Source organism: Medicago truncatula, chromosome 2 (genome assembly GCF_003473485.1).
Source record: "Medicago truncatula cultivar Jemalong A17 chromosome 2, MtrunA17r5.0-ANR, whole genome shotgun sequence".
Lineage (NCBI taxonomy): Eukaryota > Viridiplantae > Streptophyta > Magnoliopsida > Fabales > Fabaceae > Medicago > Medicago truncatula.
Window position 1 is genome coordinate 5,713,734 of NC_053043.1, and position 72,089 is coordinate 5,785,822.

At 31.7% G+C, this 72,089-nt stretch overlaps 5 protein-coding genes across 6 annotated transcripts in view; 4 read left to right on the top strand and 1 right to left on the bottom strand.

The window, feature by feature from the left end:
- Window positions 1-2,413: 2,413 nt before the first annotated feature.
- Window positions 2,414-5,111, bottom strand: LOC25486036 (uncharacterized). The gene is made up of 2 exons (XM_013607188.3): window positions 4,558-5,111; window positions 2,414-2,864 (listed from the first exon to the last, which is right to left on the bottom strand). The coding sequence occupies exons 1-2, from the start codon at window positions 5,023-5,025 to the stop codon at window positions 2,694-2,696; spliced, it is 639 nt and encodes a 212-aa protein (XP_013462642.1). The 5' UTR covers window positions 5,026-5,111; the 3' UTR covers window positions 2,414-2,693.
- A 4,991-nt stretch (window positions 5,112-10,102) lies between these two features.
- LOC25486037 (subtilisin-like protease SBT5.6) lies at window positions 10,103-17,284 on the top strand. Of its 2 annotated transcripts, XM_013607189.3 has the most exons (9): window positions 10,103-10,257; window positions 10,384-10,582; window positions 10,810-11,001; window positions 11,515-11,626; window positions 13,678-14,239; window positions 14,578-14,675; window positions 14,751-15,108; window positions 15,624-15,840; window positions 16,492-17,284. In XM_013607189.3, exons 1-9 carry the CDS (start codon window positions 10,171-10,173, stop codon window positions 17,031-17,033), a joined length of 2,367 nt encoding a protein of 788 aa, XP_013462643.2. In that variant the 5' UTR covers window positions 10,103-10,170; the 3' UTR covers window positions 17,034-17,284. The 2 variants fall into 2 exon arrangements, with proteins under 2 accessions (XP_013462643.2, XP_039686226.1); XM_039830292.1 differs by lacking the exon at window positions 10,103-10,257 and having other exon boundaries at window positions 10,441-10,582; window positions 10,760-11,001.
- Window positions 17,285-19,415: 2,131 nt separating this feature from the next.
- Window positions 19,416-29,459, top strand: LOC25486038 (subtilisin-like protease SBT5.6). Its single transcript, XM_013607190.3, has 9 exons — window positions 19,416-19,607; window positions 19,697-19,892; window positions 20,048-20,239; window positions 21,099-21,210; window positions 23,554-24,115; window positions 26,695-26,795; window positions 26,921-27,278; window positions 27,863-28,079; window positions 28,697-29,459. Exons 1-9 carry the CDS (start codon window positions 19,530-19,532, stop codon window positions 29,236-29,238), a joined length of 2,358 nt encoding a protein of 785 aa, XP_013462644.1. The 5' UTR covers window positions 19,416-19,529; the 3' UTR covers window positions 29,239-29,459.
- A 19,619-nt stretch (window positions 29,460-49,078) lies between these two features.
- LOC25486039 (uncharacterized) lies at window positions 49,079-49,778 on the top strand. The gene has a single exon (XM_013607191.3). The coding sequence runs from the start codon at window positions 49,181-49,183 to the stop codon at window positions 49,562-49,564; it is 384 nt and encodes a 127-aa protein (XP_013462645.1). The 5' UTR covers window positions 49,079-49,180; the 3' UTR covers window positions 49,565-49,778.
- Window positions 49,779-67,803: 18,025 nt separating this feature from the next.
- LOC11445859 (transcription factor GTE12) overlaps window positions 67,804-72,089 on the top strand; it is a 4,852-nt gene continuing 566 nt past the window's right edge. The window contains exons 1-9 of the mRNA XM_003593786.4: window positions 67,804-67,962; window positions 69,181-70,029; window positions 70,224-70,284; window positions 70,582-70,631; window positions 70,724-70,781; window positions 70,871-70,954; window positions 71,072-71,193; window positions 71,276-71,342; window positions 71,914-72,035. Coding sequence (XP_003593834.1) covers window positions 69,307-70,029; window positions 70,224-70,284; window positions 70,582-70,631; window positions 70,724-70,781; window positions 70,871-70,954; window positions 71,072-71,193; window positions 71,276-71,342; window positions 71,914-72,035 — 1,287 coding nt within the window. The 5' untranslated portion in view covers window positions 67,804-67,962; window positions 69,181-69,306. The remainder of the gene's footprint in view (window positions 67,963-69,180; window positions 70,030-70,223; window positions 70,285-70,581; window positions 70,632-70,723; window positions 70,782-70,870; window positions 70,955-71,071; window positions 71,194-71,275; window positions 71,343-71,913; window positions 72,036-72,089) is intronic.

Consider the following 72,089-nt stretch of genomic DNA (forward strand, 5'->3'; position numbering starts at 1 on the left):
ACTATTACAATTTATATTTATTCATTATATCTTTGGAGATGCTTTTGAGTACATACATAAATAGCCAAATAAATAAATAAAGTGGTTTGAAAATTTTAAATTGCAGTTTGAACTATTATTAATATTAATAATCAAACATAAGTTGTGTTCAACTCATTCTAAGTTGCTGAACATTATCCCCTCAATAAAAGTTGTTGAACATTATGTGCATTTGTTCTTCGGAGTATGAACAGCAACAGGGAGCAGCAATTTATTAAAATGTGGACACACATGATTATATATTGTAGGAAGAGTGTATGTGTTTAACTCCATTGAACAACAACGACATCACACCAACCTCAGATCACTGAAACTTGCTTTCAAGATCGTTTCAGGGATTCCTAGCATGCCTGCTTGCTATGCCTTTTTTTCCCTTCTGGGAGTGGGAAGATTGAGAACTTTGTTCAGGGTAGACGGACGGGTCTACCAGCTACAATCAAGAAGCTGAAGTCGTCGTATTGCAAGTTGAAGAATGATTTAGCGCATCTAAAATATATATTTCCCATGATTTGATTAAGAATGGCAGGGAAGAAGGTTTTCTTGTATATGAAAGTTGGTGAGTATACTTTTCTTCTTCTCAGTCATATTCAATCAAACTCATAGCTTTGCAAGCATCTTTGCAGTTTAAGTGGACTATTTGAAGAAGATATGTGCCTCATTTTGCTTAATTACTTTTTGAATGAAAGCAAATTCATTCATATTGTCTTGTTGTTGTAGTAATGCTTACATGCCCATTAAGACATATTGATTGGAACTTTCATTGACTGAAGTGTTAGAGAACATGTATGCATATTCTATTAAAATGACTTGTTCCAAGTCTACCTCAATTCTCATAGAATCTATAAGATTGGTATGGTGCCTGGAATCAAGCTCTTCTGTAGCTGTTGCACTAGGTAATTGAATTGCTCATATGTATGTGTCAAATAGTTTTCTCCATAAATTTGAAGCTTTGTCTGATGTGAACAAGTAAATCGTCTTGTAGGTGCTCTATAAGATCAATATGTCACATCATATCTCATTTGATTCAATGGTGGGACTTATTTAAAGTTGACAGATAGCAACCCTTTTGAACATGCTATATTGCCATAATCTGAAAATTATTATTGTTAAAGTTGGAAAATAGATTATGCCCTCAAAATCACATTATTAAGTGTACTTTGCTTTGATAAAAAGTAATCATATAGACATATAGCAATGTGTGATACAAGTTTAAACATGTTTATGTATAGACCGGTTGATTTTACTGATTTTATCACTACTTAATCAAAAAATGAAAATGTTTCTCATCGTCAGATGTTAGAAAATGGAAAAGAGAGCATAGAAGGACAGATATGCAAAAACTTTGGGTGCAAAAGATTTCAATTGACTTTAGCATCTAACATTAATTAGTTTGTTATTATAAAAAGGTTATGCTAACCAATGCCCTAATGGCACTAGTTAAGGAAATAAAAAATGGTAAGTTTGCATTCAATTCAAGAATTTTTTAACTTTTTAAAAGTCAAATCTATCACTTTTCACCATTTCTCAATAAAACATTTCTAATTTTATCTTCTTAATCAATGCCCTAAGAACACTCTTTAATATTTCCCTTATAAAAATTATACTTGATTTGTAGTCCTTTTCTCCCAAGAGATTAGTTAATTGTTTTAATCTCAGCATACATTTTAAGAAGTACTTATCTCACGCTGGAAAAAAAAAACGAATAACATAGGACTTTGTAAACAGTCATTTATTATTATTATTATTATTATTATTTTGTCTAGCTAAACTAAATTCACGATGATGTCATTTATTCTTATTCTAATTGAGAAAAGCAAGAAGAGTTCTAATTTTATAAGACAACATCATATATTCACTTCCACAGTAGCCAATGTGGGACTTGCTCACATAACATAAATATCCACACGCTTAATATCTTTGGAGATGCCTTTGACTACATACATAAATAGCCAAATAAAGAGTGGTTTGAAAATTTTAAATTGCAGTTTGAACTATTATTAACCTTAATTAATAATCAGACATCAGTTGAGTTAAATTCTTTCTAAGTTGCTGAACATTATGTTCATCTGTTCTTTGGAGTAAGAACAACAATAGGAACAATAACGTGAGTACTAAGTACGGTACTAAAGAGCAACTATTTGGTGGTAAGAGTATATGTAAGGATCATGGGCTTCGGGTAAGGAACATATAGCATTTCTCCATAAACTTGATTCCTATAATATAATCTTTGCATTTCTTCCTAACCTTACAGTTGTCAGATAGCAACCATTTTGAACATGCTATATTCGCATAATCGATAATTGTTAATGTTGAAAGTAGTGTAACAAAAGTTGGAAAAAAGATTATGCCCATCACATTATAAAATGTTCTATACTTTGATATCAATTAATCATATGGGCATATAGCAATGTGTGATAAAAAGGTTAACCATGTCCGTGTATAGATTATGCTCTCAAACAAACTTTATAACCAACCTTAACATATACAATTTTTTTCATACAGTTGATTCAGGCAGAATCATGGGTAGTGTACTCTACGAAACTGAAGCAAACAAAAAGAACTAAAAATGGTAACTTAGTAAGTAAGTGGTTAGGACAGGAATGATAGCACCGTTGTATCATAGCTCATAACCTACCAAAAAGCAACTATCCAAGTTATAGCTCAGGGTTTTTATCAGTAGCAGCAGGAAAGAATTGTAATAGCAAATCCTTGGCAACTTTAATCAAATCCTTCAAATCATTGCCACCAAGTAAAAGGCAATCTCTGATTAACCCACCTTCCACCACCTCTATTCGCAACGTCTCCACTACTTTCCTCACACCTTCCTGTCAAACCATATTCCAAAATTAGTACATGCGTAGCATTGGTATATATGTTTGTTTCTGTAATTGTACAAATTGATTATAAACTAGAGTTTAATGCAAACGCACAAGAACTGTAAATCAATTCTATAGAGTTCATTATTTTGCACAGCATTGTACATTTATAATTGTATATTTGTATTTTAAATTTGATGGTATGAAATGAAAAATAATGAGTTCTTTCTGGTTTTTCATGTAAAATAGATTTACACAGATAATACCCTCTTTTAACTCTAGACTAAAATTTTAATTTGTATATATATATATTATTAGTGTAAAACAATTTTACACAAAGTCTATTCAAATTTCATTATATAAATATGTAATAATGCTATTTCTTGAAATACATACATAAATATCTAAACCATGGGAAAGTTGATATTAAAGTTTTATTCGAAGAAAAAATATCAAAATTGAAACTTCTAATTAAAATCAATTTTACACAATACAAAAATATGAAATCCGTCAAACTAGTTCCTAAAGTATATAAAAATCTGTCAATTCAGTCCTTAACGTCCGCCAATTCTACTGTCCATTGGGAATATCTATGTGTCTACCACGCCACTTGGAAAGATGTTAGACTAATTTTTTAGAGTCCCGCCAATTCTATAGTCCTTATCGTTCTTAACACTGTTAGTATCACCTAGGGTGGGAATAGGCCAGGCCGCCCACTAAGGGACTATGGCTCAACCTATTTAAGCGCATGCTTTTTAAAAAACTTGTTAGTTTAAATAGGTCAGGATAATGCTTATAGAAAGGCCTACTAGGACTACCAGGACAGTCCGTATATGCGTAATTACATATGCTCAAAGAGAAGGTAATGTTTGAAAGTGGAGTCTAACACACTCTCAATGTTCTCTCTAATTCTTCTTTCTGCATTGCACTCATTCGAGCTTACAGACTAGTTATGACACTAATCTTACTTCCGTAATTAGATAAAACACGAATACACTATATCCAGATTCCAGACAATTACACCATTGATTCTACAAAGTTACTTACTACCTTATTATTATATTTATGGTTTACATAATAAATTGAGAAGAAAATTATAGTTTTTAGGTTTAAATGTGTCATTGGTCCCTGCACTTTTATCAGATTTTGACATTGGTCCCTACACTATTTTTTATTTAGCATTGGTCCTTGCACTTTGTAAAAATATTGGCAGTCCCTCTGTTAACTTTCTGTTAAAAAAAAAAAAAAACACAAAACCAACGGAGTGCCACGTGGTCCTATCATTTCACGTCACGTGGCACCAATATCTGTTTACAAAGTGCAGGGACCAATACCAATATTTTTACAAAGTGCAGGGACCAATACCAATAGTTTTGTGTTTTTTTTTAACAGAAAGTTAACGGAGGGACCGATGCCAATATTTTTACAAAGTGCAGGGGCCAATTCCAAACAAAAAAAAGTGTAGGGACCAATGCTAAAATCTGATAAAAGTGCAAGAACTAAAGACATATTTAAACTTAATTTTTAAAGTTAAAATTGATGGTTTAGTCCAATTTTGGGACTCAGATAATTCTACTTAAAAGACATGCAAGCAAATATATCAAAATCAATTTTACGTTTGTAGAATTATTCTTACTACGCAAAACAAAAATTCACAAAATGCAATTACGAATAGATAAATGAAACGAGTCGTGATACGTACCGATTGACCAAACGCTTTCAGGAGTTTACTAAAAAGCGACTTAGTAACAGTAAGGAGATTCTGGTAATTTCTCGAGAGCCAAACCGCTCTCTCACCAGCCGATTCCAAACGAGTCAACTCATTCAAACTTCTCAAAAACTCGTTAACATCCGAAACAGCGCCATACATCTCTGTCAATGGAAGTTCCTTCAACATCCATTTCCAAGACCAAGCAGACCACACAAGCTTCACAAATCCAAATCCGTTAACCTTCTCCAAACTGTTTGCGATAGTCTTTGCTCTCTCGGCGCCGGCGATGTCGCCGCGCTTTGTGCGGAGGTTGGCGACGCCGGTGAAAATGGAGTGGGAAAGGGAGAGAAAGTTTCGGAAACGGTAATAGGAGGAGAATGAGAGTGATTGGGAGGGTGTGATGAAGAGAATTAAGAAAAAGAAGATGATGAGGGTTGGATTTGATCGTACGGTTGTCATTTGATCTGGAGATTCAACGCTAGGAGATTGCGAAATTCCACTGTTGTCGAGTGTAAGGAAATGTTCAAGGTTGTTTGGATTTTGCGTATTTCGGTTGGGTTCGGGTTATTATGGCCCAGAATACATTCGGTTTCCTTTTTTTGGATCGGGTTCCTATTGCAAGGTCAAATCCGACAAAATTCTCCTAGCTTTAGTACTTTGATAAAAAATAAAAAAAAATCTTTGAAATGTTTATATAAGTTGTTTTATTTAAAAAATCAAAATAAATATGAGTGAGGGAAATTATGGTTAATTGAGTTTAATCTCACGGGTATGTTATATACACATACTTTAACATTGGTATAAAATGTTAGGAAATCCTTATAAAAAAAAAAAATTAGAAATAATGTGTAAGAGTAATGCTAAGGACAGACGCTTGCACAAACGCTTTCTATCACACGCTTTGCTAGTGGGCCACGTTGCATAATTCTTTTAATCACTCACTTGTTAACCGGTTATATGTGTAAATACATTTTTAATTTTTTTTCTGCTTTCGTCTTCATCCTTTGAATATTCAGTCCACTGTTCAAGAAATAAAAGAGAATAACGACACCCCCATCCAACCTACCTTGATGGCAGCCAACCTTCTACATCAATTTGTTTCATCATTCATTTTTTTTTTCCTCAAACACCATCCTTCTTCAAACAATTACTAATTTCCTTTCCTCTTTCTATACAAATGAAAATAATATCTTCCACTCTCAATTCACATTTGTGTTTTTGTGCTTACATCAACCATGGTTACTAAGGTATAAGGATCCTTTTCCTCTCTAAAATTGTCACCTCTCTCTCTCTAACTTTTTGACCGCCACAAACACCGGTTACACAGTCAAATACCAGATCTGACTTCTGAGCCTTCCAGTGCAAACTTTTCCATTTCCATTCTTCTGTTTCGTGTTACATTCCTCCAATGACATACCTCGTCACCATAGTCGTTGCTTGCAAGCCTTTTTCAACAATCATTCTCACCATGGAGACCCATGATTTCCTCCCTTTTCATCGGAACCTGATTCTAAAATTAAGTCATTGAGAAACAATATTTTTACAGGTGATAGTTCAGCGGTGTGGTGTTTTATGACGGCGTTGGACTACCAATGACTTCTGATGCTTGGTGGGATGGTGGTGACCAGTGGTTTGAGAGAGAAAAAAAGATGCAATATTGAAACTGGCTGTACCGGTTGCCTATAACACTATTTAGTGAAAATAATGACTTGGTCCAATAACAGAGCGTGTGATAGAAAGCGTTTGTGCAAGCGTTTGCCCGTAGCATTACTCTAATGTGTAAAATACGTTTTTGGGAATAAAAATTACAACTTTTCCATTATGGTTAACTTAGGGGCAATATTCTTCTGAGGTTTGCGGCTACCAAGTTAACCATGCAACATTGTTAAAGTCGAATCTCAAGTCTTTTTCTTCTTAGAAAAGTTGAGTCTTTTTCCTATGACAAGAAATCTAAATAGACGGCTTCATGGTCTTTATCTTTTCTACACATAAAAACGTAACTCATATTAAACAAACAATTTTATTTTTCATCCTCTTTTGAGCTCAAGGAATTTGACAATAAAGACAAATGTGATCAAGTTTTGCTTTAAATATTAGAGTTGTTACGATTTGTTTAAATTAAACTTGAATATGTCCTCGTGAGCTTAACTCAGTTGGTAATGACAATGCATAATATATGCAAGGGTGGGGGTTCAAACCCCGCCACCACCAAAAAAAAAAGAACTTGAGTATTGAACAATCTAAACTTATGCAAACATAATCATAACATCATCATGTCTTAACCAAAAAGGGGTTTAGCTCATGATGAGCTTAAACACAAAAATAGAAATAAGAGAAGAAATGAATGAAAGCATAGTTGCAATAATCAATAGAAGAATTTTGAGTTTGCAAAGGAAGATTACGATCCATGAAGGAAAAGAGTGAGATGCTCAAAATATTCCTAAAACTATAAGAAATGGCTCTCATGCTCATCAACAGATGGGAGATTGTGAGATGTCTAGTGGATGTTAACCCTAGCTGGAAACGACTGATCAATTTGGATGACAAACTTCGGACCTTTGAAATAACATTGCATTGTCCTTTTATAGTACATGTATTTCCTTTATCCAGGTTATGCTTTTTGGTAATTTCCCATCCACCAATAAGGATTATTACTATAAATCTGATTGTAATCATCTTTGTAACAACCTTCGGGTCACACTTCATAAGAATCTTACGAAACCCACATTCCAAGCCAACTCCAATTTAGTAAGATGTCCCCAAAGATCTCACATAAGGACATTTGAGGTATCCAAATCACGAACAAAGTCAGTACACCATTGCATGTTGCTTTTTGGTTATTCAAGACAATCTCATCTATATTGTACTTGTATCCATCCGACGGAGGATGGCAAACACACCTAGATTTGGAACCATGACTTAGCTCAATAAATTTGTCTGAATACAAGTCTTAGCCTCAATCGTCTTCCCACGAGCCATAAGAATAACCTTACGTGGGTCAAACATATCATTCTGGAAAACCACTTGAGTTCTTGGAAACCATACAAAGGCAAATAATACATAGCCGCCAACATAACAATATCGCTACTTAAATTTGAATATTTCAGGTCTTAATAGAACAAGTAAAGAAATTCTCAGAAAGATAATTGAAAAAAATTAAGCCAAACTTCTTTAGTCTTAAAATTAATTTATTAGTTATATTTAAGACTGATGTACTCAAAAATATATATATAATTTTGAAATAACAATTAATAAGATGATCATATTTAGCTATACATATTTCAACAATTTCGTTTTAAAACTTTACATAGAAGAATCAATAATTTTATCTACTATGATACTTATATTCTAAGAAAATCAAATAATAATGATGATAATAGTAATAATAAAGAAAATGTTGACTATTGTTAGGGTAAAATGTAATAAATAATTTAGGGTTGGATATGTTTTGTTCCATGTAAAATGTTGGTTTTTTGCTGGTAGTCCTTACAAAAAAGGATTGCATATTTGCCTCTTCCTAAATTTCAAAGTTTGTACTTTTGGTCTACGATGTTAAGTCAATCATCATTTTGACTAATGTAAGTCTACTTAACAAGGTGGATAAAGGGTTGGGAAGAGTGAGAGGGAGGGAGAGGGATATAGAGAGGGGAAGAAAGAAGGAGAAGGAAAAAGAGAGTCCATATGGAGAACAAACAAGTAAGGGAGAGAGATGGAGAGAGAGAAAGGGTGGTTGGGTGGACATAGAGATAGGGGGATGGATATTAAATGAAGAAAAAATATGTTTCTCTTTAGGCCTCCTAATATCTCTAAAGCCCCATAAATACATATTCGGTAGTTATTTATTGGAAATGTACATCTAATAGATAACTATTATTTAAGACCATAGAGAGATTGGGGGTCTAAAGAGAAACGCTCAAGCTAAAATAGCTTTTCTAAAATTGGGCTTGCAATGGACAATGCTGATTAGAAAGCCCTTTAACTAAATGAAAATTGCTCTTAAATCTGCTAAAATTGCTCTCCCACACCCCAAAATGACCATAATACTCCTAACGATAATTAACTGGAACGACAATTAACTACTGTTTCAACTGTTTGATATCATTCTTTTAATATTTTCAACTTTTAAAGTGGATACACTCACTTCAGTGTAGATTAAGGAGAAAAAAAAAAGCCCATAATCTTGTCGAGAGTACTACTGTCTACTACTAGCTGTCTAGCTCCTTGTGTATACTACTTTAGTACTTTGTATCATTCCAGTGAAAGTGTTTACTTTCTCGTGCATGTTATTTTAGAATTATTTCAATGTATTACCTTTTTCAAATGAAGCTTGGTCCACATAACTACTAATACTAGTAGTAGTACATAGTACTCTTATCATATGACTTTTTTCGATAAGGAAAATAAAACAAATACCTAGAGTCATTTTGGGAAACCACCAACTATATGCATTACTTGTTGTCAAAATAAGAACTATATGCATTACATTAAATTTGATTTTATATATATTTTTTTTATACACCAATTATAATGTATACATAACATGATTAATTATGATGTAAGGCAAACATACGATAAATTGTGCTGCTAATCCTTTTTGAATGGCAAAACTAATCTCTTGAATACAACTTCCATAGACCTAGGTGATACTACATTGTTATGCATATTCGTTTGAACTCTTTGTAAAAGGTCAAGAATCTTCGGTGCTAAAAAAATCAAAAGTGTCAAACATAAATGGTATGAAAGGATGTTGATTATCTTAACATGTTTTCTCATGTTTGGCCACTTTGCTTGAAACAGCTTTGAGGGCCGCTTGTCTCACAACAAAAACTTCAATCCCCAATCCAACAAGCGCGTAACCTCAATCAAGTCTGCACAAGCATGTTTCCCTCCTATCCACTCGCACACCAGAACATCTAATGGCCTAGGTGTTGGTCTTCCTTCTCGTGGGTCAATCAAGAAGTTCACATGCGATTCCTTCTTCACTGATATTCACTTATGCCTAAATATATCAAAAAGAACATCCCTAACAAAGTCATGCATGCCTATATTTGAAGTTGAAATCTCCTTACAATGAATTGTGTGCTCCCTAAAGGTATACAGGCATGCATTACGGAAAATAGGTTTAAAATTAGATTTAAAAGTGAATTAGTTAAAATTAAAATCAAACATTTTTAATGGGTTTACGATTGATTGAAAGTGTAAAAAAAATTACATTATCATTTTGTATATTTTTTTAAAGGAGTTTATATGAATGAAATTCTACATATGGTAAATATTTTTTCTTACTAAATAGTAAATATTCTTATAAATTAATATTTAATTAGCATATAAAAATATTCAATGCACCAAATAAAACGCATATAGAACGTATTCATCAAAAGATATACATAAAAAAATGGTCCAAAAAATATGATATACTTCCAAAAAAATGTCCAATATACAGAAAGACATGTCCAATAGCATGCCTATAAAATTTTGTCGTTTAATCAGATAAGAGACATATTCTTGAGATGAGGGTAAACATTGGTTAGAGATTCGTGTAATTAACCTTTAACCCTTTATAAATATCATCACATTACATCAAATTGCGTTTTGTCTACACCTATGGCAATGAACATCATCATTTCCACAACATGTCTCTTCCTCCTCCTGCTCCTTCTTCCATTGGTGTCATGCACCAATAATAATCAGGTCTTTCATTTTTCTACTACTATACTACTACTTCACATAATCATTTTTTCACTCTCTCTTTTTCTATGCTCTTATTTGTAACTCTTAGTCTCAAGTGAAACATCTTTTGATGAAATTTTCTCACAGGTTTATCTAGTTGAACTTGGAGAGAACAATATTAAAGGAGATAAAACACTGCATGAAATAGAGAATACACATCACTCTTATTTGCTTTTGGTGAAAGAAACTGAGGATGAAGCTCGAGCTTCCCATCTTTACAGTTACAAACACACTTTCAATGGCTTTGCAGCATTACTTACACCTAATGAAGCCAATAATCTTTCAGGTAACGTAAAATTAGATAATTTTATTTCTCCAACGGGTTTCAAACTTCGCAATTTCGTGTTACAATGCACTACTTGAATTTTTTTATTTAGTGGCATATGAACGTTAGAGGCGGGCTAATTTCATTTTTTGTACGTCTCTAATTTCCGTCGTTAATTCAACTTTTTTTTTTTAATAGTGATTGGCTCGTACACTGATACAGCAAAGAAAATTATTAACATGAAACAGGAATGGAAGGAGTGGTCTCTGTGCATAAGAGCCAGACAAGGATCTACTCATTGCATACCACTAGGTCATGGAAGTTTGTGGGGTTAGATGGGCCATTTGATCCTTTGGAACAAAAATCCAATGAGACAAATAGAGACTTGTTAACCAAAGCAAAATATGGTCAAGATATTATAGTAGGAATGGTTGATAGTGGTAAGTTTATGTCAACAAATTATTAAAATATGGCCATTTTATATATTCATTTTTAGAGTTCTTTTATTAAAATTTTTTTTTGTTATTTTGTGTTTGTTTTTTTATCATATAGAAAATCCTGTTTTTTAGTAAAACATATATCGAAAATGATTTTCATTAAAATTTACTCTAAATAGTTTTTCATTTCAAGCATATTTTTACTTTTTTTCCTTCAAATTCTAAATATTTTAATCCATAACAAATAGATTAAAATTCCTAATATTCTAAATATCTTGCTTTTCATCTTGTCTATATTTTTACCCTGATTATAATTAAATATATGATTGGCTTCTCATTTTTTTTAATGACAAAGTAATATATTTAAATATTATTTGACTCTATTTCCTAATGTTATGTAACTATTACCAGTTAGCAGTATGTTTATCCTTCAAAAAATTTAAAATAAGCAGCGTGTTTATGTGAATTTGCATGAAGACAATCCATGAGTGTGTTTATTTTTCCATTTGTATATAGGTGTGTGGCCAGATTCAAAGAGCTTCAGTGATGAAGGGATGGGTCCTGTGCCACAGAAATGGAAAGGAGTGTGCCAAAATGGAACTGATTTTGGTTCATCTAACTGCAATAGGTAACATTTATTTATTTTTTTAATTAGTAACATTTGAACTTCTAATGCATTTTTCGCTATCAAATTACATTTACATCTGAATAATTGAGCTGTTTTACTTCAACTGCTTATAAGGAATTTGCTTTATGGTTCTACATAATTATGGTCAGTTTCTTTACACATAAAAAAATTTAAAGTTTGTTCCATTTTATTTCTTAATCAAGCTTCAATTTTGGTTTTTCTTTTATTCTTTTTTACTTGTTAGAAACTGTGTCTAAAATGAAGACAAGATAACTGTCTCTAGGGAATATGAAAATTCTTTCAATGAACTTTGGAACCTTTGAATAGGTTCTTTTCTTAGTTAACCATTATTCATAGTATATATTTAGTAGTTTCTTTTTCTAATTAATATAATATTATAAGGAACATCATTGGCTTGAACACTACGAAAGCAAAAGTTCCTTTCACTATATGTTACATAAATTATGAGCATGTCATATTCATGGCATATAAATATTCATATACTTAGGAAAATGTGTGTGACATTGTAACTATGTTTTTATCTCTATATATCATTTCTCTTACTTTTTGTGTTTTCTGCAAATTTACACATTTCAAAAACACAAACACTAAAAGAAACCGTACTCTATATGAAAAATTTTATGTCAAAAAATCATTTTTCTATTAAAAAATAATAAAACCATATATTATGTATTTCATTAATTTCTCTGAGGATGATTTAGACACAATGATAAGGCCAAAGAAGGCATTTTCTGAACTAGCTTTCATAGTATGTGGAGTTATATTCTGAATAAGATATATATAAAGCTAAATTTGCATGATTTCAATAGCTATATTGTCCTTTAAACTTGATTGGTTTTTGGCTTCTTTTGTTGCAACATCTCGTGAGCCCCTACCCTCTATTCCACACCAGTGTTTTTATCTCCTTTTGCTATTCAAAACACAAGACTATGTCTATTCCCTTTTTTCAATTTCTTTCTTTTTAGTTCTGTCACTGCCTTTTCTCTCAGCTTTTGTGATACCATAGTCTATATAGATATGATTGAATTGAATGAAAAGAAAAGAAAATATTGTCCAATTATTGAACTTTTATTCTGAAAACGGTCAACGCATGCCAAAACATCCAAAACATATGCACGAGAAAGAGAGAGAAGCATGTAAAAGATGACAGCATTTTTTTGGACACTAGACTGATACAAATTATGTACCTCTGACAAGTCATACTTTGCTTCCTCGTGATGTTATTAGTTTGTGTCATGTGTGTGTGTGTTTTGATTATATCTATTTAACTAACTTCAAAATTTAAAGTTTTTTTTACTACCAAAATAAAGTTCTTTGAACTCAACATTCCCTTCAAGGCATTCGTTGTACGTTCGCTACAAGACTAATCTTTGAGTCGGCAACGAAAGATCTGTTTCTTTTAAGGATTGAATGTTAATATCATATGTTTTGGGTCTATAAACTTTTACATCAATATAAAATCTTTTGTTAGTGTTTGAGATAAGTCAATATTATCGTTTTATATTATGTTTTATCGGTGCCATGTCTCAAATTGAGTACCATAAGTTTCAAGGGTTATCTTGCAACCAAGTGACCTATTAGAAATCTAGATCCGTCTTATATTATGTGTTTTTCATTAAACGACGTCATTAACCTTAAGTTAACTAAATAACTTATTAAACGATTTTATGTTGAAGTAAAATTTTATACACATAATTTGTATCATAAAACTTTCTGTCATGAACGAGTTTCATAATATAGGTATTCAGTACATTATGAACAATGGAAACATTACAAGACTATTGATAGAAAAAAGTTAAATTATCAGTGAAGATTAGATGCTAAAAAAATGAAAATAATCTCAAATAACTTGAAGTTAGAGATGCATTTCATATTTTTTGTCTCTAATTTTATACTAGATATCTGCTCCATTATCAATTAACTAATTGTAAAATTAAGTCAACAATAAATAGTTAATTGGTCATCAAGAAGATTTGATCTTTTCCAACTTCATAGATCAGATAACTTGAAGTAACATATTTGTGACGCAGAAAGATAATTGGAGCAAGGTACTACTTGCAAGGTTATGAAAAAATCTATGGCCCTCTAAATGAAGAGGAGGATTACAAATCAGCTCGCGACAAAGATGGTCATGGAACACACACGGCTTCAATAGTAGCAGGGCGAGCAGTTCAAAATGCATCAGCACTCGGAGGCTTCGCTAGAGGCACAGCCTCTGGTGGAGCCCCATTAGCTCGCCTTGCAATATACAAAGCATGTTGGCCAATAAAAGGAAAACCAAAAAATGATGGAAATGTTTGCACTAACATTGATATGCTTAAAGCTATAGATGATGCAATTGAAGATGGTGTTGATGTTATAAACCTTTCCATTGGGTTTCCTGCGCCATTGAAATATGAGGATGATGTGATTGCTAAGGGTGCATTACAAGCTGTAAGGAAAAACATTGTTGTTGTTTGTAGTGCTGGAAATGCTGGCCCTTCTCCTCATAGTTTGTCAAATCCTTCCCCTTGGATCATCACGGTTGGTGCTAGTACTGTCGATCGAACCTTTCTTGCTCCAATTAAGCTGAGCAATGGCACAACGATTGAGGTAAATTTTAATTAAGTTCACAAATCATGATGTCAAATACGGTGTCCTTTAAGCAATAGACTCAATTTGTTATTGAAATCGTATCAATTAAATGTGATGAACTAGCTTTTTAATATGCATATTTTAGTCAAATTTCGCAATTCCAGATTGAGTAATATCATAGTGAGGTACTATGATGATTATACTATATGGTTCGATGTATTTGTAACACATTTTTACTCTGTTGATCGATGAGTAGTTAGATACCAGGGTAGTTTGAACTTGAATTAACTCTAATCTTTGTTAATTAATACAAAGGTCATTTGAATTAACTTCAATCATTTTTTCATCAATTCCAGGGTAGATCGATCACTCCACTCCGCATGGGAAATAGTTTCTGCCCATTAGTTCTAGCAAGTGATGTTGAATATGCAGGCATACTAAGTGCAAACTCTAGGTACTTTTTATTTCTAGTTTTATCTCTTACAAATTTATGTTGTCAAACTTATAATAAATTAATTTCATGATGCAGTTATTGCCTAGACAATACCCTTGATCCAAGCAAGGTCAAGGGAAAAATAGTTTTGTGCATGAGAGGGCAAGGTGGAAGAGTGAAAAAAAGTTTGGAAGTTCAAAGAGCTGGTGGTGTTGGTTTAATACTTGGTAACAATAAAGTTTATGCAAATGATGTACCTTCTGATCCTTATTTCATTCCAACTACTGGAGTGACCTATGAGAATACCTTAAAATTAGTTCAATATATTCATTCTTCTCCTAATCCAATGGCACAACTTTTGCCTGGAAGAACTGTGTTAGATACCAAACCAGCACCCTCTATGGCCATCTTCTCTAGTAGAGGTCCCAATATTATTGACCCTAATATTCTAAAGGTATTTCCCATGACACACTTTATCATAATATCAATTGTTTCTCTTTAGCATATGCTATTATATATTATACAAGATGTATTAGGAAATTTAATAATAGTATTTTATTTGTGTTCTCTGATGTTCACCAAACAACACTTATAGGACAATTTGAGTTGTCTTGTGACTCAAGAATAGTCTTGTGGTGTTCTACTTGTCCTGTAATAATGTGTATAAAATGCTTCTATCCGAGTGATTTCGGTTGTACAAAGTCACAATCCCGTGTAATCGTGCAGTCAGCTATATCAGTGGTCTTTGGGTAAAGATTAGATGGTCTTGATTTCAATGTAGATTGTTATATATTTTAAATCAAAAAATATTGAATTTGAAATCTAAACCATTCGATCGGTGATCGATATAGCTGACTGTGAGTCACCACCCAATTAATTTATGTCTCTTGCTTGTGTACATAACTAAATAAAAAGTAATAAATTTATTCTAGTTTCAAAAATTTACAAACAACTTGTGGACATTTTCAGCCTGACATAACAGCTCCTGGAGTAGACATATTGGCAGCATGGACAGCTAAAGACGGCCCTACACGAATGACATTTCAGGATAAACGAGTTGTAAAGTACAATATCTTTTCAGGAACTTCAATGTCTTGCCCTCATGTTTCTGCTGCATCAGTTCTTCTCAAAGCCATGCACCCTACTTGGAGTCCTGCTGCTATAAGGTCTGCCCTCATGACTTCAGGTAATTTCTCCATCAAGATCCACCCCACTAGCTTGGATACTACCCTCTAAAATGAATATTTACACTAACATTATTGATTTAGTGGCAATAACAAACATAGTTTTCTACTAGATCTGATTGTATCACTATACGAATTTGGATTGTCTGTCACGCATTCAAAACATCAACGACGTTCGATAGGATAGTATATATTTCATGGCAGATATTTAAAATCTAAAAAATACCAAACTTGAAATCTGGAATACTCAATCACAGTCCAATAACCAATATGTTGACTGGGTGAATGCTTGGATTATCGACTGTAAGTAATCCAAATCCGTTGTATACACTATAATGTTAAATCGCTGCCTACAACCGCAATTGCCGCGATAATATAAATATTTTAGAGATTTCACAACTACAATTGTCTACAACCGAAATTTAAAACGTTGGTATAGAAGCCAATTTAGTTTGGAGACATATCTAACACTATCATAATGATTATGCAAGTCATCTATAATGATTTATTGATCTATGCAAATAGTATCGACAATTTGCCATTATACTAAAATAAGTAAAGCAAATTAAATCCCTACCATGATGATATAAACATGACAAGTTCATTAATTTTAGTCATATTTGAATTCATATTCTTTTTAATTATTCTTGCAGCTAGGATAACAGACAACACAGGAAATCCAATGACTGATGAAACAGGAAACCCTACAACACCTTTTGCAATGGGTTCAGGCCACTTCTACCCTAAAAGAGCATCAGATCCAGGACTCATTTATGATGCATCCTACATGGATTACCTTCTTTACCTTTGTAATCTTAATTTAACACAACACATAAACCTTACATATAATTGTCCAAACCCACTACCTCAACCATTTGATCTCAACTATCCATCAATACAAATCCATAAACTCAATTACACCAAAACTATAAAGAGGACAGTGACAAATGTTGGTAGTAGCAAGAGTGTTTACAAGTTTATTGCTAATACACCAAAGGAATTCAACATTTTAGCCACTTCAAGTGTTCTGAAATTTAAACATGTTGGACAGAAAAGGAATTTTGTCATCACAGTGACAGCAAATAGAGATCAGTTACCAAGTAAGTGTGATCCTGATAAATACTATTTTGGATGGTATATTTGGACCGACAATTATCATGTTGTAAGAAGTCCAATTGCAGTGTCTTTTCAATGAAAAAACATTATAGTATTCTTGTACTCATTTTCTTATATTGATTAGTTTATTTTAGTGTTTTTTCAAAAGGACAAACTATTAGAGAGAGTGAGAGACAGGATCACAATAAATAGATAAGATAAATGTATTCTTGGAAATGGTAGGACCAGATTGTGTTCAAGATGTGAATGTAATGTCATTTGAGACTCTTTTTTTGTTGTTGAAGAAATGTTATTTGAGCCTTGATTGATATAATGCATTGTTTGAGCCCATCTCTCGTTGTATATATAATGATGAAGTATGATAGTATTTTTACCTTTTGATGCTTTGGATGATTGAGTTGTTGAACAAGATTTTATTCAAGTTTATACTATATATTATGATTTATGACATAAACATTGCATAAGTGTTTGGAAAACTTAATAGATTTTCTTTTTTCATAATTCTATTTCATATATGTAGCTTTGTTAATGATGTTTCTGCACCAATATTTTAAAATATGACAAAGGAGTGACCTAAACATTCAAATATATGGTACACAATGTGAATCTAACACTGCTTGATTCTATAGTTGAAATGTATCTTCTTGTACCAAAACTGTGAAAGACGTTTCCTCAAAGAATTAAATAGATAAACAACATCCAAGTCCACATGACTCTGGATCTTGTCTAATCTCTTCATTCACTAATCCATATCACGCCTTAGGTGGTGTAAATAATACATGGTCAAATTACAGAGATATATGACCCACATCAATTCAATTTTTGCTCTATTTGTTAATCCTTATTATAATTGTGCCACTGATCATGAACAAAAGCCACTGAAATCAGGATCTACAAGCCAAACATTCTCAAACTTGAGTCTAGATTGAACCCTTATATGTCTTGGCCTTGGATCATTTGATAATAATATAGGATAGTGATTGGAAAACAAAAAATGCCACAATTCATACCACGGTCACCACTCTAACCGTTCCAAGACTCTTGAACCAAGTAAACAAATACCCTCCATATGAATTTCAACGCAACTGGAATTCATAACAGCTTTCCTAAACCCATTAAAAAGCCAAGGATATCTTTCATTTCAACCTTTCTTCTCAATTGGTGACAAAATGCCAATAAAATCACCATTAATATACCACAAAATATTTAAGACATGAGCAAGTTTCATCCACCAGTTCACCCTTCCGGATTAATAGTAAAGCAAAAACCTAACTAGTATCTTAATTCGTCAATCTTCTTCGAATTTGATAAAGTTCACAAAGAAATAGTACATGTGGCTTATATACTCAGAAGATGTATTTTAAATTAGAAATTCCACATGAGCTACATAATCCTCGATAATTCGAACTAATGACAATCATTTCTTATGGCGGGGGATGGTTTGCAGCTCCCGCCAGTACAACATTATGAGTAAACAAAAGGCTGGAACTTCACCTCCATCACTACCAACTTCACTTACAGGTTCCACTGTAAAAATGGGCTAGCCCGCCAAATCTAATAAAATGTAGAGTTTGAACCATAAAATATAGTCTCAGATTTTTTTTCAAAATAATGTTTATAAGAAATTTTGTGAGAGTCTTTATAATATTTTCAAAAAAATAAATAAGGTCTTACCTTTTTAATCAACAACTCATACATAGGGCCGACTTCATATAGTATTTTTATAGCTCGTACTTGAAAGAACTTTTTGGCCTAAAGCGATAAAGGTTGTTAGGGCCGATCTCTTTAAGGTTAGATAACCCATTTTGAGAGCTCTACACATAATCTCATCCTTCCCATTTTCAGCGTGACTAATAATGGAGTTAAATAAACCATTCATCATTATATATACATTATTATATTTGGTTATTATACGATGTTCTCGGGTTTATGTGTGACCTGTCAAGCCTAATGACACAAATAAACTCAATGAAATTTTAGCTGAGTCTATTTAAGACCTAGTTCAATCCGAACCAACCTACCTAAACCTAAAATGGTTTGATTCAAATGACAAGTTTACCTTTCCAATTCCAAAAATCCAATTTGTTTGTAAATTGTGACATTTTTTTTATGTCTATTAATATAGTTTTAGACTTTTATAATATTGATTTAAAAGGTATACAATTTTTGATTGTGTGAATCGGGCTCCTTTCCTAGTACCAGAGTGTTGGCCCAAAAAAATAGTATGACAATAATTGTAAAATGATTTAAAGCTTCCAAGATTTTTGTCTTTAAAAATAAAACTTCCAAGATTATTTTTTTTTATAAAACTTCCAAGATTTTTTGTTTTGCAAAGTAGTCATTTATAATTTGGGACAAATGGAGTAATTAAATATAGATTTTAAATCAAAATATTCAACGTAAACAATCGCATATAAACAGTATTTGACTATTCATCAAACGATATACTACTTGCAAAAAGTGTCCAAATAATACAGAAAGACCTATCCAATAGCATGCCTATAAAATAAAATCTTGTCGTTATACTCTAGAGATGAGGGCAAGCATAAGCATTGGTTAGAGATTCAAGTACACTATGGCAATGAACAACGTTTCAATGACATGCCTATTCCTTCTCCTTCTTCCATTGGTCTCATGCACCAAAAATAATCAGGTCTTTCATTTTTCTACTACTACTCATAATCTTTTTTTTCTCCTCTGGATTTCTATGTAGGAATTCATATCTATTGGATTTTCTCACAGGTTTATCTAGTGGAATTTGGAGAGCACAATAATGGACATAAAACACTGCATGAAATAGAGAATACACATCACTCTTATTTGCTTTTGGTAAAAGAAACTGAGGAGGAAGCTAGGGTTTCCCTTCTTTATAGTTATAAACACACTTTCAATGGTTTTGCAGCATTACTTACACCAAATGAAGCCAATAATCTCTCAGGTAAAGTTATACTACTTTGTAATTTCATGTTACAACTCACTAGCTACTTGAAAATTTGATACACAACACAATAGCTAGACCAAATTAATTTTTATATTTTGTTGATAATTATATTTTCATTAATATAGTATAGAAAATTAATTAATATGAAACAGGGATGGAAGGAGTGGTCTCTGTGCACAAGAGCCACACAAAGATATACTCATTGCATACCACAAGGTCATGGAAGTTTGTGGGGTTAGATGAGTCATTCGATCCTTTTGAAGAAAAATCCAATGAGACAAATAGAGACTTGTTAGCCAAAGCAAAATATGGTCAAGATATTATAGTAGGAATGATTGATAGTGGTAAGTTATGTCCACATATATTATTACAAAAACATTTTGATATTGATTAATTGATAGATTAGTTTTTAGAGATTTTTTAAAAATAAATATGATCTTAGTCCCTACGATTATAGTATTTTTTGGTTTTAGACACTAAGTTTTTTTTTTCTTCTTTAGATTGAATCTTGCAAATTAAAAAATTGTTGTTTTTGAATAAAAACAACAAATAATAAATCTACAAAGCCTGAATTTAAATTTAAAAAAAAAAAAAAAAAAACTTATGGGGACTAAAATAAACTATACTAGTAGGACTAACATCATATTTAAATGAAAAATATATGTTACTTTTGTTTTTTTATCATATTCAAAATTCTAGTTTTTTACAAAATCTTTATCTGAAAATGATTATCAAGAAACTTTTCTCTAAATAATTTTTCATTTGAAGTACATTTTAAATTTTTTCTTCGGATTCTCGTTAATTATTTTAAAAATCCATAACAAATAGATGAAATTGTTTTAAAGTAATATTTTTTTTCTTTCACAAAAAAACTGTAACAATCAGCTGATATATTTTTTTTTTTTTGAAGAGATTAAAATGAAATTGTATTACCACGTCAAAAAGGACTTCCTAGCACAAGATGTGCTAAGGAAGAAACACCCAAATTCAAACAGTGTCGACTATTTACAAGGCAAAGCCAAACCGTAAAAGTGGACCAAAATGATATCTTGTTTTTCATCTTGCTAATTAAATACATGATTGTTCTCATTTGACTCTATTATAATATTGTAAGTACTACACGAGTTAGCAATGTGTTTGTGTACTTGTTTCATGTTTGCATGAAGAGAAGTTTTGAGTGTGTTTTCTTCCATATGTACATAGGTGTGTGGCCAGATTCAAAGAGCTTCAGGGATAAAGGGATGGGTCCTGTTCCAAAGAAATGGAAAGGAGTGTGCCAAAATGGAACAGATTTTGATTCATCTAAATGCAATAGGTAACAAGCTGTTTTTTTAATTAGTACCATTTGAACTTCTACACTTTTCCCTGGCTGTCATATTATATTTAGAGAAATTCTTGTATAGAAACGCACCTAACACTTGTCATTTACAAACAACGAATAAGAGTGTGACACATAATTAACTTAAAAAAAAAAGTAAAATAAATTTACTAAAAATTAGAGTCCTCTTTTCTCTTTCTTCCACCGCTGTTTCTCTATCTTCAACCATTGTTTTCGGCTCAAGATCATTGATGTTATCAATGAACAGACTACTATTTAGAAGAAGAAAAAATCTCCATCTTCTTCCTATTAAGACTATCCTTAAATCCAAACCAAAAATACATCTCTTTCACCATTGTTCCTTAAATAGCAGTATTGTTGGGGAACCATATATGCCAGAAAAAATGGATGATGGGAGAGAGAAGGAACGGTTTTTCATTTTTTTACTAAACAATTACTTTTTCAATATTTAATGATGTGCTCCATTTAATTACGTGTCACACTTTTATTCGTTGTTTGTAAATGACAAGTGTTAAATGCGTTTCTACACAAGAATTTCTCATTTATTTATATGATATGAATATGATTAGATTGAGTTATTTCACTCCAACTACTAATAACGAACTTGCTTTACACACAACAGTTGCTCCATTTCAGTTTCTTTTTTGAATTGAAAGTTCTTTCAATGAACTTTGGAACCTTTGAATAGGTTCTTTTCTTAGGTAACCAATATAATTAGTAGTTTCTTTTTCTAATTAACATAAATATAATATTGTACGGAACATTAAGTATTATCTTGAACATTACTAAAGCAAAAGTTATGAGCATGTCTTATTCATGGTATATAAATATTCATATACTTTTGAAAATATGCCAAGAAGCTAGGTCATGTTTTTATAGGGAATGTATTGTAAATATCACTAAAAAAATTGTTTAAAAAAGTTCATGTGCTAATGAGGTTGAGGTCTAACGGACGAAGTTAGACTCCCACAACACGCTTAATCTCCACGGGCCTCAAATCAATGTTCGGCATGTCTCGAATAAAATCACATATTTATCAATGTTAAAACTATAATAATTGGGAGCGATACTTGTATTTAGTGTCCGACATACCTCAAATAAAACTACTCAATTATTATTCTTAATTTTTATGTCTCTTTATCAGCGTACATAAAAAGCATCAATCTAAAATTCGCTTTAGGTCTACAAATGCATTAGGCCGGCCCTGAAATAACAGACGTAAATATATATATACTCTATTTCATTAGTCCTCATTTCTTTGTACCAAAAAAAAAATTCTCATTTCTCTAAGCATGAGTTGGACATAATGATAAAGACCAAAGAAGGCATTTTCTGAACCATATATATAGAGAGAGAGAGAGACTCACATAGAGAGATAGTTATTCTTCTAAAATTGTATGATTTTAATAGCTATTGTCCTTTAGACTTGATTGGTTTTTGGCTTCATTTGTTGTTTCATCTCGTGAGCCCCTGCACAAAACTATGTCTACTCCTTAATTTAGTTTCTTTCTTTTTAATTCTGTCCCTGCCTTTTCGATCAGCTTTTGTGATAGTCCATACTCTATTTCATACTCTATATAGAGATGATTGAATGGAAGAAAAAGAAAACACTATTGTCCAATTAATGAAGGGCTATACTGAGAGAGAGAGAAGCCATATGTAAAAGAGGACAACATTTTTGTAGTACAAATTATGTAGTTCTACTCATGCTTTGCTTCCTCTTCATGTTATTGCTTTATTGGTTGTGTGATGTGTCTGTTTTATCATGTCATAAGCAATTTGTTGATTGAGTGCATATTTGAATGAAGGTGGAATTGCTAAAATTACGTTGTATCAGTGCAATTTAGACAGAAGCCGAATAATTTTTATAAAATCACAGTGGCTTATTGTGATTTTGATGAACTCATTGTAATACTGAACGAGGTTATTTATATGAAAATAAATTTTTGTTTAAGAATGAGTTTGAAATGTAATCTTGCATTATGAAGAATGGAAACAATTAAAAGTATATGTCAAACGAAATTAAAATTGTGGTATCTCTACCCCTAGGACAAAATTAGAGACAAAATTCATTTTTCCTATAGATTGCTAGAGAAAGTTAAATTATGATGACGATTAGATGTCAAACGAAACTGAAATTAAAATTTAGGTGCTTCCCTTCAATGTTGATTCAACTTTTTATATTCTTGAATCAATTAGTCATAATTGAAAATTAAGTGACTGATGAATAGTTAATTGGTCATCAAGAAAATTTAACTTTCTCCAACTTCATGCATCATATTTAATTAACTTGAAGTAACATAGTAATTTTTTTTGTAGAAAGATAGTTGGAGCAAGGTACTACTTGCAAGGTTATGAAAATCATTATGGCCCACTAAACGAAGAGGAGGATTACAAATCAGCTCGCGACAAAGATGGCCATGGAACACACACATCTTCAATAGTGGCAGGGCGAACCATTAAAAATGCTGCAGCAATCGGAGGCTTCGCCAGCGGTACAGCCTCTGGCGGAGCCCCCTTAGCCCGCCTTGCCATATACAAAGCATGTTGGCCAATCAAAGGAAAACCAAAAAACGAAGGAAACACTTGCGCAAACATTGATATGCTTAAAGCTATAGATGATGCAATTGAAGATGGTGTTGATGTTTTAAGCATTTCCATAGGGCATTATGGTCCATTGAAATATGAAGATGATGTGATTGCTAAGGGTGCATTACAAGCTGTAAGGAAAAACATTGTGGTTGTTTGTAGTGCTGGAAATTTTGGTCCTTTTCCACATAGTTTGTCAAATCCTGCCCCTTGGATCATCACTGTTGGTGCTAGTACTGTCGATCGAACCTTTCTTGCTCCAATTAAACTTAACAATGGCAGAACCATCGAGGTAAATTTCAAGTTCACTAGAAAGAAGAAGAAAAAGTAGGATAGATGTTTAATAAAGGTACTCCTTCCCGTCTTATATTTAACCAACAAAAAATAATATGCACACCTTGAAAGTGCTGGAGCTTAATGAAATCAATCACACAACTAAGAAAGGAACTAAGAGAGGAAAACAGAAAGAGAGGGAACTTATGCACACCTTAGTTGCTTACATACTAAGCAACCTAACTAACATGGTTAGTTAGTTACTTGTTCACCAAGTAACATGACTAGCTTAATTAGTATTTGAATTACAACATTTAAATCACTTTTACAACACTTCTAAACTACTAATTTGTCTTTATAATCCTTAATATTAATCATCTCTCACGACCCTTGAAACTTTGACTAGAGATTATCACGACCCTTGAAATTGTGACTATAGAATATTCATGCCTCGTAAAAAAGTAACGGCTTTAATTATACTAGGCTTAAATAAGTAAAAAGGTCTCTGTAAATTGGCGCATTTTTTGTTTTAGTCCCTGTAAATTTTTTTGTTGCGAGACAAACCCTGTATTTACCAAACATTTTGTATCTAGTCCATGCCGTCCAATTACGTGAAAAAAACAATGAGCTGGCTAACGGAGCAATACGTGGCACTTCGTGAGTTGGCACTAGTTGATGACTGGGGTTAGTATAGGGACTAAAACCAAAAACGCAATTTAACATAGGGACTAATTTAAAAAAACATAATCATCAATTTTTAAATTTTAAAAATCAGTCTTTCCTTCTTCTTCTTCCTCTCTCTGTTCTTTCCTTCTTCTTCCACTATTTGTTCTTTCTTTAATTGCTTGCGCCCAAAAAATCAAACCCCATTTCCTTCAACAATGTCTTCTCATTCCATTTCTCATTCATCATCAAATGAGTTGTCTATAAGTGCCAATTACTTCTTTCAGTTCTGCTTCATTTGTTCCTCCTTGAGTCTCCAAAAGCAAATCAGTGTTAATTACTTCCATTTGTTTCCCTTCGCGCACCTTAATCTTAGGCCATCCAACCAAGTTTGTGTCGCCAAAATCCTCCTTATCACCAGACCTTTTCCCATTAAGAAGTTCCAACATTACAACACCGAATGAATAAACCTCACCCTTTGCAATGCACCTGAAACTTTGGTAATACTCTGGTGGAACATATCCAGGTGTTTCTGCTAGTGTGCTTACACTGAGATGTGTATCAAGTGCACTTATTAGTCTTGCCATTTCGAAATCCAAGACTCTTGACACCATTTCATTGTCAAGTAATACATTGCTTGACTTCATGTCTTTGTGTATGATGTGAGGGATGCAATTATGATGCAGAAAACAAAGTCCTTTAGCAGCACCTCTTGCAATCGTCTTCCTTTCTTCCCATGTTAAAATTCGTCGATCACATGTCTTTATTCTTCTGTGGAGCATCTCTTCTAGGCTTCCATATTCCATGTATTCATAAACAAGTAACCTCTCTTCTCCTACTTTGCAGTATCCCAATAAAGGGACAAGGTTTTTATGGTTGATTTTTTCTAAGGTTTCCATTTCAGCCATGAATTCTTTATCACCTTGGCAACTCAGTCGAATGAGCTTCTTTATCGCGACACATGTTCCGTTTTTGAGTGTAGCCTTAAACACTTCACCAAAACCACCACAACCAATGAGGCTTGCTGCTGAGAAGCCATTGGTTGCTTCAATCAACTGTGAGAATTTAAGCTTTCTCAATTACCTCTGGAATGTTGCAATATTAATGCTTAATGGCTCTTTCTCTTTATCAATTTTCCATGTTGTAGCAACATGGCATGCGAATTGAAGATGAACATCCTCATAATTGTTCTGCAACCACATATTGGCAACTCATTTGATGATGATTGACAAATGGAATGAGAATACATTGTTCAATGAAATGGGTTTTTGGTGTTAGGGCGCAAAGCTATGGAAGGGTGGGAATGGCAGAAATGAAGAAGAGAGAAATAACATAGTGAGGAAGAAGGTGGAAATAATATGTTTTAAAATTCAAATTTTGATGATTATGTTTTTTATTTTCGTCCCTGTGTAAATTTACGTTTTTGGTTTTAGTCCCTCTAATAATCAATTGCCAACTCATCATATGCCACGTATTAGTCCGTTAGCCAGCGAAGTATTTTTTTGACAGAAACAGACGGTAGGGACGAATGTCAAAATGTTAAGTAAATACAGAGGTTGTTTCACAACAAAAAAAGATACAAAGACTAAAACTAAAAATGCGCAAACTTACATGGACCTTTTTCTTATTTAAGCCATTATACTATTAGTAGTTGAATTTCTAGGGACGATCATTCATATCACTAATACTTTATGAAAGTAATATCATAGCGTGGTACTTGGATAGTAAAATATAATTGGAGGTATGTGTAATACACTGGTACAAGTGTGGTTTCAACTTGAATTAACTTCATCTTTGCTTCTAATACAAGGATTTTTATTTTTAATTTACATTGAGGAGACGAAAATGTGGTGACTTGAGTTTGAATCCGGGATTTCACATAAAATATCTTTACAGCCAAATCACTAACTACTAATCTTTCTTAATTAATTCCAGGGTAGATCATTTACTCCAGTCCACATGGAAAACAGTTTCCGCCCATTAGTTTTGGCTAGTGATGTTGAAGAATATGCAGGCATACTAAAAACAAATTCTGGGTATTTTCTATGTCTGGTTTTACACCTCTCTTAAATTTAGATTATTGGACTAATTAAAAGGTTAATATATTTATTGTTCAAAAAAAAAAAAAGGTTAATATATTTACATATATTTCATGATGCAGTTATTGCCAAGACAATACCCTTGATCCAAGCAAGGTCAAGGGGAAGATAGTTTTGTGCATGAGAGGACAAGGTGGAAGACTGAACAAAAGTTTTGAAGTTCAAAGAGCTGGTGGTGTTGGAATTATCCTTGGGAACAATAAAACTCATGCAAATGATGTACCTTCTGATCCTTATTTCATTCCTGCCACTGGAGTGACCTATGAGAATACCTTAAAACTTGTTCAATATATTCATTCTTCTCCTAATCCAATGGCACAACTTTTGCCTGGAAGAACTGTGTTAGATACCAAACCAGCACCCTCTATGGCCATGTTCTCTAGCAGAGGTCCCAACATAATTGACCCTAATATTCTAAAGGTGATTCCTTTTTCACAATATTAATTGTTTCACTTTATAATAAGATATTATATTATAAAAGATATATGTGTAAATTTTACATCAATTTGTTTGTACTCTCTGATGTTTACCAAAACAATACACAGGAATACTTTAGTTGTCTTGTGACTCAAGAATTCATCTTGTGTTCTACTTGTCCTGTAATAATATGCATAAAATGCCTCCTTCAATCGGTCGTGATTGATGACTAGTACTTTTCAGAGAAGATAGATAGTTGGTCTTAAATTCTTAATGCTTCTGTCTAAGTGATTTAGATTGCGCGCAATCACAATCCCATGCAGTCTCAAATTGGTTCTCATTTCAATTAAAATTTTGATATTTTTAAAATCTAAAATACCAAACTTGAAATTTGGATCTTCTGATCATGATGATGTGGCTGACTGCGAGACTGCACGAAATCGCAATCCAACATCTGAGATCATTTTACTTTGTTTCAAATTGTCACTTTTTGACATCACCCAATTAATTTATGTCTCTTGTGTACATATGAAAATAGTACTAACTTCTAGTTTCAAATTTCTCAAATAATTTATGGACTTTTACAGCCTGACATAACAGCTCCTGGAGTAGACATATTGGCAGCCTGGACAGCTAAAGATGGACCTACACGAATGAATTTTCGCGATAAACGAGTTGTTAAGTTCAATATCATTTCAGGAACTTCAATGTCTTGCCCTCATGTTTCTGCTGCATCAGTTCTTCTCAAAGCCATGCACCCTACTTGGAGCCCTGCTGCTATAAGGTCTGCCCTCATAACATCAGGTAATTTCTACGTCAAGATCCACCCGGATATGGATTGATTGTTGTCAGCAATTCCACCCATTCTTCAAATTGGGGGTCATTGGATCGAGATCAGAGAGTCTAGATTTCAACGCAGATTTTTAAATCAAAAATATCGAACTTCAAATCTAAATCGTCCAATTACCAAGGATATTCAGATTGTGTGAAATTGTTGCTTGCAGAATGCAATCAATCCAAATCCATTGTCTACATTAGTTTTAAATAGCGATCTACAACTGCAATTCCCGCAACAATATAAAGATTTTAGAGATTTCTAAAAACCCATTTGTCTTCAACCAAAATTTAAAACTTCGGTATAGAAGCCAATTTTACTTGAAAACGTGTTTAACAAAATTGTACCAACCAAATCAACAACATTCTACAAAGTACAAAGAATTAGTCATCTATAATGATTTATTGATCTATGTAATAATTGGTAATAAACAGTACTAATACTTTTCTATTATACTAAAGTAAGTAAACAAATTAAATCCTTACCGTGATGATATAAATATACTACATAACAACTTCATTATTTATCAGTCACACTAAAAACTACCCTTCATTGATATATCTAAATCATTTATTTATTCTTGCAGCTAAAACAACAGACAACACAGGAAATCCAATTACAGATGAAACAGGAAATCCTGCAACACCTTTTGCAATGGGTTCAGGCCACTTCTACCCTAAAAGAGCATCAGATCCAGGACTCATTTATGATGCATCCTACATGGATTACCTTCTTTACCTTTGTAATCTTAATTTAACACAACACATAAACCTTACATATAATTGTCCAAACCCACTACCTCAACCATTTGATCTCAACTATCCATCAATACAAATCCATAAACTCAATTACACCAAAACTATAAAGAGGACAGTGACAAATGTTGGTAGTAGCAAGAGTGTTTACAAGTTTATTGCTAATACACCAAAGGAATTCAACATTTTAGCCACTCCAAATGTTCTGAAATTTAAACATGTTGGACAGAAAAGAAATTTTGTCATCACAGTGACAGCAAATAAAGATCAGTTACCAAGTAAGTGTGATCCTGAGAATTACTTTTTTGGATGGTATATTTGGACCGACAAATATCATGTTGTAAGAAGTCCAATTGCAGTGTCTTTTCAATGAAAAAACATTATAGTATTCTTGTACTCATTTTCTTACGTTAATTAATTTACTAGTGTTTGTTTGTCCTAAAGGACAAACTATTGGAGATTATTTGAGAGAGTGAGAGATAGGATCACAATAAATAGATAGATAGGATAAATATTATTAGAAATCATGGTAGGACCAGATAATGTGTTCAATATGTGAAAGTAATGATATTATTTGATAATTGATTTCATGCATTATTTGAGCTATCTTTGATGAAGGAATGATAATAGTTTTAGTTTTAGTCGATTTGGATAATGGAGGTGTTTAGGTGTGTATTTGGACTCAAAATCATATCAATAATTTTAAATGTTTGGAGCAAAGAAAAATAGTAATCAATATTAAAGTAACCTTTGTCAAAAAAATATCAAAGTAACCTTAAGCAACAACAAGTCAACAACAAATAGACCTAGATCTAAGTGTAAAGCAACACCACAAGCTTATTCAAAGCAGCAACGATAAGATAAAAGAGAAAAGAAACAAACACACAAGAAATATTTTCTTGATTCGGTCCAACAATAACATACTCTGGGGAGAGATCTCTCCACTTCACTATCAACGAGATACAAAAAGATTACAAGAAATTAATTTCAACAAACAACAAACCCTAATTTCTACCATTTTCAGTTATGATTCAAAATAGCATATTAGGAAATACACTTGGCATAACATAATTGGTTAAGGTAAATGAACACGTGACTAGTGATCCTAAAATCAAGGAAGTTTGGGCTGTGCATAAATAGGCCAATGAGAATCAACAGAAGGTATGAAGAAAAATGATTGAAGTCTCTCCTCTCTCCCTTTGGTACTCTCTAGTAGAGTAATGACTTAGTCTTCTTCTATCTTTCCTTTAATGTTTCTATGTACCAAGAACATCAATTTTAATTGAGTTCTAATCTATCAATTTTACCTTTCATTTCACAATCAATTCACGATTATTATTTTTATTTCATTATAAATTTTAGGAATTATTACATTTTCTCAATCTCTCCAATGAACAAGACACTCAATGTTTTTCATTCACCCAAAGTGTTTACAAATGTTTCTCAACCCAACGAGAACCATCATTAATGATCCTCAACCCTAAAGTTACCTCCTTTAATTTCCCCAATTTCTCTCTCCTGAAGTCTTCCTCAAAACATGAAGAATGAAGCCTTGTATAAAGTCTAGATCCCAAAAAATCGTGTCCGATTTCCAAATATCGTTCCCCATTTTTCAGTTATATGAATGTTATCCACAAAATCGGGTCACGATTTCTACAAAACGTACCCCGATTTTTGTCCAACCAAAACTCCAAAACTTGCACAAAACCCTGCCCCGATTTCTCCTAATCGTATCACGATTTTTACCTAATCTCATTCTTCAATTTTGAGTCAATTCCCAACATAAGAGTTTATAAGTTTATATTATTATTTATGGCAAACAATTGTTTAAGTGTTTTCAACGTTTAAGACGTCAGTGTAGCAAACCACATATTTGAGTTTATAGCGCGGAAAAATGCTAAATAATACGGAACTTGTGGCAATGAAAATTCACGGACAGGCTAACCTGTGGCACTTTTTTTTTTTTTTTTGAATAGTAAGTGATTTAATTAATTAAAAGAGAGTTTAAAGGTAAGCATTCTTTTTATTTTATTTTTTTTCGTGAAAGGTTAGAACTCTTTAATTTTTAACACTATTTTTTTTTGTTTGAGGGAATTAATCTTAAGCAAACGGTGCAACAAATTGAAACGGTGTTGACCATCTTTTTCTTTTGTTGAATTGCATAACAATGAAGACATAGTGTGCATAACAATAGATACCGTTCAGATTGCTTATATATGTTCAAGCGTCCGTGAATTTTCATGAAAATAAGTCCAGTACTATACAGCACTTCTCTTATAGCGCGTTATAAGTTTATTTGACTCAGAAATATATGCTATGTAATTGTCACTTACTCACGAGCTTATAGTTTATTTTTACTAGTTTATAGCGTTTTATACAAGTTAATTTAAACAGCTTATAACTTATCATTTTTTATCTCAATTTTACCCGTGTAAATTGAGTTGAAAAAAAAAACATTAATTAAATATATCTTCATAAAAAGAAAAGAATTTATTATCTCATTATATTGGTTTCTCGTCCGCTCTACTTAATTTTGGACATTCAAAAACCAACCCTCCATTTTCAACCACGCACAGCTCTATCACATGTTCACCATTTCCAAAAGTGTGTGCATTGCTGATTGAATTTATCCATATACATGCATAAATTAGGTGGGATTATATGAGACTATGACAATTGACAACCATGCATATCAAATACTATCAATAATTGACAACCATTACTGTGCCAAACAAAAAACAGCAAAAATTTCTCAATTATCTTTTCCTTACTCAATTCCCATAATAACGCCAAAAACTAATAATGTCTTTTTTTTAAGGAAAAAACTAATAATGTTAATTTTTGCTTAAACTGAAAGAACATAATTTAACGCTACATTTAGTTATTTGTTAGGCTTTAATTTGGCATCACTTTGCGGATTCTAGTAAGTTTTCCTACAATTTTATGAAGACATTTGCCTGAAAAAGTAAACAACCAAAGGTTCGTTCCTTGTAAAAGAAGAAGGAGAATAATAATAATTATAAGGGATAAAACCATTCAGGTCGTTTTAATTTGTGTTAATGATATCACGTACAAATGCAATGAAGCATGACATCTTGATTAAGCTTGTAATAGGAGCATTAGCCTAAATTACTATTGTAGTCGTTTTCACTGAGATATATGTACGTAAGTGAAGCACCCACTTAAGGTTGTTTTTGCAGTCACGAAGCCTTTAATTCCCGTTGGAATTATTCCTCATTAATAAATAAATTCTTGACTAAAAAAATAAATAATAAATAAATAAATAAGATGAAGTTGGCGATCATGATACTTTCTTTTAGATAAAAATAACTTTTGCTCAAAAGATAAAATAAAGATATTAATATCAAAACAATCACGCATCGAGACATTCTTCATCTATATTTCGATGTCAGTATTAATAATCAAAAAATATAAGAACAGAACTTAAATGCACATAAGCATTTCAAAAGCCGGTGAAAATTTAACAAACCGAAATCTTAATCCTAAAAACCCAACAAATTAATTTCTTTTACATATCACAATTATAAAACCATAATAGTAAAACCATAAAACCACCAATAAGGATATTAAATCCTAACCAGCAACATCGATGGAGTGACAAAATTATAAATATGTTGCAGTGGCTAGAGGTGTTCGTGGGTGGGTTTAGGTTGGGTTTGGACAAGCTCAAAACAAAAGCAAATAGGGTACTTCGGTTTGAGTGAGGTAAAATAATCATCTGTTATACTATTGGATGGGTTTAGGCAAACTCACTAATTTTTGGGTTGAGTTGGATTGGGTAATGGGTTACCCAACTTATTTTTTTATTTTTTAAATTTTAAATGACTGAATGATAAGTCCTCGTAATTTTGTTTTAAAATATTAGTCTACTTTTTAATTTTCCTAAAAAAAATGTTTTAACTTATTTTACTATAATCGCATCATAAAATATCAAAAAATAAACTCCATCATAAAATACTTGAAACAAACTAAAGTTGCATGACATAAAATTACATTAGTATCAAAATAATCAAAAACTGCAACATATTAATCTATAACTCTAGTATGTTTTGATTTTCACTATATAAGGTACAGTGTGTATGTTTTGAAAATATAATTTTCTTCTACCCTATGAAAATAAAGATAAAAAATATTAACATTATTGGGTAAGTGGGTTTTTTGGGTTTGTGTCTGATTTTATCCGAAACTCATTTATTTTTATGGGTTTTCCATTTTTAGAAACCATACCCACCCAATTATCCAACCCAACCTATTTTTTTGGATTTTTGGGTGGATTTGACCGGGTTTTCTGGGTTGACCCAACCCATGAACACCCCTAGCAGTGGCTTTGTAAGGGCATCATTTGGAAGTTGATTCTACATGTGAGGTTGCAACTGTAGGGGCAAGATTGAGAGATGGTGAATGAGGTGGAAGGCAATCGATCGAAGAGAATTACTTTTCCTCTTCTCCATTGTCATCGTTGTCATTGAACACCATAAGATACTCCTCGGTTTCACTGCCCTTCGTTATTTGCGGTATGCTCCTCTTATTAAGAATAAAATTAAAGAAATGTTAACTAATGCATTTGGGGAGCTATTAGGAAGTTTCAATCATTTGAGATGTTGCCATATAGGATGAGTTTGTTAGACAATTAGTTACACTCGTCTTCTTGTATATAAACTGATTCCATTGAGAAATAAATCAGAATGTGCATTTTTGACTATTATTATACGACATTGATGACTCTTTGGGAGAAACTTGAACATTACCATCCAATTCCCCAATGCTGGAGAATTTAGGTTAGAAGACTATGTTGTTTGATTATATGAAAACACTTAAGAGAAATATTTAAAGTATATGATTATACCCCTATTAATAAATAAAAAATTATCCTTCCGGCCTGGTCGATAAATATTTTGCATGAATTCCCTCAAAAAAAAAAAAAACATGGTTAGAAAATCCTCTAAAAAAACGTGGTTCAAACTAAATGTAAGTTTTTAAGGAAAATAATTATTTACTTAATATATGCTTTTGTAAATAAAGATTCTTATCTTAATTTAATCTAAACAATGATCTGTGATCCATCTGAGATTAAAAATTAAACTAAATCAAGAAGCACTCTCTCACCTACATTATCACGTCCAACTTTTTGTAAGGAAACTAACAATGCCCGAACAAGTCATTACTTATAATAAGTACTACTCTATTACATTAATAAACATGAAAATTCAAAACAAAGATTAGAAAGAAAGATAAATAAATTAAAGAACCGAAGAAAATAGTCAAAATGCAAGAGACTTGCACGGCAATGGCGTTGGGACGTATCTCTGAAGGGGCACGTGTGCACTTAATGTAATTTTTGTTTTATTTTGAAAGGGCACTTGATGTAAATGAAAATATCTTTCTTGTATTACTCTCCTACATTTGTGTTACTCTAATAGATACACCATTTTCGACATTGTATATGAACATCTTTTATTATTTTAGCTGATATAATTGTGTCCGCTCCATTAGATAAATATGAAATCTGTACTCTATCTATATCCGCGCGGATATCCGTTTAGCGGGTAATCCAATGATTTTGAGGTATCCGCGGGTTTATACAGATATCCATGGATAACATTTATAAAAATAAAATAAAAAATTTGTTTAATTTTTTTTAGCTAAAATTTAGAAACAAAGGTTCTTCACATGCATTTTCTTTTATTTTTAGCAAAACATAATATTCATACATTACAATAACAACAAAGATCATTGACTCAACAAAAATATAAATAAAGTCACTTACATTTAATAAAAATAAAGTTATTTGATTTAACAAAAACATAAGTAAAGCTCATCATATTCAACAAAAACAAAGCTTCAACGATCCCAACCATTTTCACTTCTTTTTAAAAGAACGTAATAACTAATAACACTCACAATACCTAGGGTGTTTTCTTAGGAAGTTGAATGATATTGAGGTTATTTATGTAATTTACTCGGTTTAATAGCAGATATGAATATTTGCGGGTGTGGATACCATTAAATCCACATCCGTATCCATTAATTAGCGGATAGTTAAAAAATCCATTTATTTTATCCACGGATATACATTAAGGTATCCGTTCCGTGCCCGTGGCGGATTTTATCCGCGGATATCCACGGATGCGGATTTTTTCGCCATCCATACTTATATCATTGAGTATATGTCATTGAGATACTCTAATTGTATTTTGTTTGATTGTAAAACTGTTTTTAAGATTGAATAAATTTAATGATAATGGATTGGACGAAAATTGAAATTTGCGTCTCTCACTAAATTATATTACAACTTTCTACAATTTTTTGTCTAAAGTACAAGTTGTCAATCAAAATAATCATTTATCCACCAAACATCGTACTAGACAAAAAGTTGTTTCATACTTTTAGGGTCTTACTAACCAATGTCTCTATTCAAGAGCACTCGAAGGCACTAAGGAAGAAAAAGTTGTATTAAAAATGGCATTTTTTACACTACAAAGTTCCAAAATATTTTCACTATATTTGTTTTCTTAAGTGGCGTTTCAAGGACAGTTTTTAGCATTTTTCATACTTTCAAAGTTCGGCATACGTTATTATATTTATGTTGTTCTACATTATGATGTTCTAATCAATACTAAGTATCAAACATACTCTAAAGTTGGAGTAACTATTTTAAATTGGAGAATATTAAATAGTGCCCAAATGATATTGGTACCGGTTAGCAATATCCTTTTAGATTTGAGCCTTGCTAACATATGTAACGCCCTAGTCGTTATTCTATTATTTTTGGAATTATTTAGAGTCTTTTACGTATTTTATAACATATGTGTGATTTATTTGGTGTGTAGTATTTATTTATATAATTTATTTAATATAAATAGGATAATAAGAGAAAAGGGATTATTTTAGGAGGTTAGGGATTAATTGGAAATTAATAGTAATTAGGAGGGGTTTAATGAAATGAGGGAAGTTACACTTTGAGGGAATAAGGGAAGAAAAAGGGAGAAAAACTGTTTAACGTGAAAACAAGTTGGGGAGGAGAAAAGCTAAGGCTAGGAGAGAAGACCAAGAGAGAAGAACTAGAGAATCGATTGCTGTGTTTTCTTTGTCTTCGCAATTCTAAGGTAAGGGTGAGACTATCTCTCAATAATCATAATCTATAATTCCTGAAATTGACCTAATTGAATAGTTTTTGAAAAATAATATGAAAATTAGGGTTTGATGATGATTCTGATGGAATGAGTAAAGATGATGTTAGTTTCTCTGAATTTAATGTTAAGAATGAAAGCTTGATCCATGTTGTTGCTACAATCCATTAATTGATTGAAATTTTGATGAATTGTATGAATTGATGAATATGTGGATGATGATAGGATGATTCTGTGATTGTTGCTGTTGATGGTTGAATTGTGTTTCTTTATAATGCCTAGTTGTATATTGGACCTGTAAACATCTGTTGGAATATATTTTGGGTAATCAGGGGATTAAAATGGAGTTTTTGGAGTGAGAAGTGGTCTGAAACCGTAGGTTTTGCACTGTCCAGACGAATGGTCGCTTAAGCGAAGCATCCGTCGCTTAAGCGAGCATTCAAGCAAGCTGCCCAGAATGCGATTTTACCCGTTCGCTTAAGCGAACCGTGAGCGAACTGGTAAGCGAAAATTAAGTTTGGTTCTGCCAAGAATTCGCTCAAGCGAATGGTAAGCGACCCTGTGAGCGAAAAACCATTTTGATTCTGTCCAAAGTTCGCTCAAGCGAACCGTGAGCGACCCGTAAGCGAACTGAGCCCAGAGCCTACTGTAAGCTGGTCGCTTAAGCGAACTAGCCGTCGCTTAAGCGAAGTGAACCTTAGTCAGCCTTTTCTGAACCCTGCTTGTGAGCTAGGAGACCCCTTTTTGTACTTCTTATGTGTTTCCTTAGCTTGTATAACTCTTGTTTAGGTATCTAATCCTACTTTAAACATAATGATGAATGGTTTGGTTGATTTCTATGAATTTTTGGAGATGTTGAAATGTGTGAACTAGGTGAATGAACATGTTGCATTAAGAGAAGTGATGAGTCATATTAATATATATGTAATAGTAGAGTTGTATGTAGATATACACTGGTTGGGTAGTTGCATTAATCATCAAGTGGGAGAGCTTCGGCTCTGGAACGCTTCGTCGTTCAAAGCGGTGGAGCACTAGTTGTTCAAAGCGGTGTGGAGCGGTGAGGACTTAGGTCCTGTTGAGAATGCTTTAACCATTCGACAGCGGTGTGGGTCACGGCCCTGAATTACGGTACCACATGCATATTTGCATTTATTGAGGAGTTCTAGATGGGGATGTCGTGTCATAACATGAGTTGCATTTTGTTGATTGGATTCTATTATGAATGACTGTTGTTGATGATAAATAATTATGCTTATTGAATAATCTTTGATATTGTAAGGTGTTAGATTTTCAATTGATGTTTTTATATATTATTTTTATTGATTGAGAATCTCACCCCTTCTGCTTGAAAATGTTGCCCTTCCTATGGGTAACTTGCAGGTGATCCTGAGTAGTAGGTGGTGGCTCAAAGTGTCTAGGGCTCTGATACGTGGGATGGGATTTTATTGTTTTATTTCATTCTATGTATCAAATTTTGGTTAATGATGTTGTAGCCCTACGATTTATGAATTATTCTGGTTGGGCTTTTATGCCAAGATATTGTTTGGAGTTTTAAATAGTTGTTGACGTTTTCAATGATAATATTCCGCTGCATATTAAACGACGATTTTCTTTGGATATTTTATAAATAGATTTTTATATTCTATTTCAGAAATTTGAAAATGAAGTGTGACATGCCCATGTGGATTTTATGACTCTGATGTATGTTTATTTATTTAAATAAAGTATATATGGGAATGGGGTGTTACAACATAAATGGGTGAGTGAACTATGAGTTTCAAAGGGACGAAAATTGGGTGCGAGGAGGTAAGGTTTTTGGACCAGATAGTCATTTTCGTTTTATGAATGTGTAACGAGTCTTTACGGTACTCTCTCAATATATCGAAATTTCAAAATAATATTTGATTGATCACTATGTTGGTCAAAATGGTCTCTGACGTTAAAATTGTCTCAATATTGACCGTAAGTCTTTTTTTTATAGAGACTGATATGACAATAAGTACTTATAGATAGGGGTGTACTTGGGTCGATTTGGGCTGAGTTTAGCCAAACCTAAGACTCGAACATATATGGCACTCCGGTTTAGGTCGGGTAAAATAATTACCCGTTATATTATTGAGACGGTTTGGACAAATCCACTAAATTCCGATTTGGTTTGGGTTGGGTAATATGTTAACCAAATTATTTTTCTCTTTTTTATTTTTGTTAATATTGAATGACTAAATGACGAGTCCTCATATATTTTTCATAAAAATCGTTCAACTTTTTTACTTTCTTAAAAATGATGTGTAACATATTTTCATTATACTTTAGTGTTATAAAATAATAAATGATAATATCAAGTAATAAATTTCATTATAAAATAGTTGCAACAAACTAAAGTTGTATTACATAAAATTGCATTACCATCAAAATAATTAAAAAGGGCAACATCCTAATTTATAACTCTAGCATGTTTTGATTTTCGATATGGATGATGTCTTGTGTTAATTTTAGAAATTAGACTTAATTTATGACCAAAATATTTGGTATTCTCCTTCTTCCTTCCCTATGAAAGTAAAAATTAAAAATATGGACATTATTGGATAAGTGAGTTTATTGTGTCGGAGTTTGATTTTACCCAAAACCCATTATTTTTACGAGTTTTTCATTTTTTAAAACCATACTCACCCACTTATCCAGCCCAACCCACTTTATTAGGCTTTTTTGGGTGAGTTTGATCAGGTTTTTCAGGGTTTACCCAGCCTGTGTACACCCATACATATAGAGATTGATATATCAATAGATAAATATATTGAGAAAATGATATGACAGTATTAACAAAGATATGACCGTATTAACAAATTATTTTAATGTCAAATACTATTTTGATTTATCGAGTGCATAATCAGGAATTGTTTTGTAATTTTGATATGTTAAAGCATTGGGGTAAAATCACTTTGGTCCTTGAATGTGTAATGATTAATCACAATAGTCCTTCAATGTATCAGGATTCCAAAATAGTCATTGATTGTGCATTTTGTTGGTCAAAATAGTCTCTGAGGCTAAAATAATCTTTAATGCTCACAATAAGTTTTGTTCAAAAAAATGTTCACAATAACTCTTTTCATGGGATTAAATTGACAATAAGTAAGTACTTATAAAGATTGATATAACAATAAGTATATCAGAAATGATAAACAAACACATATATTTTGACACAAATACGACATCAGTGGCATTTTCGTAATTCTAATTGAAGTGCAAGGACAAATTCGTAATTCTGCCATGCCAATCTCACTCTTCTCTCATCTCTCCCCCATCGTTATGTGCTTTCGTTCCCTAAAATCTCTCTCCGATCTAGTTGTGGTTAAGGCGGAGGAGAAGAGAGCTTTGATTGTGGCGGTGATGGAAGGGGTTGATGTAGGTGGCAGCGGTGGCGAACCAGCTCGCGGGTGCTGGTAGTCAGAGAGTACCTAAGAAGAAGAAGAAGCTGGTTTCCGGTGCAAACACAGTCGACGGTGGTGGTGTGGACGGTGATGACAATGGTGGCGGTGGGTGATAAATCGATCTGAGAAGAAGGTTGATTGGCGGCGGTGGTGGTGGTGTGAATACAGATCTAAGGAGAAAAATGGTTGTTGTGGTCGGAGGATGGTGGTGAACGGAGATCAGAGAAGAAACTGAGATGGTGAAACGGCGACGGTCGCCGGTGGTCAATGGTCGGAGGTGTTGATTGGAGGGTGGAGATGGGAGAGAAAAGAAACAGTAAGGGAGGGGAACAGAGAAAAGAGGAAGAAAAAAAACAAAATAAAAAATATGTATTTTATACTGTGGTGTCTGTATTGTGTCTAAAATTTTGTGTTCATTTATCATTGTTGTAAGTATATTGTAAGACTAATATGACAATATTATTTAAACATTTCAACATCAGAGACTATTTTCACAAACGAAATGCATAATCAAATACTATTTTAAAATTTTGACAAATTTTTCCTATTATCACATCATTTTAATTTACTAATCAATTTTTTTTTTTTTGCACAGTCTTTATCTTTCTGATCGATTTAATATGTGATTGACAATTGTTAGTTACTACTCTCTTTCTCCAACGAATCTCTCTGCCCTTTTTTTGTGCGCTTTATCATTATTTCAAGACAAAAAATTTCAATTCTCTTAATATTGTGTATTTAATTTTATTTTTTAAGTCTGTATCAAAGTTATTCCAACTTCACTTTAGTAAAAAGATAAGAAAGAATTAACTTTTTCTTCCAATTCATTTACTCATCTTATTTTTAAAATCTAAACTTTCCATCAGACCATTATCATAGGTAAAAAAAAGTTGTTTTGACTTTAAGATGACAGGAGACATTTTTTTTTAGAACAAACACGCAAACTTTGATTAAAAACATAAATTTTTGTTTTTCAAATATACAACATTAGTTAGTATTATTGAATAATATAAGCGTAGTTGAACAAAATAAGGGTGTAATTGACTAATTATACCCCTAAAATACCAAAACCGAAGTTAAATAGTGATGAATAATCACGGTAAAAAACATTTAAAAAGGAATGGAGGGAGTATGTAAATATTGATCTAATTGATCCCGAGGAAAGGAGTCCGATAATTTTTTTTTACTTCGGAAACAATGTACTCGTCGTTAATCGTCTATCGGTGTGTTGTTCGTTGTCGATCGGAACTATGGATATGATTATGTGATTTGGCGTGGTGTGGGATGTGGACGGCGTATAGTTAAATGTTGACGGTTCCCTACCCGTGCATCGCACGGGCACGACACTAGTATATACACATTCAAATATCAAAGTGGTTATTACCTCTTAGAGCATTAGTTTGTTTATTTGTTACTCTCTCCGTCTCATAATAACTGAATCATTTTTAAAAAAGAATGTTTCAACATGTTTGAGCCACTTTATATTTTAATACAATATTATTATTTTTTTCTTTTATAGCTCTAATTAATACTACTTTCACCACTCTCAATTCAATATATTACTTACATTTTGTATTTATGATAGTGAAAAATACATCAATATGTAACAAAAGCATTTAAAACTATTTTTCTTTCTTTTTATTTATGGATCTTGCTATGAGGGCAATGGTTAAGGTAACCAATATTAAGTTGACTTGACAATTTTTTATCATTTTCCAACACAAAATTTTTATTTTTATTCCTTTATCTAATGTCTTAAAGGCAATGGTTAACATTTCCCTTTATTTATAATTTTTTTTTAATACGCATGAAATAAGTAAATGACTCGGTTAATATGGAGGAGAGGGGGAAGTTATTATACACATTTAGATGGGAAAATGACTATTTGCCCAGTTTTTGTTAAAAGTATGAGATCATCACCTATAGGAACGTTTATAAGTGGCATGTGACGTTAGAAATTCTTAGAAATCGTGGTTGGGCCTAACACAACCCCACAAAACCGGCTTGTGAGGTGAGGATTGCCCCCACTTATAAACACATTGTCAGGCCATGTCCTGTCCGATGTGGGACTCTTAACACACCCCCTCACGACCAGCACTATTGGGCTTGGTTCGTGGACATAAATGGTGGGTGGCCCGATAACGGAAACCTGATAGCAGGTGGTCCAACGGATCTTGGAGGAGGCTCTGATACTATCTTAGAAATGGTGGTTGGGCCTAACACAACCCCACAAAACCGGCTTTTAAGGTGATGATTGCCCCCACTTATAAACACATTGTCAGGCCATGTCCTGTCCGATGTGGGACTCTTAACACACCCCTCACGATGAAATTTCAAAGATTTGGAGTAGGGTGACAGACAGTGTAGGACCCACGTGATTATTCCCTTGGAAAGTGTAGCCGCATTAAACGCCGAGCTGCAGCAAAACACAGGCAGATTCCTTTATAACTACACTTTTTAGCCAAAATCAATCATTATCGTCATTCCCCAAAACCTTAATTACCGGCTAACTAACATTTGTTGGTCTGTCCCTCAAAAAAAGAAAAAAACATTTGTTGGTCTAAAACATAATTTAACCATATACCTTGAAAATATGGTCTAAAACATTTGGAGTAATAAAGATTTTAAAATACCTTTAATAAAAAAGTTTCATTCAATTAGTAAAGTTAAATTCAAATTATATTGTCCGCATTGGGAACCAAGTTACTAAACTTAGATGGTAGGGATGAAAATAGATCAGACCGGATTACAGGGGTCTATGACAGTCGACATGTTAGATCAAGTTTTTTTCTTAAATACGAAAGGCCCAAACTTTTTTAAAAGTTTATTTAATTTAAAAGGTCAGACCACATATTATTAGAAAAGCCTTTCAGGCCTACTAGGTCGGCCTACTTATGTAAATATGAATAATATTTTTTATTATTATATTATATACTCTACTTTGAATTAAATTATAAATTTGTCAACCTTTATTAAAGTAATTTAAGCTTATTAGTTTACATTATTTTTTCACATATTTAAATGTATTATTATAAATTAGAATTGAAATGTGATATGATATATAGTAAAGTTCTCTAAAACTTCATGTTAAATATCAAAAGAGAGTTTAATATCATTGATCTATTAACTTGCTAGTCTATTTAACCTTAGATCACATTACTTATTTAAATATGTTCATATGAAATAGACTTTTAAATAGACCAGCAGACCTAATCAGGCTCTAAAAAGTAAGTGTATGACAGGCCGTAGGCCAGACTTAGGCCTTACAAAAGTTTGACAGGTCAGGCTTAGGCTTTGCAAGCTTAGCTCAGCCTAGCCTATTTCCATCCCTATCGGATGGTTATTGAGTTCACTTAAGATAAATCGTTCGAAAGAACTCGACTTTGATTTGTGGCAAATATAATTTTTGGTCAAATTTTACTTACCTCCGAGTCATCTTATAGTTACTAGCGCCCCTTTCACCTAAGAAATTTAATCGAAATCGAATTTAAAATCTTTTAAATATGTGTGTGAGTTTAATTTTAAATGGTATTTTTCACTCCATCTTCGTACCAAAAAATTATCCATCCAAAGTTAAATCTAAAGAAATTTATAATTTTTTGATTATATTGAGAAAATTAAATGGAATTAACCATTATTCTCAATATTTATGTAGTAAGTTACTTTTACTTATAATTGAGATATAAATGATACACTCAAATGATACAGTTGCACTCTTAAATTATACTAAATTGGTGTACTTTCTCTATCTCAAAGTATAAGTAAAAATGGATCATCTTAAATTGATGTATTTAATACAAATTTTGAATTAAATACGTTAATTTTGGTTGACCAAATTTTATTTATATTTTAAAATGGGGAGAATATGTGTTTAGTTTGGCAGTAGCTACTTAGTTGGTCACTTCACTAATCTTTTGTATCCATATGGAAAACATGAAGGATAGACATACTTGTTTGGTCAAATAGACACTTTTATAGTATTAAAAAAAAAAAAATTAATTTAATATTCTGAAGATAAGGGTTTCTTTATAAATCTTCATATGTGTTTAAGTATTATACATTTGATTTTGTGATCAAACAAGTATATTTTCCTGGAGGATGTCTTTTATAACTCTAGGCTTATAGAGAAATCCCTGTAAAAAAATAAAATAATCCTTACGATGAATTCAAAGAGAAATCAGAAATATGTATCAAAGAGAAATCCTTTCTTGAATGTATATAGTTGTTTTAATTTCAAACAATTAAAAATTAAAGAAACAAATTTATCCAAAGAAAGTCCATTAAAGAATTGTTCCACATATTGCAAGAATAGAAACTAGGGTGAAACTTAAAAGAGAATTCAATATATTTTCTTAAATAATAGTATCTTAAATTTGAAGATGCTTCGGAATATACAGAAGCAAAAGGAGGATCTTTTCGATCTTGAACAGTATCTTATCCATGAATGCAAGTATATCTTATGTCTTGAACCAAATTTATGGTTACGTTTATTAGTAGACAAATAATAAATACTAGTACGATACTTTCATGCTACATCTATGTCAAGTCCTCGTATCGTATGGCTCTTTAGCAAGTTATTTTGAATTCTATTTGCATTGAAATGAAGTAGTTTTCTTTTAGTAAATAAAAATAAAAATTGAATATGACAAATATTTCTAATGAGTTTTAGTATATTCTACAGAAACATAAAACTTCCCTTAAATTCAAAAGTGTTTAAATAAGATGATATGAGTCTCTTCTAACTTAACCAATGTCCTGAATTCAACAATGTACATGCAGCAACGTTAAGATTCTTAAGAGGATTTTGGCATTCATTTAGATCTACAAGGCTCGAGTGATTAATCTCAACAATTGCTTGTGGGGGAGATTACTGATGTACAACAAAAAGTTAATCGACCTGTAAAATTACAAATGGGCAATACGTAAGAAAAGTGCCATTGGCACTATTTGTAAGATGAGTAGTTTGTAAGATTTGTCCATATACAGTGCAATTTGCAGTCCATTATTTTTAGCAAAAAAGATCTAAAATATGCTAGTAATAAGCATAATGGTTGCCCCCTCCCTGGGCCTATATCTTTAATTAAATTAGTACTAGAAAGAATAATACTATAAATATTCCTAGATGTTTAAGAACGTAAAAGTTTAGAATTTGTAGTGACCAAATAAATTGTTTCGTCAGAATCCGGTTCAATACAACATTCTCACAAGCAAGTTATAGCATAACCTTCAAGTAAATAATTTCTCCTTAATTTTTCTTTTGTTGAAGATTCGATATTTTTTTATTTGTATGAACACCAACAAAGCTGTTATTACAATCTTTCCGGGTTATAAGGAACTGTGCGTACATAGTTTTGGTAGAAGAAAACAAAATCTCTTATTTTTCATGATTTTGGACAGAATTTTCTTGTACATTTTTATCAAAGCAACGTGCTTGGGTTAATCCCAAAAAAAAATTTACTAATAAATCTCACTGAAAACTTTATTAGCAAAACGGGACAACTTTTTTTTTTTGTTGAGAAAAATAGTTAACGGGACAACTTTGTTTCAAATAATATTATGAAATTTATACGATACATCATTTTTGCAACTGTGAACAATTAATAAATCTCACTGACAGTGTAACCTTATCAGATGTTAGTTGCCAAATCAACCTATATTTCAAACCAATCTCCATAAATATGTTAGATAAAAAGCTCACTACAATACTACACTCCCCCTGCATTTCCTCCTCCATGCAAATAACCGACACCGCTATTTTTAAGCATCACCCCCAATTGTACAACCTAAAGGATACATCTCAACTACTGTTTGAAAACAATTCTTAGTTAAAGCATACAATCTTCTAAACCTATCAAAAATCTCCCCCTCTATCCAAGCATCTCATCAAAATAAATTTTTTCCCCATCCCACAAACCTTATCCTTAGAGCATCTCTCAAGTGCGATTCCATCACCCCTATGAATATATCTCATCTGACACGATCAAACCGATCTTATATGCCCATTTTTTCTAATACAACCTACATTCACCATATATCTCAATTTAAGCACCTTAAACCATAAGGTATCCCTATCCACATACAACCTCCATCACTACTTACCTAATAATGCCAAGTTAAATTTTTTTAATCCTCCAAACCCTCAAGCCTCCGTTCTCCTTTTCTTAGCAGGTTGTTTCCTTTTAATCCAAGGTATTACCACCCCACCAACCCAAATCGGCAAACCTAACTACATAAATGAAATGTTTTTAGTTTTGCAATTCAACACCAAAGCTTCCTCATTTAACCTCGAATCAGAAGCATTTACCCCCACCAACATATTGTTATGAAAGTTCACTTTCAAATATGATATTACTTCAAATAAGATAAGAACCACTTTTAGAGCTCTAGCAATAGCCCAACTTTTTCCCCAACAACAATGTGTCATCATCAAATTATAAATGAGAAATATTCAGTGATCTGGTACCTCCAACATCATAACCAGAAGAAAGAAAGAAAGAAAAAAAAAACATGTCTCTATAGTAACAATCATCATCACATTCATTATTTCAGCAATTAGTAAAAATAGAAAAGAAAATAGTGGATTACCTTGTTGTAGTCCCCTCTCACAAGGAAATTCATCTTTTGGACTCTCATTAACAAGCATTGATGTCGTCGCCATGGAAATACATTCGAAAACCCGTTTCCTAAACAAAAACAAGAAAATTCGTTTTCAGCAATTACCACCTCTAAATAGTTTCAGTTAACAGAGTCATACGCCTTTTCAAAATCAACCCTAAAGAGAAGTAATTTCTTAACATTTTTTTTTGCGCTTCATCAACCATCTCATTTGCAATCAAGTTGTTATAAAAATATTCACCTACCTTTTATGCAAACAGACAAAAACCCTTAGGAGACGGTTAGCCAACATTTTCTCCAAAATTTTATATAAACATTCATTCATAGAGATCGGTCTAAAATCGTTCAGTTTCTGCAGACTCTCAAATTTTATATAACTAATGTAATCCTTTTAGAAAAACAAAAAACACGTGCACCATTAATGTAAGTTAGTTACATAATTTGATTTTTTTAAATGGTCTAACGACTAAATATTTACCCTTGATGAATAAGGAGGAAATACGGGGTTAAACCGCAACCCGTGCATATATAATGTGATGCTCACGAGAACGATTTAGTTTCATAATTTTAAAAACCGGTTATAATTTATTCTAGTATCATGAATTTTTATTGGATGGTGTTGTAAAATTATTTTACATCATCATTGCGTCTTATTAAGCTCAATTTATATGTGAGTAAAAAAAATGCTCAATTTATATGAGATTAATTTTGATACACGGACGGTGTAAAACCTTTTTACACTTTTTATCCAATTGAATTATGCCAAACCGGTATTTATCAAGATCTTTTATAAGAGCTAACTTGAAGTGCATGACAACATGAAATGATTTTATTATATGTGAGTGTGTAAAAAAATTTGTAAGTGATGTTTATATATATGCATTTTTTGACTCGTTTCTTTTTTTGAGGGATGACTCAGTTTTTTATCTATGCTTCGATAATTCATTACATGTGAACTTTATCCGTTTCATCATGATGATATGTTTTTCAAAAATGAAAATAAGTCCCGCCTGAAATGTTTTCTATGTTTTCTTCCTTTATTTGTTCGTTTGTTTCATATAACTGTACCGGTCAAATTAATAATTATGAGAACCGCGTGTTAATTAAAATGCATGACTCCACCTTGTAGATAACCATGTACCAATAATACAACTTTTAATTTAACAACAATTAAAAAAAAACCATGTACTAATACAACTTTTAACAACAACAAAAGAAAAAACCATGTACCAATATGTATTCTTTCAAATTAAATTCATCTTTTTTAAATTTAACAACAATGAAATACATATCCTTTTAAAAATGTAGAATTAATTATATAATTATCATGAAATTTTTAACGAGTTTTTCAATTTTAGAAAAGGCTAAACAAGTACTCCATCCGTTTTAAAATGAGTGTCGCTTTAGCAAAAAAAAATGTTTTAAAATGAATGTCACTTTCAGTTTCCAATGCAATAATAAATTTTTCTTTTTAATTGTACCTCCAATTAATACTCTACACACTACTTCCAAAGTATTACTTTTAAAACTAACCAATATTTAATAAGGATAATTTGGTAAAATAATCATTCTCTTTCTTTTAATCATTGCATTTTTTAATATGTACGTAAACATCTAAAACAACACTCATTTTAAAACCGACGGAGTATTTAAAAAAAACACAAAGAAAGTAACAAAACTTTTACTGGTAGTACACTTTTGGCTGGATCTTCATCACCAATCAGTTAAGAAAGTACCACGGGAAAGAGATGTACAGAACATTCACGGATCTGTTACTCCTTCCATTTTTAAATATAAGTAAAATTGATTTTTTATGTTTATTTAATTAATAATGCATACGGTTTATAATATAAACCACATACATCATTAATAAAATAAATTTAAAAAGTCAATTTTACTTATATTTAAAAACGGAGGGAGCATTATCTAAAGTAATGCAGTAAAAGAGACTTCATTTTCTTTGAAAAGTATAATGGATATTGCAATTGCAAAATACACGTAACAATGAATAAATATTTTCAATTAAAATGTTATAAGTGCAAAGTTTCTACTATTGGTTAATAATAAAAAAGTACCCTAGAATAAACATAAAAAAAAAGAAAAAAATGAAATTATGTAACATAAAAATAGAAGCATACGCGTAATTATTTCGTGGAGGTAAATATATGATAATTACAAAGAATATGTAATCATTACATATCTTAACTAAAATACACACGCCATTTGAACCTGGTCTGAATTCAATAGTTAATTAGACCCCAAATAGATAACGTGTCAATTGTCATAATATCATATTCACGCATAATGTGGAGGAGAATAATGATTAGATTTGGATAACTACAAACTGAAAAATGGTAAGAAGAAAGAATGGAAAATGCAGAAACACGAAACTCACAATAGTGTCAAATTAAAATAATGTGATTAACCAAAGTGACAAGTTACAAGTTAATTAATCCAAAAACACTTGAATATGTAAACCAACTAATTTGACTCAAATGATAATAGAGTTTTACTAAATAATAAAACTTAAGTTCGACTTTTGTTAAAATAATTCTTGGTCAAAATATATTAAGCTTATGACTGAACTTTGAATTACCAAACCGTTTTTTCAAAATCAGAAGACTTGAAGATTTTAATTTGAATTCAACTTTAAAAATATTTTATCATTATTGTTGTTCTGCTTTGTTTAAAAAATTAGTCTTTAAAGTTGTGTATAGATGAATTTGACGCGTGAAAAAAAATTAAAAGTTATTAATTAAAATGCGAAAAAAAAAACAGTGGGACCCAAAGAAAAAACAAAGGTGGTGGTTTTGTTGATTCATAAGAGAGTCACGCAGGGAAGGGAGGGACCGCACTCAATGCATTGTGATGACGCCATCTGACAACATGACAAACAAATCACAAGTAATTTACTCACTACGTTTCTTTTCTTTTTCTCATAATAATAATAATAATAATAATAATTATAATCTTTTCTAATAATTTTCCCCCTTTTCTGTTTTCTATAAATTCAACTCCAAGCCTCCAAACCTATTCACTGTTTCATTCCAAAAAAACCTTAAACAACACAAAAAACATTTTAACAAAGGTTGTTTTAATTTAGCTTTAACTTCACCAAAACATGTCTGAGGAGTTTCTTGAATCCGAGGTTCTTTTTTTCAACCAGATTCATCAATCTGAAGCTGAAGACAAGAAGGTGCTGATGAAGCTGAAGAAGGAGGAGATCAATTCTGATGATGAAATTGATCAAGCTGCTGACAACAAGATGGTGAGGTCCATGCCGATGAATATCCCCTCTGAGGGGATATTTCACCGGAGGGGAAATGGCTATGAGGAGGACGAGGATGAGGAGGAGATGGTGCCTCCGCACCTGATTATGGCGCGGAGGCTAGCTGGAAAAATGACATTTTCCATGTGTTCTGGGCATGGGAGGACTTTGAAGGGAAGGGATTTGAGCAGGGTTAGGAATTCGATTCTTAGGATGACTGGTTTTATTGAAGTCTGACATTGATCGTGTTTGGATGGTGGAAAATGGAACGGAAAGAATTGAAATCAATTGTTGTAGTTTTCATTTTCCTGGTTAAGTTGATTGGAGTAACTTTATTTTTTTAGTTTCTGGGATTGGACTTTTTTGGGAGTCTCATTGATTGTAAGAGGAACAAAAAACATAGAATAACATTTGGAGATATATGAATAATGAAGGGAATTTAGTTGTTAAATTTTGTGTTTTTAATTTATTTAATGTTTTTTGTGAAGATTAATTGTTACATTGATGGAGCAAGCAAGCACCTTTCAATTTGCGGCTACAACCTGTGATTAGCTGCTCTTGCACGTATAGTTGTTTAATTTTTTTAATGTGTTTTTTACTATCATAGATAGATATAGATTTGTTGTTTTAAGACCAAAAAAGATAGATATAGATGTATAGATTAAGATAAAATGGAAGGTTTTGAAGTTAAAACTTCAACGGTTATCATGTGTGACTTGTATGCGTGGAATATTACAGTTTCTACTTGGTTTTTCATTCTTATGCTTTTTTTCTATATAGGTTAAATTGCATTTTTGGTCCCTTAACTATTTAATTAATATTGTTTTGGTTCTTTAATTAAAATTTGATTTATTTTGGTATCTTAACTTTCTCTCCTTTCACATTTTGGTCTTTTCCGTTAGTTTTAATTCAAAAACGTTAGGTCTTCTTCTTCTTCTCCTCTTCTTCATCTTCATATCATCTCCTTCTAAAAATTAATTTGTTTATCAAAGATATTTCTCATTTTTTTTTATCAAAAAAATATTTTTCACCAACTCATAAAATTGTTCACTTTAGAGAATTCGGATCTCACAGATGTCAATGTGATCGATGATTGAAAAGTGTATGTTTTTTACCAAGTCTTCCGAAAAACAAATGTTCCTTAGAAGGATAATTGATCCCAGTTTCTTAACTCGGTCTTGATTTGTGCTTATATTCATTGTATTAAGAAAGGAAGTTTTGGTTTCTAACTTTCTTTTAAAAGGATAAGTTACTAGACAAAAATACATAATGGATAGAATTCAGGAACTTTAGCACAATATTAGGCAACTCTGACTTTGGAAATCAACATCCATTATTTTTTTAATAATAAAGATGCATTTTACATATAGTTTGAAGCTTATTATAATTGGGATACTTTTGAGGTCTCTTGATCACTTGATGATTACAAGGTACTAAATTTAGCTTTCTGTTGAATTTTACTACTGTATGATAATTCCATCGACAAGTGCATCTATCTTCATTGCATCATCCATAGATCTCTTAAGATGTGGAGCACGACTTTGGATAATTTCATTCAATTTTTTCTAGTATATGAGTGACGAAAATCCCTTAGTTGAAAAATTATTTTCTTTAGAATTTTTCGAAAGAAGAACAAAATTGAAGGTAACACTGATATTTTTTTTATCATTATAAACTTTATCATTTACTTGTTTCATAAAAATTTGCTTCTTAAATTGACTTGACCCAATTAACTCTACCTGTGATATAGGTGTGACTAAATTTAAAATAAACTAGTAATAATTCTTTCTATATATAATTGTGAATCAATATCGATCAAGAAATTAAAAATGTAGAAGATAATATTAAAATATTTAGTGTCACCAAATATTCTTCAATACAATTTAGTCAAGAAATAATATATACATAAAAAAAAGTCAAACAAATAATATGGTAATTGGTAAATACAATATTTTTATTATAATTTTGTTTTCAGATATCTTTTTTATATCTTACCTAGGATCTGACTAGTGTAAAAAATGGTCTGTTTTAGGTGAAAATTAAGAAAGTAGTATAAAAGAAGGCCTATATGTTATGTAGGCTCTAATGCAGCATAATAATAAAATGAAAAATATCTTCGTGAGTAAAGCTCAGTTGACATATGGACGTTGTAATATGCAGATTGGGAAAAAGTCTGAATCACACATCATATAGATAAGATTTTTTATAAGAGTTTATAAAGAAGAGACACTCCCCACCTTATGAATCAGTTTTATAAGGATGAATTAGACCTCAAATTTCCCCACTTATTCATCTTAAGGAGTGAATTTCTAGCTAATTAACTATTTGATCTAAAATCTAAACAAATGTAGCATATTTTTTGAAGTTATGGTAGCATATTTGTTGAAGTTATGATGATTAGATAATAATTGTGATAATAGATTGGGCCACTCGCTAGGTGTCTATGGTCTAACCTGCAACATTATTAAGCTAAGAGTATGTGGGGTCTAACGCATCAAAACAAGATGTTTAAAATTCAAACTGACCGGAGACAACAAATAAGAATATACTATCAATCATGAAATTTCACATATGAATCTTTTCAATCTTATTTATAAACCAACCCCGCGATAAAACCTTTAATGCAGTCTCTTCATCAAACTATTTTTTTTCATCCACAAAGCTCGAAATCGAAACATTATTTAAAGAATATAAATTTAATTTAATTCAAACTAATATAATGTTGCTGGTACTCAACTATATAGTTACAATACCACATCCAATTCAAGTTATGTATACTAGTTATTGTTGATTTGTGCAAGATTATGTTGGACATTATTATAAGTACTTGATCATTGAATGTATGATTATGTCTGAAGAGTGTTGGTGGACCCAATTGCCATATTCGATGACACAAGAATGCAGGAAAAAAAATGTGTCTTTATATCCATATCATTTGTAGGAGAGGTCTGTTCAATTCTTTCACCGTTTTAGCTTTATCTTTTTCTCAAAAAAATAAATAATTTGTTTCGATCTACAAGTTTGCATTTTGGGGAAGAAGAGACAAGATAGCAACCAAATAAAGGCATGAGATACAAGATAGCAAAGTTTTAGATGGCAAATTCAAGATGCATAGATCTTTCAAACATTTACAAATTAAACCAGTATATAATTTGTCCAATAATTAATTTTGGATTCTCTAAAAAATTATTAACTAACCAACTTGTTTTCGTTCAATTTGATCGCTGCCACAAAATGTAGAAAATCCAATAAAAACATAAATGTAGAAGAATTTGGTTGAGAAAAGAAATGAAAATGAGTGTGATGGGTTAAAATAAAATCTCAACTATGTATTTTTACATAACTTGGTTGTGATATCAAATAAACATCATGCATTTAAAGTTAAATCTTGGAGTGGACATGGTTCGGTTTGGGATGAAAAGTGAACCGAACCAAATTGAATTATTTGCTAAATTTAAAATAACTGAATTGAACTGAATTGTTTGCATTTTGAACGGAACTGAACTCTTTCGAACTAAACCGAATTGTTATTATTGATACATTTGAAAGAAAAAAAATATGAAAAAAAAACAAACGAAATTGAATTTTAGTTACCGAACTGAACTGAACTGTTCCGAACTGAACCAAACTTTTTCTAATCGAAATGAACTGTTTTGAACCGAACTGCAGTTCAGTTTTAGAATTGTTAGTAATTGTTGTGAATTCCGTACAAAAATCACACCAATACAAACTATGATGTGTGGAGCAAAGTAAAGTAGTAACCAATATCAAAGTGAGCACAAACAATAATCAACAATAACAACACCTAGATCTAATCTAGGAATCAAAAAGAAAAGCACAAACCACAAGCAAAAGATAAAAGGAGAGAATAGAGAAACAAACACACCAAAGATTGTTCACCCAGTTCGGTCCAAACTTAACCTACTCTAGAGGAGAGATTGATCTCTCCAATCCACTATCAATGAGTTCTTACAAAGAGATACAAAAAGGTTACAAGAAATTAGCTTTGACAAGTTCACAAAGAACAAGCCTAATTTCTACCCTTTTCTCAATCTCACCAATGAACAAGACACTCAATGATTTTCACTCACCAAGGTGTTTACAATGTTTCCCAACCCAAGAGAACTCTAATCAAAGACCCCAAACCCTAAAGTTGCCTCCTTTGATTTCCCAAGTTTCTCTCTCTTCAAGCTCTTCTTCAAAATCTGCAAAGAACATTTATATAGCAATCTTCAGCGTCGAAATCGTGTCACGTTTTTCCCCAATCGTGCCACGATTGATGCGTACGACCCAAGGTACGACCAACCTTATCCTGAAAATCTTGTCCAGCAAGCCAAAAATCGTGTCACGATTGGACGCGAAAACAGCTCTCGACATTACCAAAATTGTGTCACGATTTCTCTACTTCCCAACTTTACAATTTGAAGACATACACAACAGTAATGGTTCAATTTTTTATTTTTTTTAATTCCGTTCAGCGGTTCAATTCGGTTTTTGATTTTTTTTCCCACCCATAGGTAAACCGACAGATTATTTTTTAAAAAAATTTACGTGTATGTGTGTGACACACACCTTTTGCAAATACTTGCCCTTAAAATATTATAGCTAATATATATTTTTAACATAAGTTTTTCTATAGAACGATAAAATTTGTAATTAAATATGAAAAGTTTAGAACCGCACATGTATTTCATGATTGGGTAGATATAGTATCTCTCACAACCATGTGACTTCAAAAGAATTTTAATTTTGGAAACAAATGCAAACAAATACACAATATAATTTCCTTTTCTCTTTTAAAAACAATTTAGATATACAACTATGCATATATTCCAAACAAGCAACAAACTAGCAAACGAGGAAGCTAAATCATATTATTAACATTCCCTTCGAAGTAACCCAATTAGAAACATTATTTTGATAAACATCATTATTAAATATTATAAGTATAAAACTTATATGATCTTTTATTATAAAATATGTGTGACGGCAATGAACAAGAGGATTAAGAGAAAGCGTGGTGGGATCCTCAAAATCCAAACTAGAATTAGATGACACAACGAAGCCACGTGTAGTGAACGATAATAACCACCATGATGTAAATGACACGTATATTGTATGATTAATTAATCAACCTATACTCATGGACCATATCAAACCAATAATATGACGTAGATACATCACAACAAGGTGGCATAAAGAAAATTATTATGTAGTTGAGTGTTCCATAACACTCGCTTGGTTGTATTAAATTACAAGATCTCTGCAGGTTAATAACTTGCAATTTGCAATGTAAATTAATTAAGTAGTATTGTATCATTAAGCAAGGAATTTCAATGACTTTATAAACAAATAATGATTCAACTAATTAAGGGGAACTGTTTTCATAAATAATACATACTTAGATGATAAAAGTCAAGTGGACTGTGGATATATAATATTGTTTAATTAAGCCAATGCTATAGCTAACTTGTCATTCAAGTCTATAGCCTGTGTTAGGTTGTTGGGTATCAAATGAACTTACAAATTCATGATTATTTTTCATGAATCAAATAATATAAATAAATACTACACACCAATGTTTATTTTATGTATGTTGTGTGAACTTTTTATACTTAGGCATTGAGTGTTTAGAATTGATTCAATCTTTTCATAAATTTAAGGATATCACGTGCACAAACGGTCACCACTACAAGAAAAAGAGTGTTTTATATAAAATTTAAAAACCATATTGTAAAGAAAAAATTGACGTTAAATGATCATTTACCGTTGGCCTTATGTGGTCCATGTGGGTCAAATGCCAAATAACTAAGCTTGTACAATATCATCTTATATAAAAAATAAAAACTGCATAATATCATTTTCTCTACTAGAGAAAATAAAATTAATTTCAACAATTTTAGAGAGGAAATTAATGATTTTTCTCCCTAATTTCTCTAATCAATTTAATAATTTAGCAGATGTTAATCTTAAAGTTAACCTAGCCCATATTAACTGCATAACTGACTCACTAATATTTCTCTGCAATCGATTCAAATAAGAAGAAGAAAAAATGTTTTCTTTCTTTTTTAATCATCTCATCACATTTGACTTTTTTAGCATAGACAATATTGAATTGTCTCGGAAAGTACTCATAATTATTATAAAAACAACAGCATAAAATATAGGGATTCCTCTTTCTTTCTTTTTTCTTCTTTTTATAAACCTACTTTATTTTAATCAGGGATTCTTACCTGATTCATGATGAAAGTTTATATAACACAAGTATATTTTTTAAACCTTGCGAGACACGTAACTTGTACCTTATCTTTGAATGTTTATTTAATCCATCCATTCAAAGTGGCACAATACTACCAATGAAATTAGATTCTAAACTCTTTTTTTTTTTTTTTAATAAAGAAAATAGATTCTAAACTCTGAAAAGATATACGTGGAAAATAGATACTGCGTACATTCCCTTACTGAATATAGTATATACGTAACATTATCCTATATACTAGTGAAAGAGTAGTTCAACGTTTTAATTTCCATATATCTTTCAATTAATTAATTTTTTAATCCTTCCAAAATGAAGAAAACCACCGTCAATGAATGACAAACTACAAGAGGAATAATTCTCTGGCATTATCCTAATTTGTAATGTACATATTTGTTTTGAATTTTGCATAACTTCATTCTTTCATAGCAAAATATTGACCGATATACACATATTAATATGTATAGCTAGAGAGGAAGTTTCGTGTGGGGTAAAGTGTACAAATAAAAGTTTTTTCTAGATTACCTTTGAAGAATGGTGAGTAATTTACCCACCAACCAATGAAAATGAGCAATTTGTTGGTGGGGTCAAGATAGTTCATGGTTACCACTTAAAAATGTGTTTATATGGCTAATGTGTATTGGTTAGGGTAAATTACCCACCATTCTTCCATGGATACCCTAGTTGTCACCACAAATAAATAGATTGGGGTATTTATTTGGCGCCATTGTGGACATAAGATTGGAAAGTAGTGTACAAATCATTTTAGAAATTTGAGGAAGTGATTGTGACACACGTATCAAATCATTAGACTATAAACAACAAAAAATTTCGTTTTCACTCTTTGACATTTTGGAATGTTGTTTATATGACCTCGTGTAGTGTCATTTAAATTTCACATCTAAATTGAATATTTCACGAAAGTAATTAAGAATATTGAGAAGTGATCATATTCATGATAGTTTTCACAAATAAGAATAGAGAGAAATACCAATTAATATCTTCTTTTTCCGAAGGGTTTGTGTATGTTGGAAAAAAAACAAGGATTAATTTGGGTATTAAGAATTAAAAAAAATCCGGTCAGAAATAAAAAACATTTTTAGTGAGAAAATAAAGGAATGGGGGTGGTTTTAACGTTTTATTGGGTTAGTTCCAATGACCAACGACCTTTCTCGTATCCATATATCAATTTGCCCATCAGCCCAAATGATATTGCAAAAATTGAAAAATGCTCTTCTTCCAACAAGTTTTACTCACTCACAACCAAACTTCCGAAAATGCCTCTGGCGTGAACTCATGCATGTGTTAATCTTGCGTGAGTTAACTTACGCTGCGTGTCATTTTAAAGGTCATACATAACCTCATTTCCTCATTTTTCATTATTTTCTCGATAAAAAGAGTGTTTTGATATTTTTGATAATTTGTACTTCGAATAAAAAGGTTTTCATAGTTTAGTGAACGATTTGAGATTTATTTTTATGGGTAGTGAGAGACAAATATTCATGTTTAGTCATTTGTCCTTTGCTATACCTCATTATGTCAAGTGTCACAACCACCGGTAATTGTATGTCATAAATACGATGATCCACCGTACATTTGCATAAGTTATATAATGTATTTTAGGTCATCACAATTCGTACATAAGCACCATGAACCTAAACATATTAAATCCAATATGTGGACAAAGCCTAAGGTTTTGTTTTGAAAGAGTATTTTTTTAGACATCGATAATCTGATGCTTAATTGATCGGTCGGTCTCTCAACTTAATTGTTCGTTTCAACATTATCTTATAGCTAAAAAAACATCTCAAGGTGGTCCCTTATGTATTTTACCATTACTTATTTTGGTCATCTTTATTAGTTTTTAAGCTTAAATGTTTAAGGTGGACCAACATTTGTAGTGTGGTTCATCATAGACCTTATTAATTTTTTACAATTTTAACCCTTTGATTTTTTTTGACAAAAACCCTTTGATTTTATTTTTAAAAAGATGATCACTGGATCATGCATATCTATTTTACCGTGAACCACCAACGACTAATTTATTTTCCTTCTTCTTCTTCCTTCCATTTCTTCATCATCTAAAATCATAAATCCAAAAATCAAGAACTCAGACACCCGCAAACTCAGAAAACAAAAAAACATAAATTCAACATCAAAATCATTCATCATCTTCTGATCACTACACCACTACCATTAAGAACAATACCTAACACCAAAACCATTTCCACCACCACTGATCAAATTACCACAATGGCTACTTCTTCTCATCCCTTAACAAATCTTACTCCTACAATGATGATCGATGTAATGTCTTAGGTATACATTTAAGTACTTAATTTTGTTAGGAAATTGTTTAATATAGGATAATAGTACAATTTTACTAAAGATACAATTAGATTATTATTCCATTTTTCAAAAGATGGGTTGAGTTTCTATCTGGTCTGTGTAAAAAATCAATGAGATGACACTGTAGCAACATAGCACCGGAAAAACCCCAATAAAGGGCCTTCAAGCAACGAATGGTTCCACTATCTTTGCCTTGTCCTTATTATTGGCCATGATTCCACTATAATAATTTTTTCTTAGAAGCTTGATAGAATAATTACTCTATTTTCAGTTAATTTTGTAACTCCACTACATCTCTTATTTTATAATTCAAGTTATTCAACTCATCACTTCCTCAATGTTTGATCTTATAACTGATTAATTAATTATCACTTTTAAAACTTTGTAATACTCTTCAACATTTTTTATTCTTTGATTAAAATTTTGGAGCTTGTTAAGTTATTTTTTTTTGGCAGATTGTGCAAAGCAGAAGATGATGTGGCATGTTGAGTAGATATTTTTTATTTTTATTTTTATCCCATGTGGCTTATATTTACTAATTCATTATTTTTTTATCTTTTAATTAAAGTATTTTTAACTTTAATAAAAAAATCAACATATTTCATTCATTCAACCTGGATACAAATCTATGTATATGCCCTTTTCTTCATTATGGATATTAAAAACTAAAAATAAGTTAAGGGACCGAATAATGTATCACATCGAATTAAAAATCAGTCGCTTGACTTTTTTCTCTTCTTTTCAATTATCGCTTCTCACCCTAATGCCCATAAGAGTTTTTATTCTACCCATCACATGTACCTTTGCATGTACACTCAATGTATAGGGCTCCAAATTGCCATACTTTTATTTTTCCTTTCATAATCTCTCGATTTTTTAGAAACTTTCGAAAAAAATTACATATACTAAAATTGTGCAAATTAGACACATTTAACTACAAAGTTTTTGTATTCTACACTCTCGAAAAGAAGATACGAACTTGGGAGAGTATGTGACAGAGAAAAGCCTTGTAGAATTTGTTGCCACGGAAGAACTACAGCACCAACTTTCTTAAAAAGAAAGGGAGATAATTTTAATGAATTGATATTTAACTATTTTAATGAATTGATATTTAACTATACGGTAGGCTAAAATTCTCCTTACTTTATTTACACTACATTTTGTCTCACTCTCAGTTACTTTATTTACATGCTTGATACTTGAAAACTATGGAAATTAGGGACTGTTTATGTATTGTTCTGAAAGTGAGATATGAGTAAAATTAGCTTTTGTTTGTTTGTAAAAATCTATCTTCTCTTCTCACATAATTGGATAAGTAAAATCTATGTCATATATGAATCAATAACCTAGTGGTTAGTGCTAGTAATGTTGAGTCATGTTCCGTACAGTTTTGAGTAACCTATATTAAGAAAAAAATTATGTTATACTTGTTTCTATATGAATTAGTAACCTATATGAGTAAGTATTCTTTCTCCACAAACTTACGAAAAAAAAATACATAAATAGAGAATGCACAACTCAAGAATAATTAGGTTATACTTATTATTTTTCTTGTGAAAGAACACGTAAATCAAGAATATTTTTATCAAGATTTTAGATTTTTGGTCAAATAGAAAAATTAAATTTATTTTTCAAATATTTTTGAAGAATCATGATAAGCTTTTTAGCAACCTATTCTCTTGTCGTTTCGATTTTTGAGGCATATGGGAATCAACCTCTAATAGGAGAGATAACCGAGCAAGGATCGCCAATCTTAGCGAGATTAATTTTCTTTTACTTTCTTGGCATTGGAAGTCAATTTCCTTTAAGAGAAATGACTGGGTTAGGGTCATCAATCTTAGCGGAGAAGTTTCCATTTATTGTCCTACAATCTATTCTATTGGCTCAAGAACTTTTAAATTTTAGGTTAGCTCAAAATCTATTCATATATTTCAATTTAACTAAGGTCAAACAATTTATTTAAAGTATCTATTTTTTCCATGGAAGCTTCACAAAAAGATAATCAAGTTCAAATAATTTTATAAGACAAAGAGTGTGTGGAATCATGAATTTAAAAGATTTATAAAACTTGCTTTCAAATTTTTGAGAAAAAATAACAAGGAACCTGCTAATTTATCAAACTTAGAGATGAATTACCACATGATCATCTGATTTCCTTTTACCCATCCATACAAAAGAATTACAATTATTTCTCTTAATGTTAAAAAATAACAAGGTTTTGGGCATGGAATGAATGGGGTGATAACTTTTTGTAGAAAGCATAAAAAGAAAATTAAAAATAAAAGAAAAATATGTAGAGGAAGAAGATGAAAAACCCCCATGATTGGATTAGCATGGAAAAATTAAATAAGGAAGGGGGTAGGAAAGCTCACATTTTATTTGAAAAGGAGGGCCTTATTGTTTATGTATTGCTTCAATTCCTTTAGTATAAGGCTCATAGATTGTCTGTCTTTCTTTCTTTCTTTCTTTCCAAATGCATGATGAAGCTTTGCATGGATGTCTATGGATGTGGTCCGGTGTTTTTGGATGGATAGGGTTGCATATGATGAAATTTTTAAAGGATTGGAAGGTTGGAGGTCATTGAATTGATCATTGTAGATCATTCAAATCCATTAATTTATATGCCAAGCATGATCCAAGCTGCAGGGGTGGTGGTTCGAGTCTAAGATCAAAGAGAAAACTTCAATATATATAGTATTAGATTGAAAGTTGGGTGTTATCACTGTAAATAAAAATAAAATTAATTTCGCGAATATCAGAATGTTAACAAAAATAAATAGTGAAAAACATAATAAAGTTAAAATTACAACTATTCAAGAGAAAATTTGTGCAGCTTTCATTGCAGAAAAAATGTCAAATTTTGTTTTATTGTGTAATTCGAGCGTGTATGAGTTGACGAGCTGGATGAAGAATGACAAAAAAACTAGAGATAGAATAAGATAAAAAAAATATAAAAAGTAATCAAAGAAATATATGATGATTAGTTTCAAAGTGTGAGTGAATGACGTCTCTTTTTGTGGTCTTGAAGTATCAACTCGTTGTTACTTTCGGCACCACTTCGGATTCGGCTTGATGAAGGAGCAAGAGTGGACTGTTGAGTTTCAAGTGTGAATATGATCAAGTCTCACATAATGTATTGTCACAACCTAGGGTTACAGTTGGCCGAAATGCACTATAGAGTTTGTATGTAGCAAAGAATTAGGGGTTTTAGGGCCACGGTTGGCGGTAAAAGTCTCAATTATTTTTATTGGTCTTGGAGCTTTTGTGTGTGTGTTTTGGCCTCTATTTCTTCTTCTTTCCTTTTAAGTTGACCTTCATAACAACTTATAAAAGCTACAAAAACAAATTTATTAGCAAATAAAAAGTGAGCATTTCCTCCCACAAAGTGCTTGACATTTTGATTCTAAGGAGATTTCTTCAACAACATGGTTAGCAAAATTAACTTAATATAAACAACCATTAGGTAAAGAATATCTCAATGGATTATCACATTGAAATCCAACCTTTTCCTTACCCACACTAGTGAAAAATGGTTTACCAATAATTTTTTTTTTTTTTTTAAAGAATGACACTCGTTAGCATTTCTATCATTATTTTCATTCATATCCATCACCACGAAATCAATGGTATTATTAATTATCCTACCTTAAATGGGACATATTCTAAAACACCCCGTGACGTTTAAAATATTTATCTGCAAGTCTCAACGTTAAATTGATTGATTTTATTTTTCTCGGTCTAAGTTCTTATATTCAAGAACCTATTAAGCTATGACTTGAAAATCTCTTAGGATATTTTTGCATCAAGAAACTCACTACTGGCTTTAACATTCAATTCCTCTGTCAAAGTTTTAATCTCAACATCATCGAGCTCTCTTTCGTTTGAAATACACTCTTTTAAAAGCTTTGAAAAAGAGGACATTTGAGACGAGGATTTAACAAGAGGCGAATCAATGCATTGTTCTTTGGATATTTCATAAAGAATTTTAAAATGCTCCCCATTTTTAGGATCGGCTAGCATTTTTTTTTTGAAGGAAATTTCATGAAGGTATATACATATAAAATCTCTCCTTTTATTCGTCACTTTTTCTCCTCTCTTGCAATTCCCCTCCTATTGATTTGACTTTCTCACATATCTCATGGTTAGCACCCTTTTTTTCCCTACACTTGAAATCTACATTTTTCCCTTCATGTATAGTGATAGATAGATGATAGATTTGACATGATTTACGGGGGTTAGGTTTTGGTTGTCTTAGAAAAACACCAAATATTTTTTAGGACGTAGCTAATTGTTGGAAAATTTTGGATATTTGGTTTTTAATCATTCTATTATGATTAGCCATGGAGTCTTCCTTAAAATGTCATTTTCTCAGAAGCTTCACTCATTGAGAGATGTTGTTTTCTAAACTCATAATTTTGCTTAGTTTATGATATTACAAGTTTTTTTAACATATCTCATATATTTGTGGGTTAACGAAAAAAATTTACCCTCGAAAACCAAGAGTTATAGCCAATTGTCGAGGGGTTTGATTTAGGTTGAGGGTTTTGACAAGATTTTTTTTGAAAACCCCTCTTCCTTGATTAGTTGTAAGACCATCCATAATAATGGGTGCTTAACCTATTTAGCACCACATTAAATAGGCACCTTTATTATATGAGTATTGAGTGCCTATGGAGAAGGGTAACTATGGAAGCACCCCCCCCCCCCCCCCCCCCCCCCCCCCTTTTTTGCGGATCCTATTTAATAAATTTTGTTGAAATGTAATGATATAGAATTATTTGTGGGACTTATTTAATAATTTTTTTTAAGGTGCTGGATTGGAGAAAATTAGTGTTAATTAAGTATTACTGTAAAATTAATGATATAGACACAAGAGATCTATTTAAGCACTCAACTTAGGATGCTCTATTGTAGATGGTCTAAACGTTAGGCGATAAAGACGAAACATTATAATTCATCCTGAGTAGGAATTCAGCCACAAATTTACCAACGATTTTACAAACGTCGTTAGGCGAAACATCGAAAGTAACAATATTCACATTTATACCATCAATCTTTTGCAATAATTAATGAGTAATACTATTTTAAAAGAAATATCCTTCATAGAATCATTATCAATTTATCATACATGCCCCCTTTTATTGGATGGGGGGTTATCTCTTGATTGCATGACTATTGGTTTCTTTGATCCTCAACAACCCATGGAATCTTGATATCTTCTAGAGGATGATCCTCAGCCATAGCAAGTACAAGGCTTACAGAACAAAAATAAGAACAAGAATTAAAATAAAAAGTATAAACTAAACAAATTAGGGATAAAAATTACCTCGGTTTTCAACAAGTCCTATGCAATGAAGCCAAAAACTTGACACTTCCGTAAGTGTATGAGATTTTCGTCGTAATTAAAAGAGTACTGAGGCCCCATTTAGATTGGTTTATTTTGAGCTTATGTGGGCTTATCTACTCCCATCAGCCTTTTTAAAGGTGTTTGGGTGAATAAATAAAAACAACTTATCATAGTTTCATAAGCTGCTTATGTCATATTTTAATAAGCCTAAATTTTCAGCTTACCCTCCGGCTTAACAAGGAGCTTATGAATTTATGCAACCTCCTTCGATTCTCTCTGGATCCACTTTTTCAAAACATATATTTTATTTTATTTTTTTGTTTTTAGAAAAAAAAACATATATTTTTATTACAATGTTAGTTATCTTTAGCGGTGCATAAGTAACAAAATTGCTATATGTTTATCTTACTAAAGTAACACACATAACTAAGATTTCTTTTTTTGTTTTAAGGAAGATTTTTATTATTTTTTTGTTACGTAACAAAATGAAACTGAATAAAAAAAACAAACTTAACTTGCCTTTTTTTAGTAACAAATTGTACACTAATATCTATATATATGATAAGTTTACAATCATAATTTCTCAAGTTTATTTATGCGGAGTGTTTACGCAGCATACAATTAGGTAACTTTGATTTTTTTTTTTTAAGGACGAATATTGATTATACTATATATATAATTATAATTAATATATTATAATATTGTTTTTTTACATCTTGATTAATTTTATCAAAATAAATCTTGATAATTGTGGTTCGATTCTTTGATTTTTTTAAAATTAAAAATATTTAATATTTCGATAATTGCTTATGTAATGTCACATCCAAACACTTCAATTTATGTAAGTACTTTTTAGTGTACATATCCAAACATAAATAGCTTATCAAGTATAAGAGCTTATGATGTAAGCTCTAATGTTATAAGCTCTAATGCTATAAGCATCTATATAAGTTGTTTATCCAAACGGGACTGAATCCACAAGGACTTGTGAATTTCAAAGCTACCTTTTTTTATCCTAATTATGTAATTGAAAAGTGTTTTTGAAATGAATGATTGAAGATTAGATATTAATATAAAACATGCAAATTACTTAAAACACCTTAAAATCGTCAAAGTTCATCACAACTATGAACATTTCAAGTCTTATTCCTTTCTTTTTCCTTCGAAAAACAAGTTTGAAGATGAGTTAATCTCTAAAGTTTCAATTAATCTATCTCTAGGAATTAAAGAAGTGCTTCACCACCATGGATCCCTATTCTCGTGGTTTCCACGTTGGATCGAAGCGTTAAGCTAAATTACTCATTTCATAAAAAATGTTCCTAGGTTATTATCATGTTTTGAAACATTTGTCTAACCTTATAAGTCCAACAATTATCTTCATCTTTTGATCCTTCAATCGTGGCCTAAGATTTTAGCGAGTTATGATTTCTAAGATTTTTCAGTTCTTTTGTCATCAACTTCAACTTTCGTTATCTCATTGATAACATCGATTGATCATTGTTTAATGTTGTTGTTCTTATATTAATTTTTTATTAGCCAAGTTCTAACAATCCTACCATAATTTATTTTGAAAAGCGATAAAGTTAGATTAGGGTTTTGAATAAATAGTACATTACACTCCCTGTTCTTTTTTTTTTGACCAACAGATTACACTCCCTGTTCTAAGATATGTTTAAATTAAATTATTCTCTCCTATTATATTAAACTATACATTCCCTCCCACTCTTGTGCAAAACGTATTGAAAAATTACATTTCTCTCACCTAAAAGAAGTTTGAATTATATTTTTCTCTCATAGCAATGCTAAAATATAAGCTTCCCTCCCTTTATGGTTTTTATATATATTCTATAGTCTAGCAACAAAAATCTAAGACATAAAGTGTGGAGAAAAATGGTTTTACGGATTTATTTCAATATGATCAAAATTTGAATGTATATTTTCCTCTACTTTTGAATTATTTTTTCTTAACTAGTGGCTCAAAGTTAGTAGATGTCATGAAAGTATTTATTTACGATAAAATAGTTTAAAATGTATACATATTTAATTTCTAAGAGACATAATTGTGATTCAAGCATCTCTTAGAAGAAAAAAAAGTATAATTCAGTCTAGCTTTTTTACTTCTTTTGAGATGGAAGTGCATATTTTAATACAAGAAGGGAGGAGAGTGTAGTTAAACTTCCCTTAGACGAGTGGAGCATATAATTTATAACTTACTCTTGTATAAAAAAATTGATTATTGAGAAATATTTTAAAGGAAGTGAGAATGGAAAAGTAGGGGGGGTGCAGTTAATAGTTTAAAGGAAATAAACTCTATTTGCCAAATGACTCAAACGACTTTTCCTTTTATCTTACAAATTTGCAAGGAAAATGAGGGGGGCTTTAGCGATATGGGAGGCTAAAAAGAATTTATTTATATTTTGATGAAACTAGATTTCGTCATAATTAACGCACACAAAAAAATATATATTTATTTTTGTTTGAGTTCCATATACAGATTTTGTTATAGAAAATTTCTATTATAGACTTGTTTTCTTATTAGAAAAAAGTTTAGGTGAGTTGGGTGATGTCTCACTTTTTTTTTTTTTTTTTTGTCAAATAGTCCAGTGGTTACAGCTCACACAATTAATTGTGAAGAAGTGAAGTGTCCGCGATTCGAAACTCGGCCTCTGCATATTATATGCAGTATCCCTGCCAATTGAGTTAAGCTCACGGGATGGGTGATGTCTCACTCTAACACCACGGTTTAAATCCACATGTTTGTGGGATATGTTTTTTCCGTCGTTATAGATTCTTTTTTCTAGATTCTCAGTTATACTGGTATATCGTTCAATTGTGACCGCTTAGAATACACTAAAACATTCTCGCTACCAAGATAGGAGATCTATTTTCGGTTGCTGAGGGAGATCAATTTATATTTTTTTTTTGTTACAATTGATTTGTGTATTCAATTTTTAGTTTATAATTAAAATGGTCACAATATCTTTTACTTTTATGTTAAATTAAGATAGCAAAATTGAGATGGTGATAAATATAGTTTTTTGTCTACATTTACTTTCTCTCTCGTTTTTTTTTCTTTTTTCTTTTTCTCTTCACTCTTTCCAGCCTCTCTTATTTTTCTTAATTTATAGACCTTGTTTATAAATCTTTATGTCCTAGATTTGTTGTTGCAGCTTTGCAGAGATTGAAGAGGAATGGAGGAGATGCACTTTTGATTACTTGCATTCTTAGTGAAAGCTTTAACCAAGTAAGTGAAAGAGGATTGCACTTTGAGAACTCAAAATAGAGAAAAGAGAAAAACATCTAATAAAGAGAAGTTGGATGGTGTTCAAAAAGAGAAGTGTGCCGCCACCATAGTTTTTTAAATTATTTGATGTATAGATATAAAAACAAAAAAGAGAAGAAAATAAAATAAGAGGTATAAAACAAATGACAAAATGGTTATCTAAAAAAAAATACAAAACTTATATGCACTTCTTTTATAAATTTTTTTATCAGGTAGTTTAGTGTTAGAAATTCACCGTTTTTTAATACGAATAAGTGAAAGTGTCTAAAGAGTTTGAATTTCGACTTCAACATATATCATCTGTGTTTTTTTATCGTGTCCGGAGTTCGAATATCGAATCTTGCATATATTATACATTGTCCTTGCCAGTTGAGCTAAACTTACGTATATCACTTATAACAAACTTTGAGAAAATTATGATTATTATTAAAAGACAATGAATAATTTAGTTAAAACCCATAGAAAAAGCACGAAAGTTTATCCCTAAAACAAAACCCAAATAAATCTAACTGATTTAAAAAATTTAAAAATATAAATCGTTTTCATATTTTTTTTTGAGAGAAAATCGTTTTCATATATATATTTACGAGATATTCTTACATGAACTCTCATCCAACACATCATTCTTACACCCAACAAATAAAAAATTGACATCTGTTATTAACTTTAAAAAAGAGTGATTTTCATTAAGGAAATGGAAACGTAAATGGTGGTGGGTGGTTCTTGTTGCTTGATTAAAGAAAGTGGAAAAAGGAGAGAGAAATATTAAAAGTAACGAGAAAAATTCTGATATTAATTCTTTTTATTATTTTAATGAGGTGTTGAGTAAGAGTTCACGTAAAAATTTCTCTATATTTACTCCGTTTTTATTTTCTTATTTCTCTATATTTACTACGTTTTTATTTTCTTTTTGCCAAATTCATATTTATTTGATGTTTTCAAGAATACCACTAACGCTGGGTTGCGTCTGTGTTAAGTGAATTTTTGTTTGGATAGATTAGAGTATATCCATCTAGGCTGTTCCATCATGATGTATTCCCGTTTGGGCTCTCTTGGGTCAGGTCCTATGTCCCCCGGTCTTTGTATCGTTTTATTTTTATTTATTATATTTTCTTGTTGCTTAAAAGAAAAAATTGTACCTAAAAAAAAAAGAATACCGGTAACTCTTTTTATTTTTACTCAATCATGAAAACAAAAAAGATAAAAAAAAAATTAATAATAGTATAAATAAATATCACACTCCCAAACATAAAAATAAAAGTCAAATATCATATCTCACTCACATCACACGCGTAGTGAGAGATATAACTCAAAACCCTAAATCGCTTTTTTTCACACTGCCGGTGTTTCTCTTCGACAAAGGTTTCGCATCGCAGCCCATCATATCTGCTTCAGTCAAGGTACTTCCTTTCTAAACCCTAATTCCTTTTCAACCTTCCAATTGAATTTCTGTTTTCTTCGTTTTTCTTTTTCGTTATCGTTTTGTTCTTTGGGTTTTTTTTAGGGTAATCTACAAGATTTGTTTTTTCGGTTTTGAATCATGGGTTTTTCGATTTGAACGCGGAATTGAGTGAAATTCTTTGTGGGTTTTGTTATTTTCGTGTTAATTTTATGTTTTGGTTTGATTTGTCGATTGCTTGATCTAGTGAGATTTGTTAATTGTAATGTTTTGTGATTTAGGGTTTTGTTTGATATTGTTATTGGGTAGCTGTTGGATTGGTTAATTTTGTTGAATTCAGTAGTATGCGTGATTTTCTTTTGAATTTTGATTTGGGGCATAATTGGGAATTGTTGTCATTGAATTTTGGAGTTTTTGATTTCAATTTCAATATCATGTATGTTAAATATGTTTTTTATATTGATGGTATATTGTTTTAGGAAAACAAGTTTTATTCCTTATAACTATGATATTAATTTTGGATCATTGATGAATAAACCATCAATTTAGTCCCTAAACTATCATTCTCTCCAATTATCTGTCCAATTTAGTCCTTAAACTATGGGGGAGAGAATGATAGTCTATGGACTAGTTTGATGAATTATTTAATCTTTGATACACGGCAATTGTGAAGAATTTTACTCTGTAAATGGATCACAACCTATTTAGTCAACTCTTAGACGGATCTGTAAAAAAAACTATTGTAAGATAAGTTTTAATTAGAGAGAGAGAGAGATTGAGTTTTATTAGCCGACAATTATGTTGTTTTTTGCGACAATTATAATCTATAAAATCCTAAATCTCTTTACTCAGAAACTGGACGTTCTTGAGTAAAAAAAAACTATTGGATGCTGATATGTTTCATTAGACAGAGATTGATTTTTTATTTTTATTTTATAAGCGGAGAGATTGAGTTGATAACAATAGTATGCTGCATGGTAGTCAGAATCATGTAGCAACCCCTCAACGATTATAAGTTCATCCAGGATCGTATATTTGTATAATCTTTTATAATAAAGACTATATCTACTTAAATATTGGAAAGTCCTGTAAAAAAGTAAGTTTGACCGAGACAAAAATTTAGTTTACAAGAAAAGTAATCTGCTGCTGTTTGTGCCCCACATAAGTATTTTGTGTTGAAACTGATGGTGGCTTTTGTCTTTTTTATGAATTTGTTCAGGCTGTCCAGTCTTCACATGGAATGATAGCTTACCTGATTTCCTTGTGTCAGAGGAGTTAGAGCATTCTGGCTTTTGAGAACTTGGAAATTTAGAGAGTGACCTCGCACTCACCGGTTTTTATCACCATGATTGCCACAGAGATTATTGCACCAGCTACAAAGTTGAAGATCAAGTTCTCCACCAAAAGGATAGAAGTTGTTTCTGGGCCAAAATGTCAGTTTGGAGAGAAAGTGTCTCAACTTGATGAAAATGGACGTTGTAATCCTATCAAAAAGTCCTCTTTGCTAGGTTCAAATAAAAGGGAACCATCAGGGAATATTGAGGGTCCAAAGAATAAAAGGCAGAAGCTTGATCGGAAAGGGTCGCACAAGTGTGCTACAATCCTCAAATGCTTAATATCTCATCCTTATAGCTGGGTGTTTAAGACGCCAGTGGATCCTGTAGCGCTGAATATTCCAGATTATTTTACTGTCATATCTCATCCCATGGATTTAGGCACAATTAAATTCAAGTTGGATAAAAATATTTATTATAGCAAAGAGGAGTTTGCAGCTGATGTTAGATTGACCTTTTCAAATGCGATGACATATAATCCTCCAAGCAACGATGTTCATTTGATGGCAAAGGAACTCAACAAATTATTTGAAAGAAAATGGAAAGACATGGATAAAAAATGGAACTTCGAAGATGAGCATGAGAAAAGTGAGACTGGAATGATTAAAGAAACTGTTAGAAAAAGTTATGATGTTACACAATCCCGGCATAAAGATTCCTTTACCAAAAGCTCCCGGGCATCTGAACACAAAGGAATTCCCAAGATTAGTTCATTGGCAACAAGAGATGCTAAAGTAAGTTTTGTATTCTGTGAGGGCGAAAGGCCTTATTGTAATATGCAACAATGCAATATATTTACTGAAATTGATATAAAGTTACTGCTTCTGTCTACTTTTTTATCCAGTCACCTTAATGGGAGATGGAACTTTTCTCTTTCTTTTATGTATTTTTGATAGATGTCATTATATTGGCAATATTTTGTTCATAGGTGGAGGTACCTAAGTTATCACAGATTCCTTGCAAACCACTTGAGAAGGACTTGATTAAAGGTACGACACTTTAAGAGCACTGTATGAGTTTATGGAGGGCTCATTGATGTGTATTCCATAGGCGGAAAATTTATCCATGATTAAGAGTAGCTCTCTGGTTCTGGTTCTATTAAGAAAAGCCTATCTCTCATTGTGTCTTGTCGCATGCAAATTTAGTATTTGTTGTGATGTCACATGTTGTTGTGTCATTTCTTGCAATTTAACTCCAGTGCCGTAAGCTTATTAGACAATCTTGTGGTTGCTTACGTTTTTAGTGTGTTATTGTTTGCCTGACTGACTTTGATATATCTCTTGAAGGATCTGAAGATAGGGAGACAACTACGTGCGGTGCTTCTGCTTTGAAACAGGTTTTAATAATATATCATTAGCAAAATTTGCTGTAACTTTAAGATATTCCTTTTACTTTCAAATCTAAGAAGAATTAATATCTTTGTACCAGGACTGCCAGGCTAAATGTACATCACCTTTGCAGAGGAAATCTGATCCCGGTTCTGATGGTGAGAAGAATTATGATTTGTAAAATATTTTGTTGTACCCGCTTAAGTTACTGCTGATATGGTATACTTGATGTTGATATTATGTAAAGGGGCTGTAAGTTCTTTAGATAGTGAACACGCATGTCCTAGTTCTCCGCATGCAACTCTTGCTACTGACGCCTCTTCTGTTGAAGGTCAGTTTCTCTGTCTTCTAAGCTTCAATTAATTCTGTTTCTTATTGTGATGAAAATTGGTCTAATAGTTATAATTGTTTATTAATTTTTTTTTATTTTTTTTTTTTTATGTTTTAGTGTGGAACACACCTGTTCTTCCTGTCCAGCTTTCACCTAAAAGGGCTCTTCGTTATGCAATGCTCAGAAGCCGCTTTGCGGGTACCATATTAAAAGCACAGCAGAACACTCTTCTCAAACATGTAAGGCTTTCTCTCTACTAACAAAATGAATTTTTGAAATCTAGTGTGGTTTTTAGTAATATATTTTTCATTTCACTTACAGGGCGATAAAGGAGATCCTATGAAAATGCAGCTTGAAAAGGAAAGATTGGAAAGGATACAACGCGAAGGTGAATGTTGTCTCTTATTTGAAAGACAATTTAATTTGGTAGAACATCCGCATGCTTCTTTTTGAACTGTTGTGTGCTCATCATCAGCATTACTTGTCGTAGTTTCATTTTTACATCTGTCTTAATATTTCAAAAGAATTTGCTTCATGCACTTTTTCTATGCCATGTCATCTGAGTTACAAGGTTCTATTTATTGTGTCAATCTTGGAATTCTTGAATAAACTGATTTTCTTGTACTCCTTCCGCAACTGTAAGCTTGCTTGTTCCATACAAATTATGTAAAAGGCTAAATGATTATCCTAGTTAAAAATGGATGTGTTCGCCATTATCATGAATGTAAAATGAAATATAACAACTTGGGAGCCTTACTTTTAAAAAGTAATTAGAGGTTACTGTTGGGAAAAGTAATTAATATTACATGGAAAACTGAAAATGACATTTATTGTGAGAGGGACAGAGTATTATATCATTGTGGATTAGTAGGTAATTAGATGATATTTGAAGTGACCTTTTATGTTGGATAGTGAGAACTATAATTTGATTCAAGTATGATTACACCCATGCTTAACAGAGCAAGCAAGGATCGAAGCCCAAATTAAAGCTGCTGAAGCTGCTGAAAGAACGAGGGCAGAGGAAGAATTGAGGCAACAAATTGAAAAGGAAAGAGAAGCTGCACGAGCTGCAATAGAACAGGTTTTGTTTTGTCTTAACATCCCATATTTTATAACTCATTTTGAATCATTAGCA

What these genes read in the sequence shown, in the direction of transcription:
- LOC25486036 (XM_013607188.3), bottom strand. Translation starts at nt 5,025, where the DNA reads ATGACAACCGTACGATCAAATCCAACCCTCATCATCTTCTTTTTCTTA. An exon ending in TGAAAGCGTTTGGTCAATCG is followed by an intron (nt 2,865 to 4,557) that starts GTACGTATCACG and finishes ATGGTTTGACAG; the next exon opens with GAAGGTGTGAGGAAAGTAGT.
- LOC25486037 (XM_013607189.3), top strand. Translation starts at nt 10,171, where the DNA reads ATGGCAATGAACATCATCATTTCCACAACATGTCTCTTCCTCCTCCTG. An exon ending in CATGCACCAATAATAATCAG is followed by an intron (nt 10,258 to 10,383) that starts GTCTTTCATTTT and finishes ATTTTCTCACAG; the next exon opens with GTTTATCTAGTTGAACTTGG. An exon ending in GTCTGCCCTCATGACTTCAG is followed by an intron (nt 15,841 to 16,491) that starts GTAATTTCTCCA and finishes TTATTCTTGCAG; the next exon opens with CTAGGATAACAGACAACACA.
- LOC25486038 (XM_013607190.3), top strand. Translation starts at nt 19,530, where the DNA reads ATGGCAATGAACAACGTTTCAATGACATGCCTATTCCTTCTCCTTCTT. An exon ending in TTGACCCTAATATTCTAAAG is followed by an intron (nt 27,279 to 27,862) that starts GTGATTCCTTTT and finishes GGACTTTTACAG; the next exon opens with CCTGACATAACAGCTCCTGG. An exon ending in GTCTGCCCTCATAACATCAG is followed by an intron (nt 28,080 to 28,696) that starts GTAATTTCTACG and finishes TTATTCTTGCAG; the next exon opens with CTAAAACAACAGACAACACA.
- LOC25486039 (XM_013607191.3), top strand. Translation starts at nt 49,181, where the DNA reads ATGTCTGAGGAGTTTCTTGAATCCGAGGTTCTTTTTTTCAACCAGATT.